A 72089-nucleotide genomic window follows, 5' to 3' on the forward strand; every position below is an offset into this window, starting at 1 on the left:
TTATATGAGAGGGAATTGGTTCTTTGCCTATGAGTTCCCTTCAGTCTCTGGAGGTTGCTCTGAACTCTGTTAGCTCTTCTCTCACTATCTTTTTCCCTGCCAGGGTAATAGGAATAGAATGCCTTTTGTTTCACTAAAACTCTGAATTTATAACCTGATTTTTGTGGACCTGTGGGCTCAAATGAGAGAGGCCCAAGTCCAAAAATTTTCTGTTATATTTTATTTATTTATTTATTTTTATTTATTTATTTTTCGTTTTTTCGTTTTTTTTAAACACGTGAGCTTCGCCTAGCGAGCATGACAGTTCAAGAAATTCCTCTGAGCGTAGGTGATGCTGGTGGCTTTTCTTGGGACTCGCTAGGCGACCCATTATGCTCGCCTAGCGAGCATGACAGCTCATGAACAAACTTTTGCTCCTTCAAGATTAACATTTTGACTGACGAATAGACCCCATTTGAACCTGTTGGAAGTATCTCAAGTCATTCCCTTGTGTTTACTGATCATCTAAATAGAACCCACAAAGTGTCTTAGATGATACTCAAGCTTCAAACAAAAGATGTTAGTGACACATTTTTGTGCTTTTGGTTAGTAAACAAAAGTAAGAGAAACAATGATGTATAATTCAAGCATGCTTGGTGATCTCAAACCAATCACAAGGAGTCCCACCCAAAGGCAAAGGGAACCAAGATGCTAAAGATCTTTGAGGCAATGCAAATGCAATGTTATGATGCCATGAGGGATCTTAGGGTCAAAATTGGGGTCTTACACTCATGGCTCTAACCAAAATAATACACCAAGCCAAATGAATTTAATACATGGTTCAACCATTGGAGAATCCATGGTATAACAATGTTAGCACTGCTGCTGCAGCAGTCTATCCAAGTCCTGCAGCACACCATTACATTTGTCTTGGACCCTGCAGTAGACAACAATCACCAAACCCCATTTGAGCCAAAACCTACAGTGGAAACATGTTACAAAAGCACAACTACCATGATCCACATACCTGTTGCAAGTCCAAATACCTACTACTACAACATCCTATCACTGAATTCCTACAAGGCCATGATTATGCCACCAAGTGGTAGCAGCATCCTGCAAAACCAGTGCACCATAAATCAACAGGTTGTTGTGCAAAGATCCATTTGATTAAGCTAACAATACTCAAGGGTTAACCTGCATCAGATGACCAAGGTAATAATATCCCTTTAAACCAAGCTAAAAATCCTGTTGCAACACACCAAGTCACAAGGCAAACTTCAGGTGAGCCTTATGGAAACCAAAACTTATCTGCAGAAGCACAACATCATACAACAGTCCAGTTGCAAAATCAACACTCAGGATATTTTGCATCATCATCCTACTGTCAGTAAACCATTAACCTGCAACACACTTGCCACATTACTTTGAAACATAAGCCAAATGCTTACAGGTTTGCAACCTTGCAACAATCCTTCAATGCACCAAGCCATGAGCCAAGTACCTGACTTGTAGCATATTCAAGCTCCAAGGACCTGCAACAGTAATGCATGACCAAACCTGTAATGCAAGTCTGATTCAAACCCAAGTTGTTGCAACAAACATCAGAGCTACAATGTTACAAACCAAAACCTGAATGGTGAGTGTATCCTGCAAGGTCATCATGAGACATCAAGTTGCAGAAGGCAAACCATGCTGGATGCACAAACCAAGACACAAACTGACCAAGTCAGGACTGCAACATACCTTGCCAAAATGGAAACCATACTTATATACTCACCACCTGCTAAACTGGAAAAAGGATCCAACATAGCAGGCAAGACCAAGGACATAGCAGCATTGCATCTTCATCACAGTGGTGTGCACACCTCAAAGCCAAACATTCCCCATGTTTGCATCAAAAAAGGGCTACCATGGCTAAACCTTAGTTTGAGATGATATGCAAAGTCCATGTTGCAGCAAAAGAAACAAGTGAGGGCAAGGAATTGAGTACAAGCAGTGGCATAAAACTTGTGAAGCACTGAACCAAGTCTATGTACCAAAGTTATTGGCATTCACATATCAATATATTCGTCAATTCAAAGGGAAAAAGCAAAGTCACTTAAGTTCAACCTGCAACATGAGCAACAGGTCACCAAAATTAGTCCAACATAACTTCAATCTAATCCCAACCTATAACAGCCAGTCAAATTGCAAGTTCACTCATTCATTAACCAACCTAAACTAACATAACTAACTGAGTTTCTCATTCATTAACCAACTGAGTTTTCAATTAACTCAGTGAGTCAGGTCCAACTAAATCCAAACCATGTCTAACCAACTCCAAACCTAAATCCAAAGCTAATAAGTTCCAAGCCTCACCTCTATTTAAGAGATTCATCACTCACATTTTGAGACCCATTGGATTTTTGCTTGAACCTGCACTCTCGCTATTGCAATCTCTTCCCTCACCCTACTCAAAGCTCGTTTTTCTCCTAGAAGCCATTGAAGCTTCACATCAAAGCTTCAATTTTGCTTGAGCTAAGCCACTGCATTCTCGTTCCATTATTCTCAAATTCAGAAGAAGAAGAAGAAGAAGAAGAAGAAGACGAAAGAAGAAGAAGAAGAAAACGAATCAAGTGCAGAAACTCACCGGTGGATTTTCCGATCATCTTCTTTGGTACGTCATTTTCTATTCCGTGTCATTTTCTTGCGTTGAGCACACTAGGATGTAGAATCTAAGGTTGGAAGTAGAAGCCCCATAGTGTTAGGGATTGATTCGTACCATACGCCATTTAATCTGACTGGTAGATAGCTAGGGTTCTTCCACTTATCCGTTCGATTCAACCGATACAGGGACGATTTCCCAATTCCAATCCTATATTCACGCTTAGCTCGTCTTGGTGTAGCCAATGGTGGTGATATTTTGGACATAGTCCATTACCGGCGCCAGCGACGGACGCCGGCGCGGTGATTATAGTGAACGGACGATGAGAAAAGGAGTGCGCATTAGAAGGCCATTTGAATCTGTTGACTTAGACAAGTCAACAGAGATGAGAGGATTGGGCTTAAGTCATTAGGCCCATTGAATCTCTCTTTACATGCCATGCATTGCTAACATACCCCTAGTGACTATGGAAGGAAGATGGGGCTGGGCTTAACCAAGCCCATTGGCTTTTTGCTAATTCACCATATGTTTCCTACGTGCACCCCCTGGAAACGTTTGAAATGTTGATTGGGCTCAGACACCGCCCATGTCTATTTTTGTTTTATACACCACCCTATTTTTTGGAATGTTGCTTCCTGCAAAAAAATGTATTGGGCTTAACCTGCAGCCCATTAGCCAAATGCAGTTTGCCCCTCCATTTCCCAATTCACACCTTCATTCAATTGCTTTTTTTCTTTCATTTTCTTAATTGTTTTTTACAGTTTGATTAGATTAATTAGGTTAAATTCTAGATTAATTAGATTAGTAATTGACAATTAGGATTAAAATCTTGACATTAGGATATTAGGATTTTGATTAGGTTTTATTGAGATTTAATTAGAATTTTAATTGGGTTTTTGGATTCTAATTAGAAATAAGTAGCCTTTGATTGAATGTAGAATCATACCATTTTCAACATTAGGTTAAGATCAACATTAGGAGTTAATCAACTTTAGGCCATGGTTAGAATTTGACATATTTTGTAAATGACCATTTTGCCCTTATGGACTTATTTCATTATTTTAGTGATAGAATGACATGATCTCATTAGAACTAGAATGTGACATAGCACTTTAATCATCTCCTAACAATTGTAGGACTTATACATAGGTTTTAATCAATATTTTGACTAATATGTACATGCTCCCTTAGGACCTCTAACTTATCATTTTTAATTAACTGTTAATAAATCAATGCATAATCCCTTATGATAGTCTCTAACAATTACTAACTTTGATTAGATCCAAACCTAGTTCCCTAAAACCAAAACAAAACCCATAATTAAGTTGATCAAAAGCAATTTTGATCGATTAAATCCTTTGAACTTGCATAATCCCACAGTTTAAATTGAGTGACCAAAAGACCCTTGGTCACTTAATAAGACTTTTCTTCCAAGCTGCGGAGCTCAAGGCCTCAAGTCAAGATCTTTAATCAAGGTATCCTCAGTCATACCAAGCAGCGGATTATTCAAGCACATCAAAGGTGGAAACTACAAAAACTTGTTAAATCAAGGTTAGAAGTGTGTGACACGAGCCTTAAGCAATAGAGAAGGAGTGGGACTGGAGTATTCCTACCCCCATTCTGAGTATCTTTGGGTATGGGACGTATGACCCAATGCTCATCGTATTCACCTCCATTCATAGACTTTAGCACAATTTTAACCATACAATTGACAAGTATCTCTCTCCACAAAGAAAATACAACAAAGCAAGGACTACAACTTATCAATCATGAATCAAGTTGTACGATACGAGCCTTAAGTAATGGAGAAGGAGTGGGACTGAAGTATTCCTAACCCCATTCTGAGTATCTTTGGGTATGGGACGTATGACTCAATGCTCATCATATTCACCTCTATTCATAGACTTTAGTGCAATTCAAATCGAACAATTGGTAAGGTCTTCATAAGTACAAGAAACAACTATAGAGACTCTTCTCTCTCCACTTGGAAGTTTAAGATGAGAGTTACATGCCACGAGCCTTAAGTGGTAAAGAAGGAATGACACTAGAGCTTTCCTACACTCATTATGGATATCTTCGGGTGCGAGATGTTTGGCTCGTTGCTTATCGTATCCACCTTTACCCATAGACTTTTGTGTGATTCTCATCTAGTAACTATCAAGTATCTCCATTCCATTCAAATCATTTCATTCCAATCATTCAATCATCTTCTTTTTCCTCGATCATCTTATTTTCATCCCTAGTGGGTTGAACTACGAAAATTCTGATTTCCTTATTGCACTATAAGGGTACGTAGGCAGGAGAACCCAGTTTCTTCGTGAGTTATATCTTATTTATCAACCTACCTTCTCTATCTAATTAATCATTCTCCGTTCATTCAAACATACCATCTTTTTTAGATCAATCATATTTCTCCTTGGACTCCTTGTCTATCCTTTTAGGACGTTCTAATGACAGTCCATCTCTTCGATCGATAGTTGTTTGGGAAAACAACCCCAAACACTTAATTCAACCTTTCTTTTTGGCTTTACCTTATAGTGGTGGCCTGCTAGTCCACGTATTGGTAAATGCCTACCTTGCTCTTCGATTAAGAGTTTATCCTTCTCTTGAACCCAAGATACTATCCTTACTTGGTCTCGAATTATTGGTTCCCCCCGGCAAGTGATACACTACTCCTTTCACTCCAGTAATATAGTCCTCCCTTGAAGATATGTTTGTCTATTGAGCCCACGTTGCTTAGACAAATCTCTCTTTCTATTCTCGTAGTTCCGAACTACGATTGCTCTGACTTTCTCATTGCACAATAAGAATACGTAGGCACGAGGATGTGAATCCTTGACGAGCATACTTCTAATTATTCCTCCTTCTCCTTAGGGAATCACTTGTATCTTTCACCCTCCGTTATCTACCTTCGATCATAAATCGTCCACCCAGTGACATACTGTCTTTTTGACATCGAAATACACCTTCTTTGGAATTCCATACATACCCTTTTAGGACACCTAATATAGTTCGTCTTTCTACCTACAATTGTTTGGGAAAACAACCCCAAACACTTAATTCCTTCCTTTTTAGCTAACACCCTGTAGTGGTTAAAAGTTGTTTCCCTCTATGGTAGAAATCTCATTTCTCTTATGGATTCCAATACAATTTCACCTTTCGGTTTCAAATAATACTTCTTCAGTAACTTATTTTCAAATACCCAATTCTGTGACTTCGGCCGCTTCATTCCATTCATCTCCATAATACATTCATATACTACCTTCATTCACTCCATGTGATATACCTATCCTTTGACCCAAACACACTATACCTTTGTGCTCCATCTTGTACCTCCTTGTGAACCAATATCTGTTTGGGTAAACAACCCTAAACACCTAATTCATTCCTTTTTCGGTTGTTCCAATACAGTGATACAAGCGTCGTAGGCCCTCACTTGTTGGTTCATACCTATTTACTCTTGGGTTCACGTTTTCACCCTTGTTGGAGCTCAAAACATCATTCTTTGGTTCAGACCATACCTTAATCACAATTCTTTCCACCTCCTGCCTCTAGTTCCTTGAACTACAAAGCTCTGAGTTCCTCATTGCACTATGAGGATACGTAGGCATGAGGGCCCTAATCCTCACCGAGCACTCTATCTATTTCTTTTCCTTTTCCCATTCTTTGCGAGTAATATTTAGATATAACATCTATTCGAGCGATAACAATCAAAACGGTTCCCATGGAGTACCATGGATGTTAGGGGTGTTAATACCTTTCCCTTGCATAACCGACATCCTTACCCAACATATCTCTTTTCCCCGGGTTTTATTGATGTTTTCCCTTCCCTTTGGGGATAAATAAAGTTTGATGGTAACTCTGTTGTATGTTCGAGCATGCGATACATTCGGGTATATTTCCGCTAGCTTCACTATGTAGTTCTGTTGTAACCTGGATTGTGGTGTTTGTGTGTAAGGGTTACTTGGTCTGTTTTAGCCAAAATTTTCCAAAAGGGGAGATTGTTAATTCTCTGAATTTATGATTGGAAGTAATTTTGGTAAAATTGACTTAGCAGCAACATGTTGAACAAGATGTCCTAGCATGAGGATCCGACATCTTGTCTGTTATAGGTTTACATCTTGGTAACAATTTGTTTGATTAACAGATTATAGAATATTCTGGGAATATTAAGTAATCATATGTGGCGTCCAAGATTGAGGAATCAGAGATTCTGTTTGAGTTTAAAGTTATTAGGTTTTTCTAAATGTTGAGACATTTTAGGAAACCCTTGATTAAAGACCTATTTTTATGCAGAATATTTTGCAGACTTTTAGCAGCTGCCTTGCTACGTTTTTGAAGCCCAAATCCAGTCCAGACTATGTTTATAAATAGAATGCCACAAATCTAATTGAGGTATGGATCAAATATTATTTTACTGAGTTTTTAGGGTTTGTGTGTTCATGTTAATTGTGAGCCTCTCTAATATCATCTTGGTATAAGAGTAGGACTGCCCCTATTGAGTTGTAAGTCATGTCATTCGCTCTTAAGCTTTTAAGCATTGAGTGATTGTGTGTCTTTGGAGTGTAACTTCTGAAACTTTAAAAATAGTATTGTTTCATCACTGTTATGATTTAAAGGGAAGTGAGAGGGGTCTCATACCTAGGTTAGTCTTAGGTAGAAGTTAAGCACGAGTAGTGATTAGGGAGTAGATTGTAAACATGAGATAGTTTGCTGAAGGTCTACAAACTGATACTATTTAGTCGATTTCCTCCCTGGCTTGGTAGCCCCCAGAGTAGGTGTTTTTGTACATCGAACTGAGTTAACAACTCTGTGTGTTATATTATTTGAAGTACTCTTAACTGTTTGTTATATTGTCATTGTGCTTTGATCAGATATCAGTGTCTCAACATCTCTTAGGACACCTGATATATGCATACCAGAATTTCATACTTCTAGTCCCCTTACCAGATGTAAGAGATTTCGCTATTTTTTAGAATCTTGTACAAGGCTAATCCTAGCCTTTATACACAAGTTTCTAACTACATCAACAAGGAACACTACATTATTATTTTACAAAATAGAAAAAGAAAACAATCCTTTCTCTTTCACTTTCTTGTTTTTAAAAATCCTGGACAAAAAGGTATATACACAAATAGGAGTTTGACAAGAAGTTTGAAGTTATAAGACTTTTATCATTTTCTAGAATTGATGAAATCTTTTAATGATGCAATAAAAGTGAATGCAGAAAGTTTCGCAAAAACTTATGACTCAAGGCACTTGGTTAAAATTAAAAGTTTGAGTTTGAATTGTAATGAAAGAGGTAAAGAATGAAAATTTGATATCACAAGTATTTATACTAGCATAATTTTGAAGAAGTGTGATATAATGAAATAATGTCATGATTGATAGATGCATTTTAAAATTTATTAGAATCAAATTTTATGCCAAAATGTGTCACTACTTCAGTGGTAATCGGTTAACACATAATCGTAACCGGTTACAGCTGAAGTGTGTTATAAAAATCCAAATTTTTCGAAGGTGTAACCAGTTACAGGTATTGGTAAACCAGCTACACCTGATGCATTTTTTAAAAAAATACTTAAGTTCACGTTCTTGTAACTAGTTAACAATATAGTGTAACTGGTTACACCTGATGCAAAAGTGAAAAATACCTTAAGTAAAATTGAGATGCAAAACCATTTGATACCAGAAGATACTTTATGCATCAAGATGAAATATTTATGATGTTTCAAAGCACTATCGTAAAACACATGATTAAATTGTAACGTGTACCTTAATGGTGTGATCAATTTTCTAAGGTCCAAGATTGTCTTGACATTGTTGCTTGTGATACAAGTCTTGATACCGTAGAGCTTTTGAACATGGAGATTTTTCTCATCCTTTGATAATGCACATGATCTTGAGAGATTATGCTTTTCTTCGTCAAAACAGAAATCAATGTTGGAGAAGTTTGTCTTCACACACGTTTCTCCATGCCATGGAATTCTTGAATTTTGACGCCATCATTGTCACTTCGAACCACCCCCCAATTTTGTTTTCGCTCAGAGCCAAACATTTTACGCCATTTGGAAAGGAGGGAACAAATGTATACATTTTGATTTTAATATCCTTATAATTAATGTATATGATATTAAATATTTAAAGGATAAAAAATGTAACTTCATCCAATCCATCAATCCATTAAAATCATGAATTTCTTCTCTCACCCTATGGGATGGAAAAACACCCTATGGAAAACCCAAAATATCCCTCAGATTCCGGAGATGCATCCCAGACCCACCTCGTCTTAAGTCAAAAAGTTAACTGATCAGGAGATGCATCTTCGTAATATTTTAAAACACACCTCATGCATCCCTCTCTGAAAGGCCCATTTTACATGTTTATTGTTCGGAAGATGCATCTCTGTTTAAGATTTATGGAGACGCATCTCCATAAACAGTCAAAACAGTGCAAGTTAAGTTAGTTTTATGGTTACTCAGATGAAAATGATGATTTATAAATGTTAAGGCCTCTGTTATGTGATGAGCATTAAACCATACAATCGATATGTAAAAAATGATATATATATATATATATATATATATATATATATATATATATATATATATATATATAAGTCCAGATGGTCAAAATAAGTCATCAGTAGATACACTATAAACTCAAAATACACAATATAGTCAAAATAATTCAAAATAAAATACAACCGATAATAAATCTAAGGTATTAATACTATCAACTACTGTGTATGTCAAACTAAAGCTCCTCGGCCTCCTCTACCCCCATACTCTGACGATATCTCTGGTACATCAGTGTCTCTCGTGCCTCCTTCATAATGGCATCTAGGACATGCATCACCTCATACTCATCGGGAAAGATACCTCTATCAATGCTTGCCTGCACAATCTCCACAATGCAATGACATATAAGCAAGAAATCATGAAGATGATCTAGTTGTTCCTGCTCCTCCTCTAGTGGCACTCTTGTCCACAAAAATGGTAGTGCCAACCAAATATAACAGGTAGGCTTCCATAGCATGCGCTCTATGCATCCCCACATGCTCGTTATCATCTCTAGTTGGCTCTTCTCTAACGAGCTCATATATATATATATATATATATATATATATATATATATATATATATATATATATATATATATATATATATATATATATATATATATATATATATATATATATATATATATATATATATATATATATATATATATATATATATATATATATATATATATATATATATATATACCTTTTTCAAGAATTTAAACCTAGCACGAGCCCCTCTTGTTTTTTCCATCTCCCTCATGGTAGCCTCTAAATAAACTCCAAGATAGTCTACCATGAAAGCCTCATCTTTGTTAATCCTCCCATGATATAGAAGTTTCTCCCTAATAGGAAGATGCAACAAACACGACAGATCGCCGAGTGTGATAGACATCTCACATAATGGTAGATGAAATTATAACGTCTCAATGTTTCATCTCTTCATGAATGCATTAAGCATCCTGTGGTTGACTATAATATAATTTGTCTTGCATAAGTCTTTCATCCCATATAGGAACAAAGTAGCCTGAAACCACTTGTCAGTAGGTTGAGGCAAGCTAGTAATATTCCTCCCATGGCTAAATATTTTCAGAGGATCACGGTCCTGTAGAAAAATAAATTTATGTTAAAAACTTGTAATTTTACCTCTTCGTCTCAGATATGTATCACAATATGGTCTAGGTAAAGAGGCATCTGTGACAACTCTATAGGGCCTCCTTTAAATACCTGAGGTGACACTGGCTCATCAGCCTCAGCAGCCTGAGATGACCCTGGCTCATCAGCCTAAGGTGGCACTGGCTCATTAACATGAGGTCCCTCTGGTGCCTGGGTGGAACGGGTCCCTCAAGTACCTCTGGTGACTCGGGTATCTCTAGAGCATGAATAGGTGAAACATGTCGCCTACGAGAAGATAAAGATGTGATGCATTGGTCGGTGACACCCGTCTTCTACGGGAAGAAGAAGGTGGAGATATATGAGTCCTAGAAGTTGATGCCTCCGTATGAATCGGGCTAGAGGGAACAAGAGCTTCTGAAACCTGGCTTTTTTCCCACCGGACAAATGCATGTTGTGCAATCCTCCTGCGTCCTAGTCGGTCGTCTCTATCAACCATAATGCCTGTAAGTAAACCAAACAAGTGTCACACAATTACTGCAGGCAAGCCTACAAGCAAGAAAAGGAAAAAAACTATACAGATAAATTTTGGAGATGAATCTCTGGTTCCTGGGAATCCAAACGTTGAAATTTTTTGGAGATGCATCTCCAGAATTGATTGCAACATTCAACTTCGTCAATGACAGTAATGCAGACCACCAAACCCCCAAAAATAATGCATTAATTGTTATTTGTAATCATCAAACACATTTTTCAGTATGTATAAACTATCAATCATGCAAAAACTATCTATTTCTTAACCTAACCATCAATTTGTACTAATTTATACAAAAACTCAAAAAGTTTACAAAAATAAAAAACTTACAAATTGAGAGTTTACTTCAGTGTTGGATGATCTCTTTGATGTACTTGATGTTGATGGAAGAAGCTTTGAACTTGGTTGATTGATTTTGAGAGAATGTGAGTTGAGAGAGTTTGAGAAATGTTTAGAGTGTTTTTATAGAAGTGAGGAAGGATAAGGGTTTTGGCTAGGGGTGTACGCGGGTTGGGTTGGACTGGGTTTGGCCTAACCCGTTACCAAATTCGTTCAAAATTCAATGTGTTGGGTCTGTCGTCCTACCCGCAATTTCATTGTCGAAACCGACTCGAATCGACCCGTTCATTAATGGGTCGGGTTGGATTTGCAAATTGTGTTTCAAATAAAAAATATATATTTTTATGATTCTTTTGGTCGGTTTTTAAAAATATATATATAACACAACTCAATACAACCATACTCATTTATAACATTCAAATTCAATCAAACACATCATATACTATCTAATAAAATTCATCAACTCGACATAACACTTTATGATAGTATAAAATTCAACAAGACATGTTATTTCTATAAAATACATAAGTTAGATATTATATAAAAGAAAATAAGAAATAACTTTTAATCTTAGAATTACATAAACTCATTAGTTTAGTAGTATTATTGGTGGAAAATAATTTATTTATTTTGTAAAAATTATGGTTATTTATGAGATATTAATTTTATATTTTTATTTAAAATAATAAGAAATTACTAAAGGCACATCAATAGGCTGGATCAATGGGTCAGCAGGTTGCAAAACTCAAACTCGATACCCAAACCAAACTACAGTGGTTGTTATGAGTTGGATTGAGTATACCCGTAAATGAATGAGTTCAGATAATTTATGGGTTGAGTTGGTTTGGTTTGGGTCAGCGAGTTCGTGGGTCGATGCACACCCATGAACACCCTTAGTTTTGGCGCGTCTTAGAACAAATATTGTTCGGAGATGCATCACTCGAATATTTACGAAGATGTATCTCCGTAGTTTTTTTAACGTTAGCTCATAATTCTATTGACTCATGGTGCGTTCGGAGATACCTTCAAAAAATTAAAGACATTTTTATATTTTCACTAAGATATAATAAGAAATTCCTTAAAATCTCTCTCCTCCGCAAGTTAATGGATCTGGTTAAGGTTTTGGCATGCTTACGACAAAATCCCATTATGGATATTGTTATTTGCACCCTCTAAGTGACAATGTCTCATTATGAAGTTCATTTGGTTCTGCTCATTACTTTAGCTAATTCTATTGTGGTTCTTTTCAAAGTATTTTTATCCATATTGATGTCTGTTTCAAACGTTCAGTCAAACGAAGGAGAAATAGTAGTTTATAAAATACTAAATGTAATACTATGATTAAAATACTAAATGTAAATACTAATGTTTATTAAATATATATGGAGTTTGGTTTGTATCCATTTTAACAAAAATAATAATAATAATATATGATTTACATATTAAAATAATTTTATTTGAATAATTTCTTTTGGAAAAATCAAATTAAATCTTTCCAATTAAGTGCCGTTTTGATTGAATCAAGTCATTCAATTTGTACTACTACACAATAATATATTTATATCATGTTAAAAATTACTAGTTTTGTAAACAAAAAAATATATATTAGAAGTTAAATAATATAAACCCTACAATATTTCACATTTCAATTTAAATCTCTGGAAAAAAACTTAAGTCTTAGTCTCTATGTATGAATAACTTTTGCAGATACATATATTTATAATATTTAAAAATTTATGCATAATTTTTATGAAAATGTTTGATTTTTTAGTCCAAATTTTCATTAGTTTATAAAGGGGCCTTGTTATTAAATGTTAGTGAGCATAGGCCCAAAATCAAAACGTCCTTACAAGAATTTTTATCCTGACGCCCCATTACATTTGACACCACCACAATTTTTTTATAATGAGAAATATACCTTTCGAATTGTTTATTTTTCAAAATTTCACATTATATAGAAAAATCTCTCTATAAAGTAATAATAAAAAATCGATAATTATTTTTAAATATCTGATACGAGAATTTTTGCAAGATGGGGTTTTAATATATTTTTACCGGAAAATTAAAAACCCGGTATGAGATTTTACCGGATTTTTTAAAAAAAAATCGGAATTTTCTTGAAGTTTTATCGAATATATTGGAAAAATCTGAAATTCCTTAAAGTTTTATCAGATATTTATGAAAAACCCGAAAGCCCCTGGAAGTTTTACCGGAAATTTGGAAAAACTTCGAAAACATCTTGAAGTTTTATCGGATTTTTAGAACAAGTTCGAAATTTGAAGGATTCTTGCGTTGACACTACCAGGGATTTCAAAAAACCCGAGAAAACTTTGAAGCATATCGATTTTGTTTTTGGGAAAATCCAATATACCAGACTTTTGGCATAAACCTAAACATATGGTAGTTCAGTATGCTTCATTTGTGCGATCCTAATCTTGATAAATCCCTTATGGATTTTCTTCAGTTTTTCACCACTTACGTGGTACGTTTTGCATACATGTGTCATATCCAATTTTGACCCTCGATAAATAAATCAATGCAATCACCAAACATCCGCATCTCCTGCATATCGTAATACGTTTTTCTTTCTTCATAATGCTTAATATGTCAACCATAATAAATTTTTGGTTTTACAGACAAACTGATTGAATCGTTTCTCAAATGTACGTAAATTTAGCGGGCAAAAAAGTTAAAGACCAGACTTGCAATTGTCAGTTTTATTAATCTACGATTCGCATAGTTTGACCTGGTGTGCTCGTTTTATTTTATCGATCATGTTTGCATTCACATTTTGATCAGTCTGAGTCTTTTCAACCGAGATCTTTTTATCGTGAATTTTGATCTAAACATGTCTTTTTTCCAAAAGTTTATTTTGCGCTGATCATTTTTATTTTCTGAACACTTTCGCGCCCGATTTTTTTTTATTCTTTTGTTTTTGTTCTTTATTCAAAATAATCATAGAAAATAATTAGAATTTATTAAGTAGTTAATTTGTTTCGATTTTGTTTTATTAGAATTGTTTGAACTTTTGTTTCTTTTGAGTTATAATTTTTGTTTTAATCACTAAAAATATCAAGGGGGTTTTTTCGTATTATGTTCAATTGGTGCCCTAACATATAATGGTACATAGATAAGTGTGTGAGAGTGGAAAAGGAGACCACACACATAGATTCCATGCGGAGATCATTGGCATTGGTTGGAGGGTTGATGAACGTTTAAAATCCCAAGAGAGAAAAACATGTGGACCCCATATGAATGAATTAGAATGAATCTTCCAACGTTTGTCTCGGATAAGAGAAAAAGGGACCACTCACGTTTTATTTCATGATACATACATACTCTCTCTCTCTCTCTCTCTCTCTCAAAAGTGGACCAATGGCATGCTACACGGGGAGAGAATGGGAAAGAAAAATAAAAATAACAAAAAAAAGAGATATTGTTGCTGAAAGAAAGGAACGCGAGTGTTATTTTAGGGAGGGCCACTCACACCTAGCCACGTGCCCCTTTGGAAGATTCCCTCTCCCATTTTCATAGCCCCACTCACACATAAAAGAAAAAAAAACAATTTTCTTTAAGAGTAACTAATCTTTTACTCTCCTCTCTCCCACGAAAAGCAAGAAGTTTTTCTCTAAAACTCTCACTTTCCTCTTACCAAATATAACAAGCTCACATTCCCACATATTTTCCTTCATTTTCCACTGCTACCTTAACACCATAACTTCTAATAACCCACCTTCACGTCACATTATTCACACTCTAAAACAACCAAACTCTGCTCACCTTTAAACCACCAACATGAAAAAATAAAGTGAACGCATCTAAAACAATCTTCACTGATAACACACAATAGACATGTCGTCCAAAAATTCTGGCAAGATACCCTCCTTCTTTTTCCTCATACCATTTATGGTTCACCATCTTCCATCAAACTAAACAGTGGTTGCATTTCCTCAACTTCTTCTTGTTAGAATAAGATTTGGTTTTGCATCTATACCTTGAGTTTTGATGATAACAATATTGTATTTGTGTGAGAACAATTTTGATACCCTAATGGTTTGTTATTATGTAGCTTTAATAACAAGTTCTGATTTTGAATATATGATGTGCAACATCATCAGTTTCTGAACTATGTATTCTATATCCGCTTATGCGCCAGCTAGTAGAAGTTCTGAAAGATGTTCAATATTGTTGTTGCAATGTTTTTTCTACTTCTGTGCTGATTCACTCATCAGAAGTTTTTGAGGAGACACTATGTTGCTGCTGCAATATTCTCTCGATTCATGCTTCTAAACGTGACTCTGATCACCAAACTTTTGAAGAATGACAAGCTTCTGAATTCGTGTTATGTAGCTGAAGATTCTAAAGACCTCAAACCAGACGATTGAAGTCATCAAGGTTCTGACTGAAGATTTTGAAGACTCTGAAGATCTCAAGCCAGACTACTGACGTTGTCAAGGTTCTGACCAAAGATTCTGAAGTTTCTGAATCCAACTTTATGTTTCTTCATTTCATGCTTCATCAACTTTCATCAGAAGCCAATGAACTTGAAGAAGATCAAAATGGGAACGTGATCAAATAGTACATAGTACAAATCGAACATCCTTTCCACTACCAGATTTTGTGGGCAAGGATAGTACTATACATCACACTTATCACTGGTTTTGTGGGTGAAGGAAAATACGCAATATCATTCCTTTCCCATCCAACAGTGGACAACGCTCAAATGAGCTTTCCCCATTTTACCCTCCAACGGTCTTATGATTATTCTATATAAGTAAGACTTGGAGACTTGAATAAAAATGCCGGTGACACAATATTTTTACAAGTTATTTTCTTTATGAAAAACTATCATTCTTTTGTACACAGTTTTTCTTTAAGTGTTTGTTATTCATTTGTGTAAAATTTGCTTGTATAAAAGCATCTTGTAACATACAAAATATTATTCAAACTATTTGTTTGATTCCTTAAGGAGGCTATCCTTGAGAAGACAAAGAAGGTTGTTCTTTCTGAGTCCTTAAGGAGATTAAGGTTTACTTGGATCCTTGAGAAGACAAAGAAGGTTATTCTTTGTGTTTGTTGTAATTTGTTGATTATAGTGGATTAAGTCCTTGTGTATAAAGAAAAATCACCTTGGCGGGTGGACTGGATTAGCTTTGAGTTTCAAGCGAACCAAGATAAAAAATACTTGTGTTTTTATATCTTTGTTATTAACTTGTTAGTGGTGTTCTTATTTTGGAAAAAGATTTTGCTTGTAAAACCCAATTCAAACCCCCATTTTCTTGTGTTTTTCACACCTTCAATTGGCATCAGAGCTCCGGTTTAGATTATGATACAAAGTTTTATGAATACCTCACAGTGTTCAGTATCGATCTAATTTGTGTGAGAAACAATGGTTATTGCTAATGCTGCTAATGTTGTTAATAATAATGAAAGAGATCATTACAGTGCAAAACCACCTATTTTTGATGGTGAGAAATTTGACAATTAGAAAGATAGAATATAAAGTTTCTTTCTTGGTTACGATGTTGATCTCTGGGATCTTGTAGTTGATGGTTACGTTCACCCAGTAAATGTTGAAGGAAACACTTTAGCAAGAAGTGTTATGTCTGATCAACAAAAGAAAGACTTCAAAAATCATCATAAGGCCAGGACCATATTGCTTAATGCTATCTCTTATACGGAGTATGAGAAGATAACAAATAAAGATTCTGCCAAATCCATTTTTGACTCTCTGAGGATAACTCATGAGGGAAATGCTCAAGTAAAGGAGACAAAGACCTTGGCCTTAATCCAGAAATATGAGGCATTCAAAATGAAAGATGATGAAACAGTTGAGACTATGTTCTCAAGGTTTCAGATGCTTGTCGCAGGACTTAAAGTTCTGGACAAAAGGTATTCTATAGTTGACCATGTCAAGAAAATTATCAGAAGTCTTCCTATAAAATGGAGACATATAGTAACTGCCTTGAAGTTGGAAAATGATATTAACAACATCAGTCTTGAAGAACTTGTTAGTTCTTTAAGAATCCATGAGATTGAGCTAGAAGAAGACGAACCTCAGAAGCGAGGTAAATATGCTGCTCTAAAATCCAAGTCGGATAAGATAAGAGCCTATCAAGTTGAGGAAGAATCAAAAGTATCTAATGAAGACTCATATGATGATGATGATGAGTTGTCTCTAATCTCAAAGAGAGTCAACAAACTCTAGAAACACAGGAAAAGTGGTCAAGGGAATTTCAGAGGAGTCAGGAGGATTGTTGGTCGCTTTGATTCTTCATCTAGACAAAAGAACCAAGGTTCCGAAAAAGAAGTTATCTGTTTCGAGTGCAATGAACCAGGCCACTACAAAAATGATTGTCCTAAGCTGAAGAAGGACATAAGGCCCAAGAAGAATTTATCTAAGGTCAAGAAGGGGATGATGGATACCTGGGATGACTCAGAATCTGAAGAAGAAGATTTTGACCAAGAAAAAGCCAATGCTGCACTGATGGCAACTACAGAGGATCCCACAAGTTCTGAAGAACTAGAAGATAAGGTACTATCAGAATCAGAATCCGACTCTGATTCTGAAGAGGTATTTTCTAACCTATCTCGTTTTGATATTGAATCATGTCTCTCTGAAATGCTGGAAAAGTACCAGAGTCTTCAGAGTAAATACAAGGACCTTAAACAAGTCCAAGTAATTGCTTCTGAAACTTAGAGAGAGCTTGAGAAAGATATTTCCTCTCTAAATGAAAAAGTATTTTCTTTGAAAGTAACGACTCTGCTTTGAAAAGCAAAATTTCAAAAGTAGAGGATGAAATAATCTCATAAGCTTCTGGTACTTATTGTGTCATCATATATGACAGAGCATTCCAGTACTTTCTGGCTAAAAGCATAGATAGAAGCAAAATGGTTTCCTTGATTTATGGAGTTAGCAAAAATGGCAGGAAACGTTTAGGTTGTATAGAACCTATAAAACCTGCGAAAGTCATAATGTCAAACCAAAACCTCTCTATGTGCATTTCGTGCCTGCTGACACTGAGCTTGATACTTATACACAGATACAGACGCATATTAAGGATAAGAACTCTGTTCTGAAACCTAAGTATCATGCACAAATCTCTCATGATTATCCTTCTGCTAAAAGACCCAAAGTTGTAAGAAACTCTGGGAAACCTAACAAGAGAGGATCCCGAAAGTGGGTACCTAAGGATAAAATTATTTATGTTGCAGACATCCTTAACAACTCAGTTGAAACACCAGTCATGGTACCTGGACAGTGGATACTTGCGAAACATGACGAACAAAAGTTCTGTGTTCCAAGATTTGGAACTTAAGCCTGAAGGCTTCGTTGGTTTCGGAGAAAACCAGAAAGGAAAGATCATTGGCTCTGGAACCATTGGTAATGGTAAACTTCCTTCTATTACTAATGTTCTTTTAGTTAATGGTTTGGTGCATAACATATTGTCTATTAGTCAACTTAGTGACAATGGTTATGATATCATCTTTAATCAAAAGTTGTGTAAGGTTGTGTGTCAGAAAGATGGTACAATCCTTTTTAACGGAAAGAGAAAGAACAACATTTATAAAATTAGACTTTTTGATCTTGAAGATCAAAATGTAAAATGTCTAATGTATGTTAATGAGGAGCAATGGGTCTTGCATAGACGTTTGGGCCATGTGAAGCATGACAACAAGGGAAGTTTTCTAAAACTTCTTTCAAAGCAAAAACGATTGTGCTTACCTCTAAACCGTTAGAATTTCTGCACATTGATTTGTTTGGACCAGTGAAAACTGCTTCTATCAATGGAAAGAACTATGGATTAGTCATTGTTGATGAATACAGTCGTTGGACATGGGAACAATTCTTGAAACACAAGGATGAGTCACATTCTGTGTTTTCTACCTTCTGCTCACTAATGCAAACAGAAATGAATTGCAAAATAGTCAAAGTTAGAAGTGATCATGGTGACGAATTTGAAAATAAAAATTTTGAAAATATATTTGATTAAAATGGTATTTCCCATGATTTCTTATGTCCTAGAACTCCACAGTAAAATGGAGTTATAGAAAGGAAGAATATGACTTTGGAAGAAATGGCTCGCACCATGATCCAAGAAACTTATGTGGTTAAGCATTTCTTGGCAGAAGCAGTTAACACAGTGTGTTATATTCAGAACAGGATTTCTATCTGACCTATTCTGGGGAAGAATCCTTATGAATTGTGGAAGAACAGAAAGCCAAACATTTCTTATTTTCATCCTTTTGGATGTGAATGTTTTATGTTGAACAATAAAGAGAATATTGGCAAGTTTGATTCTAAAGCACAAAATTGTTTACTGTTAGGATATTCTGAACGCTCTAAAGGCTACAGAATCTTTAACACAGAAACACAAATTGTTGAGGAATCAATTCATATTAGATTCAATGATAAGCTTGACCCTGAAAAGTCAAAGCTAGTTGAGAAATTTGCAGATTTGAAGATTAATCTTTCAGAATCCAAGGATATTATTTCTAAAGAAAAATACTCAGAAGGCAAAGCCAAAGAATCTGAAGAAACGACTCAACCAGAAGCAATCGTTGATCCAACTCATTAGAAGAAGAGTAGATCAAGAAATTCTCATTCTGAAGAACTGATTCTGGGAGACAAGAATTTTCCAGTCATAACTAGATCCTCATTCAAACCTTCTAAAGAGACTCTTCTAGCTTTGGTGTCTCTGATAGAACCCACATCAATTGATGAAGCTCTTCTGGATAATGAATTTATTCTGGCTATGCAAGAATAACTGAATCAATTCACCAGAAACAATGTTTGGGATCTTGTTTAGAAACCAAAAGGCTTCCATATCATTGGAACCACATATGTCTTCAGAAACAAGCTGAATGAGAAAGGTGAGGTTGTCAGAAACAAGGCTTGACTGGTAGCACAAGGTTATAGTCAATAAGAAGGTATAAACTATATATAAACCTTTGCTTCAGTTGCTAGGTTAGAGTCTATTCGTCTTTTAATTTCTTTTGCAGTCAATCATGACATCATCCTTTATCAGATGCATGTTAAGGGTGCATTCTTGAATGGATATGTTTTTGAAGAAGTATATGTGCATCAACCTCCTGGTTTTGAAAGTTCTCAAAATCCTGATTTTTTTAAAGTGAAAAAATATTTATATGGTTTGAAGCAAGCTCCTAGAGCTTGGTATGATACATTAAATAACTTTCTTTTGGAAAATGATTTTACTAGAGGGAAAGTAGACACAACTCTCTTTTGCAAAACCTTCAAGAATGATATTCTGGTTGTGCAAATTTATGTTGATGATATTATTTTTGGTTTTGCTAATGCGTCGTTGTGCAAGGACTTTGCTAAGTCAATCCAGGTAGAATTTGAAATGAGTCTGATGGGAGAACTTAAGTTCTTTCTAGGAATCCAGATTGATTAACGATCAGAAGGAACTTATATTCATCAGAGTAAATACACAAAGGAACTTTTGAAGAAGTTCAACTTATCATAATGTAAACAAGCAAAGACTCCAATGCATCCTACATGTATTCTGGAGAAAGAAAAGGTAAGCAGTAAGGTAAATCATGTTAGACGGTGTGGCTAGTGATCGAGAGGGGGGGGGGGGGTGAATAGATCACCTCTTTTTAATATAAGCGAATTTAAAATTTTATCAGAGTTTTTAAACTTGGCGGAAAATTTCAGTCCCGAATCTACTTCCGTCTATTCTGAACCGCTACTAGAAAGCCGGACACGCGAATGTAATGCTGGATTTGAATTAGAATGACAGAAAATAATAACACTCGAATCTTTATTAAATTGAATGCACTTATCACTAAATCCTAATTCCAATGAATAAAACTCAGCTAACAGTTTTGTCAAACAGTTGGTGTGTATGTGATCAATGAACAACAGTGGGGTTTAGTTAAAGAAGTTTTCTTGCCACTGTTGTCTTTCAAATAGTACAGTCACAACACACTAACTGAAATTGCGAAACTGTTTGGAAACGTAAAGAGGAGTAAGGAAAGAATACGATACGCAGAGATTTGGTAAGGAAGTTCCCCACGTCGTCCTCGCGTGTGGGTACGTCTCCCTCTCAATTTCAAATGAAATTGAGAACTTTGATTATCAATTATGCCGAATTCGTTGATACAAGGTTACGATACAAAACAGAATTCTAAATTCCAAGAACTTCTTCTTGTATGAAACCTCCACTTGATCTGAGCACGATCAAGAATTTCCTGCACGAAATTGCAAACAATTCACCGGTTCCACGACCTGTTTGCGAAATCCCCCGATCTCCAAACGCAACGCTGCGGCTGAATCTGCTCTGCAAACGTGACTAACAAACCCGCAAGAACACACCAGTTCTTGAAGGACAAACCAGTAGGTTTTTCCTCGAAACCCCCTTCAATCTTCAACTCAGTTAGATCCTCGATCGTTCCACTGAAAACCTCAGCTAGATCCTTGATCGTACCACTGAACGTTATCTCGTTGATCCTTTAATCCAAAGAACAAGAATGATTATGTGTTGATGTTCTTGAAGAAAAGTGATTGAGAAGATGGAGAAGATGAAGTCTCTTGCAGGTTTCTATCTTCTCAAAAACAATTGCTGCTACACCCTGCTTTGATCTTGTGTTCAACTGTTTTTCTCTTCTAAAATTCGTTGCTTGCACTGCTGTCACAACATTTCTTATATATGCAAAAACAGGAGCTGTTAGAACATAAAACAGACTTATGTATTGATACATGAGGGTATGCATCGATGCATACTGTAAGATAAATGAGTTTTTGGGGAATTTAAGTAAGCATGGATCGATGCATAATTCGTATGTATTGATGCATATGAAATTTCAACTAACATGGATCGATGCATAATTCGCATGTATTGATACATAGGACCTTTCAAATAATCATGGATCGATGCAAGGCTCATATGGATCGATCCATAGAGCATTTTTCCTGTCCATGTATCAATACCTGACTCGTATGCATCGATGCATACTGAACAAAAGAATTTTGTGATTTACAACATACTGTATGGATCGATGCATAGGATTATGTGTTGATGCATACTGACACAAAATAGATTTTATGAGTTCTTTTAAGAGATGTATCAATGTAGGTCTTTATGTACAGTCATGCAACAACAGAATGGGATAAAAGCACAATAAAAACACAAATGAATCATGTGAGGTAATGCTCAGCCAACATTTGGATGATGATCACACAATTTGCTATCATTCAAAATTTATTCAAAGTAAAGAATTTTCTCACAAACTCCCCCTTTTTGATGATGGAAATTTTTTGGCAAGATGTGTGATACTCCCCCTGAGTTTGTGCTATCTGCATTTCTCCCCCTTTGTCAACATCAAAAAGAGGAAGAAACAGGTTTATCAAGGCAACATGTTGCAGCAGGACATGGCAGAAAAATTGATAAAAAAGCTAGCAATCACAAAGAAGGAAGCTTCAAAGTAAAGAATCACTCACAAAGAATGACAAATAAGGGCAATAACAATAGAGGTAAACAAAAAAGCATTTAAGGATTAGAACGAGTTTAAGAATTACATAAGCTAAACCATATATTGTGCAACAATTCAAATAAAACTTGAGCAATATGAGATGAAATGCAGTGAAATGAAATGATGATTGGTTAATGGGGATTGTGGCCACCACAGGACTCCTCATCATCTCTATCTGGATCTCTGAAGCTTGGCGGAGGTGGAGGAGGAGGCATTGCGTCTGGATTTTGGCCCATGAAGGAGTAGTGCCTAAACCGGTCCTGAACTTCAATACTTCTAAATCTGTCCATGATACCAGGATTTTCACGGCAGTCGTCCATAAAGCCAGACATTTCATTGTAGAACACTTGGTGCCACTTAACCAAGTCTTGGTGCCAAGAGTGTTGATTCTGATACATCCGTGTATGCTCATCATGCCAATCACGATGCTCCTTATGCCACTCATTTTGTTGTACATGCCAATACCGTGCCTCTTCATGACGTTCTTTGTTGGCAAGTTCCATTTGTTGAAGCATGTGAGTGATGTCCGCAGTAGGTATTGAAGATGAAGTACCACCGGAGAACGGAGGAGCCGTAGGTTCAGGCACAAAGTTGGTTGGAGACCACCTTCGTGGCACCCAATCACCCCAACCAGCATTGTCCTCAGCTGGAGGCACATCTGCTTCATGCGCATCCTGCATTTCCTCATCAGGCTGGTCTTCAACAACATGGATTCGTTCAGAAGGAACATCAAAATTGTAGATCCTTGTTTTGGATTTTCTTTCAAAGAAGTAGAAGCATTTATATTTATCTGATAGTAACGTTCCTATTCTCTATGATAATACTTCAGCTATATATTTATCTAAGAATCCTATCTTGCATTCTAGGGCTAAGGATATTGAAATAAAACACCACTTTTTACGTGACTATGTTCAGAAGGGTATTTTTCATTTAAAATTTATTGATACAGACCATCAATGGGCTGATATCTTTACAAAAACCCTTGCCAAAGATAGATTCATGTTCATTCTAAAAAACTTATTTATGAAATTATGTCTAGAATGAAAAGATGTATTTCAGAATGTTTAAGTCTTCATAACTCTAGATTAAATTCTGAGATTTTTATTCTTTCTGACTCTGAAACATGAGCTTTCTAGAGTAAGGAAGTTTTCATGAATCAGAAAGGTTCTGATCGGAAGCAACCTTATCGATTTGTCTTCCTGATTCTGAACAGTTGTTGCATTAAATGATTGTCTTTTCGTTTATTTCATGTGGTTCTTAGTGGTGACAGTTGTCCCACTTTCTGAGCTTACGTGATAAAAGCGTGACACATTGGGTTTAACAATTCTTGGAATTAGGTTTAAACTCTTATGCTTCCCCTTATGATTGTGTATTTCCTATTTGTCATCATTGCACATTTTCTTTATATAAACCCACTTCACTTACATTTTTCATACTACGCGCACATTACTCCCACACTTTCGGTTTTCAAACCTAAAACAACTCTCTCTCTCTCTCTCTCTGCATTTTTTCTTCATCTTCATCTTCAATGGATAAGCAACAACAACAATCTCCAAGTTCATCAAAGGGAAATGAAAGCAATCCCATCTTGGAAGGGATACCTGAATTGACTTTTCACACTACTACCAATGAGTTAATGTATGTAGAATAACAACTGATTCAAGAACAATTTCAACAAATGCAACTAGCCCAGCCTAGATATCCTCCTAGATCTATCTCTAGTGAAAACTCTCCTCCATCCAAAGAGGAAATCAGCGACAATAATACCCAGTTGGATAACTATCCTATCTTCACAAAGATTTATCCACTTGAAGTTTTAGCATACTACATGGAGCTCTGTCGTGAAGATATTGTTGATTCATTGGTAGATCCCCTAAATCTCCCGGATAACTACCCAGTTATTCCACCGCCTACTCCTTCTTCCTAAAACCCTTGGTTTTTCTAAAATGTTTTAGCACTTGTGTGTTTTTATCTAAGTGTGTATTTATGTCCTTTATGATTACTTGTTGCATTTCGTTTATAATTCTTTGTATTTCTAGTTTGTTTTTATCAATTGTATCTTGCACTGCCTTTTGGCCTTTTTCAATGAAATAAGTTTGTTTCTCTTCATTTATTTTTTGTCTTATGTCTTTTTGATTGATGACAAAGGGGGAGAAAACATAATGTTTATAAGGGGAAGAATTAGTGTTTATTTTGATATCTAAATTTCTAAATTAAAAACCCAATCATTGATTAATGTTTTCTGCTAATAACTACTCCAAAAAAACAAGAGTTTGTTAAGTGTTTTGCGGGGTTATTTATCAAGAATTAGAATGGTTAAAATCAAACATCTAAAGTATCAAAGATCAGAATATAAGTTACCAGTTTCTGATGAAATGGTCTTCTATCTGAGTTTGAACTCCTTCATACAATTAACTATTATTCATGTTATGAACCTAGAACATTGAGTACTTGACATCGAATTCTTTCCGGAAAGTTCTTTCTGAAAATCATAGTTTTGTAATCCAGCTATAAGGCATATTTTCTTCTCTAGTAACCAGACTTGAAAAGTCAAGGTTCCGATAAGAAAACCAACTATTTTAAAGAAGATAACCAACTATAAATTTTCTTCAAAAGAACTCAACAAAGCTTCTGAAGTGAAGCCTATCAGAATGATGATGCATCAAACTAGTGTTCTAGACAACATCAATCAACTTATAAAGATAAACCAGATTCTGACAGAATATTCACTCTGGTATTTCAAAAAGGTTAATCAGGAAAATGGTCTTTCATTCTGATTTTATCTTTATAGAATTATACATCTCAGGGAGAACTTTGTGCTTTTGTAAGATGTATTCTTTTGTGATTATACTGTACAAAACTATTCATCAAAATACATGTTTTATCATCATCAAAAAGGGGGAGATTTTTAGAACAATATTTGGTTCTACATCTATACCTTGAGGTTTGATGATAACAATATTATATTTATGTGAGAAAAATTTTGGTACCCTAATGGTTTGTTATTGTGTAGCTTTAATAACCAGTTTCGATTCTAAGTATATGATATGCAACGTCATTATTTTCTGAACTATGTGTTTTAAATCTGCTTTTGCGTCAGCTAGTAGAAGTTCTGAAAGATGTTCAATATTGCTGATGCAATGTTCTTTATGCTTCTGTGTTGATTCACTCCTCAGAAGCTTTTGAGGAAACACTATATTGCAACTACAATATTCTCTCGATTCATGCTTCTGGACATGACTCTGATTACCAAACTTCTAAAGAATGGAAAGCTTCTGAAGCTGTTTTATGTAGCTGAAGATTCTGAAGATCTCAAGCCAGACGATTGAAGTTATCAAGATTCTGACTAAGGATTTTGAAGACTCTGAAGATTATGAAGATTCTAAAGATCTCAAGCTAGACTACTGACGTTGTCAAGGTTCTGACCAAAGATTATGAAGTTTATAAATCCATCTTTATGTTTCTTCATTTCATGCTTCATCAATTTTCATCAGAAGCCAATGAACTTGAAGAAGATCAAAATGGTAATGTGATCAAATAATACATAGTACAAATAAAAAATCCTTTCCACTACATGATTTCATGGGCAAGGACATTACTATACATCACACTTGTCACCGATTTTATGGGTGAAGTACAATATGCAATATCATTCCTTTCCCATCCAATAGTGGACAACCGCTTAAGTAAGCTTTCCCCATTTTCCCCTCCAACGGTCTTGTGCTTATGCTATATAAGTAAGACTTGGAGACTTGAAGAAAAACGTCGGTGACACAATATTTTGACAAGTTATTTTCTTTGTGAAAATCTATCATTATTTTGTACACAAATTTTCTTTAAGTGTTTGTTATTTATTTGTGTAAAATCTGCTTGTGTAGAAGCATCTTGTAACACAAAATATTATTCAAACTATTTGTTTGATTCCTTAAGGAGGTTATCCTTGAGAAGACAAAGAAGGTTGTTCTTTGTGAGTCCTTAAGGAGACTAAGATTTAATTGGATCCTTGAGAAGACAAAGAAGGTTATTATTTGTGTATGTTGTAATTTGTTGATTATAGTTGATTAAGTCCTTGTGTATAAGGCAAAATCACCTTGGCGGATGGACTAGATTAGCTTTGAGTTTCAAGCGAACCAGGATAAAAATACTTGTGGTTTTATCTCTTTTTTATTAACTTTTTAGTGGTGTTCTTATGTTGGAAAAATCTTTTGCTTTTAAAACCCAATTCAAACCCCCATTTCTTGTGTTTTTCATACCTTCACTTCTCACTGCACAACAACTTGTTAAACCATTTTTCCTCTTCAACCTCTATTATTTACATTGTCACACCTTATACTCATATGCCTACAATATCTCAATTGTACGCTCTGTTCTCACCTTAGATCCCTTTTTCGCTACCCTTCAACCACTTCATAAACCTCATGGTACTCCCTTCATCTACCAAGATTTCTCTAGCCAATAACAAAAAAAAACATACATGTGAACCTTCTCTCTTAAGAGATATCCATATTATTTAAAAGAGTATTTCAAACCAGTCCTTACGATAGAATTCAAAGTGTTTATTGCAGCTATGCTCAACTTCAAAGGAGATTAGCCACTGATACAACGAACTGTATGCTTGAAGGTGTGATTCACCTAGTTCAAGCTCATGCAAGGTTGATGCTCAGAGATGAGGTTAATCGACTAGATGTCATCGCATTTGTTTTAAGCATACAATATTTTATCATACACGTTATTGAAATCAACCATTTCGGTGACTCCACACCAAGTATCAAATGAAAGGTTTCGTTTCTGTTTTGTCTCCAACGACTTAACAACATCGGTATCAATGCCTCACCACCATCCCATCTTCTTCCAACAACTTCAACACTAACCAACACCTCAACAATAAAAAATTCATAACCAGAACTTCACCACACTATCCAGAGCGAACCACAAACTCAAGGTATCAATTTATATCTTGTGTATTTTGAATCATTCATTGTTGCTAGTCGCCACTGTTTTCACGTAAGAGATGAATGATGTTATTAATTTAAGTAGAATAGATATTTTCTCCCTTCATGTTTTTTTGTTGTGTTTGCCATATGTGCATACACATTTTTGGAGAAGAGGAAAAGTATCACGGTGGAGCACTTTGGTTCTAAATGAGAAAACTTGAACTTAATTTTTACTTGCATTTAAATGTGTGTTGAGGCACTTTTAGACTTAAGACTTTTTTCTTCTTCTTTTTCTTACCTTTTTTATTTATTTTAGTTAGTGTAAAACATAGGTCAAAAAACAAATATTGTTGCTTTTGGGTTTGTCCCTAACACTTGGGTTAAGCCCATCTAGTTCTTTCTATTTTCACTCCTTGCTGGTTTCATTTTATTTTTTTATCCTTGTGATAAGTGGCATTCATTTTTCATTTCAATTACGATGATTGTGATGTAATAATTTTGCAAGACTGTTGTGATAATATAATTTGGTACTGTTGCAATGACTTTTGTTTTTTTTCCATTGTGTTACGATTACGGAGTTTAAATCCAATTTAACTTTCAAAAACTGTTTGGACGCATAGATTTTTTTTCTCGAATTCATTTAGAGTGATTCCTATATGAATCCATCTTAAGTTATCTTACAGCTAAATTTATTACTCTAGATTTTAGTTTATTTCTAGTCCATTGGCTTTCTCTTGAGCCTTCTTACAATGAGCTCCTTATTCTTTACATTTACTTATTTGATGAGTTTGTAGTTTAATCTCTTTATTATGTCCTCATTTGATAAAAATGTACCCCCCATTCCATGACATTTAATAATTTTATCACTTTATTTCACCTTAGTTTATTATTAATGAAGAATAACATAAAATGAACAATTTCTAAAAAAATGAACAAAAAATAAGTGATCCATCCAACGTCGAGTAATTTTCCCAAGTCAAAACCATTTCCACTAACCTGACTTCTCAATCATTTTCGAACCCTCTAATCATTTCATCTCTTTTTGATTCAACGCAACTAAAAACACCGATTAACATTGAGTACACTTTTATCCAATTCAAATAAAAATACTTAAAAGTTATTTTTAAAGGGTGAAAAGGGAGCTGGTATGGAGCCTTTGATTCCTCTCCTTGATTGGTTGGATACAAGTTGTCTTACTGAACCATTCGAGCAATTTTTATCCACTAAATAAACTTCTAATCTGATTCATCTCAAACCACTTTCATAATTGAAACATAATCAAACTCATTTTCGTAATAACTTGGACGAAAAAGGAGGTGGTATAAAGCCCTTTATTCCCTTCCCTGAGTACTTGGATATGAGTTTCCTTACTCGACCATTCGAGTATTCGTCGTCCATCTAAAATACATTAACAATATCCAAAATATTTTATAATTAAGGATGAAAATGGATATGGTCTAGAGCCTTCTATTCCTCTTCTCGATTATTCGGATACGAGTTGCCTTACTCAACCACTCGAGTAATCTCATCCAACAAAACACTTAAACCAATCAAACTTGTTTTCCTCCCTTACACGACTTTGAAAACCCATTTAAAAAACGACTACACTTTATCCATATTGATGTGAAACAAATAAAGGCTTCAACCTCCAAGAGCGAGCAGCAAGCAAATGTTTAATCACTCGATATGTCTAAAACTTCATTCCTTAAAAGCAATCAACAAACAATTCTTTTCTACCAAGAACTACGTAGTCTTGAGTTCTCCATAGCACTTGGAGATACGTAGGAGCAGGATTTTGAAATCTTATCAGGCACACCTTAATTAAAAGAACATTAATAAAAAACTAAAATCTTTCATTTCTTTCTTCTTGCTCAATAAGTAGAAGAAAACAATTAAGATAGGATAACATTCAATCGAAAATCTAACTAAAAGGTTCCCGTTGAGTACAACGGATATGGGGAGTGCTAATACATTCCCCTTGCGTAATCGACTCCAGAACCTGAATTTGGTTGTGACGACCATTTTCTTTCTCTTTTTAGGGTTTTATAGATATTTTCCTTTCATTCTTTGGAATAAATAAATTTTGGTGGCGAATTTGCTCAAATCATTTTTCCACGAAGCGTGTGAACGCCTCACAAAGGATCGTATTTCTCGAGATGCGACAACATGTTTAATTTTTAAATAGTTCAAATAATAATAGGCTTATGATATCTCTGACATTGATAATCTATTTTGTATATGTTTTAAATGTCAGATATTTCCCTCCCAAGCTGACGTTTTGGTATATGCGCAGTCAGTTGGTAAATAACATGGTATTATTGTTGTTATTATTCATTCTGATACCGCAAATGGGATGAGAGGGGGGAAAGATATATTGACTATGGGTTGTGAGAGTGAAGGAATTTACAAGAAGAAGGATGTGATTGAATAAATTTATACTATGAAAGTGAAATGTACATTTATGTTGAGATTTGTGCCAAGTGGAAGCGGTTGGAAGGTTATGGTTAGGTTTATGTTTCACAATAATATACTAACTAAGGACATAAATGGCCATAACGTATTAGGCCATTTGGAATATAATGAAAGAAAGTTTTTGAATGACATAAACAAATACAATATGGCTCCCAGATACATAGATGTCGCTTTGAAAGATAGAGATATAGAAAACCTAACGATCGTTACCCATGTATACAAGGAAAGGTATACATACAACTTTCATCTGGTCCATGGCCCTACTACACATGCATGAATTCATCATTTCATCACCATATTTACATTAACATTCATAACCAAAGACATATTACACGAACTCAAGGAATGATGGTTATACCTGAGGAAAACTAGGGTTTTCTTGACGGAATTTCAAAGGGAAAAAACCATAACATAGCAAAAATTCCAAAATTTAGTATGTGTAATCGGTTACCCAAATTATGGTAACCGATCACACCTTCTCTCAATAGAATTCCAAGGCAAATTTTAGTATGTGTAACCGGTTACCCAAATCCTGGTAACCAGTTACACCTGCGCAGACAACAATAATAACTTTCATTTTTTTTTTACAAAATGATCTCATTTTTACACACACCAACCCACATGCTTGCCCTATAAATAGAACATTATTTCCCCCTTATTTTCACAAGCTAGCACCCCTTAGAAATTTTATCCAAACACACTCAAACTATCTCATTAAACCTAAACCCAAACTCACACAATCATCCATTCTCAAACAACCACCCACAACTTTCTTCCCATTTCATTTTCTCCCAATCCTTCCATTTTCTACACTCACAACTCAACCTCTTCCGTTAAGTTTCAACCATAGACACCATTTTTTCAAACCTCTTGCTTCATATTCAAACTCAATACCACAACAACTTAGTTTTTACATCACACATTTGGTAATGATTGTAACTCAAACTCATTAATATTTTGGTTCTGTTTTTGTGTTTAACAATGGGTGTTTATTCATGGATTGTTTATTTTGAGAGGGATTTGAATCAAGTTTGAGACAAATGAGTTTGTTTAGTTTTCACCTTTTTGGGGGGTTTTGTTTTTTGTTTTTTCATGTGCATGAGAAGATGAATAATGTGGTGCTCATGAAAACATATTGTGTTTGATTTCTATTTATTTTGCATTTTTTCACTTATTATGTTTTTTTATCATTTATATCATTGGTTTCATAAAAATGATGACTAATTGGACATTGTAGAGTGGTTGAGACTAGGTCTCCTAACCACTATGTTCTGGGTTCAAACCCTTACTACCACCTTTTTTAACTCTTTTTTCTGATTTAGTTGCAAATAAATTTTTTGTCATGTGTTGATTTCTTCTATTTTTATTATTTTTTATTTTATTTTCTTTTTCATTGTGTTATATGTTTTAGGAGAATAACTTTATGTTATTTCTCTAACATGTTTTAAGCACATAAATTTTGGCATGACGTAACGCTAAATTATCCCGATTCGATTATTCTAATCACTAACCAATAACTATTTATTTCTCTTTTATGCTAATTCTTATTTATCTTATGCGGTTACTTGGTTGATAGATCTTCCACATTTCAAATCATTGATAGATGGACGTTTTGATCAATTCAATATTCTTTGATTCAAACATGTTAATAAATGATCATTGTATCATTTTTGACACTTTGAATCAATGATAGATTATTCCTTAATGCGCCATATTTTAAGTCCTTTGATTTGTAGATAGAAAATCCCTAGGTGATCACCTTTTATAATTTTTTCATTAATGACTAACTTTTAACTTTTACATTATTGCACTTTATTTCCTGACCATTTAAATTCTCGCAATTTACTTTCCACAATTTACTTTTATTGCTCATTTTGTTTCAAGCACTTTACATTTATGTTTATCATCATCCACTTATCTCATACATCATTTATTCTGTGCCATTTTATTTCCTGTCATTTCTTTATTGTTTTGCATAATTAAAAAGAACAAAAATATGATAAAATAAAAAGACCAAAAAGATGCATTCATTTGTGACCCACTGTTGGATTTAGAGGACTCATTAGGACCCTTACACTTGAACCTTTGATCATGATTCTTGACCTATTTATCTGACATGGAATTTCATATGTGACTTACAATATTTTTTTGTTAGGATGGCATGCATGACACTATCCTAGGGAGACATGTGCCCATTATCCACTTGTTAGATTATGTCATTTTACACACACAAGACTTTCTCTTGAGCTACCTTACGATGAGACCCTTAATTTTCTGCATTATTTTCCTTATAAATATCCATGCATCTCACCATTTCAAAATCAATAAGCAGTAAACTCTTGATCCAACGTCAAACGACATTTTCTTAATCAAATTCAATATACAATAAAAATATGATTGAAATTATGGGCTACAAGCCTTAAGTGGTGGAGTAGCAGTGGTAATGGAGCTTTCCTACCCTCACTCTGAGTATTTTGGACACAAGACTCTTGACTTGTTTGTCTAAAATATTCACCTTTGCCATAGTCTTTAGTGAAATTCTAATAAAAAAATAATCTCTTTCACAAAAATATTAAGAACAAGATCAACTCATCGAACTATTTTTGCACCTTAGGGTATCATTTCGAAAACCCTTTTTCAAGGTAAAAACAACCAACAAACAATCATTTTTACTCCGAACTACGGAGCTCTAATTCTTCATTTCACAATGAATGATACGTAGGCACAAGGGCGACAATCCTTGGCGAGCACAATAATAAAACACCAATCATTTTCCATTTTTCTTCCCAATAGTAGATAAGCATTAAGATAGATAAACACTCATTTCACGTAAACAACTTAGATGGTTCCCATCGAGTACGATGGATATGAGGGGTGCTAATACCTTCCCCTTGCATAACCAACTTTTGAACCCTAATTTGGTTGCGAGACCAACTTTATTTTCTTTTTCTTTAGAGGGTTTTATCGACTATTTTCCCTTTTCTTCCTTTTTATGGAATAAATAAAATACGGCCACGACTCTGTGTTGTAGTCATTTTTCACATAGTGACAAGCGTACCATGATGTTGGTCCCTAATTCGGAAGTCAAGAAGAAGCTAGAGATATTGATGAAGTCAGAGAGAAATGCCAGACTCTGGAGAAGAGATTAAGAGTCGTGGAAGGTAATGATGTCTTTGGTGTTGCTATAAGGAACATGTTCTTAGTTTTAGACTTGGTTATTCATGTCAAATTTGAAAACTCCAAACTTTGAAAAATACAGGGGCACACCTGTCCGAAAATCCACTTGGTGATGTACTACCGTAAGATGGATGCATACACTAACAACGACAAATTGCCCATTCACTATTTCCAGGACATCTTGAGTGGAGCTTCAATGAAATGGTATATGGGACTTGAAAAGAGTCGTATCCTAAGCTGGCAAGACTTGGCTGACGCTTTCTTGAAGTAATATAAGTACAATTTGAACATGGCACCAGATCATCGTCAACTGCAGAATATGTCTCATAAGGAGTTTTGCAAAGAATACACTCAACACTAGAGAGAGCTGGCAACCCAGGTGGAGACACCATTGTCAGAGAAAGAACTGACTAGATTGTTCATGGACACTTGACAACCTTTCTTTTGGGAAAAGATGATAGGAAGTGTATCATCTAGTTTTTCTGAATTGTTAACTATTAGAGAAAGACTAGAAGAGGGTATTAAGAATGGAAAAAATGTTAATGTTGTTGAATCCTTTAGTGGTGCAAGAAAGTCCTCTAGAAAACTTTAGAGGAAGAAGGAGAGTGAAACAAATGATGTTTCAAGTGAAAGGAGACCTCATCGCAAGCAACAATACTATGGTCATATATATGTAGTTGTAGTTGCTCATGTGGTTGGCGCTCCACCAGTTCAGGCTCCTCAACAATAGAATATTGGCCAGAATCAGAATCGCAATGCTAGGAATATGACTCAATTTGAACCTATTCCCATGGCATATACTCAGTTATATCCTCACTTGGTCCAGAAAGGTTTGGTTACAACTATGTCTCTACCTCTTCCTTCAAATCCTTTCCAGCTGGGTGTAGGTCCAACCTTCACTGCAAGTTCCGTGAGGGGGCTGCATGTCATGATCTACAAAGCTGCTTTACACTAAAGGTTAAATTACAAGACTTGGTTAAAGGAGAGTTTATCTTTCAATAAATTTTGTCTCAATGTCGATAACAATCCTTTGGCAAAGTAGGGTGAGTGAGAACTGGGCCAGAGCATGATAAGCCACCTCCTAAAGCTAGTGGATCAGATGGGAAAGCTCATCCTCGATGTTGATTAGTCACTAGGCCTTATTTTCTTTCCATTTTCAATTTCCTTATGCATAATATGTTATTTTCTTTCAAAGTTTTTCGTTCTTGAATTTTAATATTAATGAAATGAGTGTTGCATATTTTTGAATCAATCCATTTGTGTTCATATATGCGCATATTTATGCTTTCTTTTTTTCTTTTAAAATTGCAAAATATATCAATGTTTTGTAAAACTTTTGCTTAAGCAAAGATTGAAGGGATAATGATGAAAATGAAATAACCAAGTTGATGAATGGTATGCTTTCAAATAAAACTTTGATGCGGATGTAAGGCATTGTTTCAATTCCCAAACACTGGAGAAATAAGAAAGTTAACCCATAGTCAACCCCTTTGAGCCTAGAAGTTGGTGTTTCTTTATGTACAAAAATACCTTAATCTTAACCTGGACAGGGTAGTTCTCAATTAATTTGAATGTTCATTCAAATTCAAGAGGGTCGTTCCATACACCTTTCAATAAAAGTTTCAAGCACGAGATTTCCTTCGCACATATATAAAAAAGTGTCGGAGAAACCATGAAATGACAGTGGTTTCTCTTATCAACTATTAAGCAAGGCAATCACTATCTTTCTAGATCAAAAAAAAAAAGAAAAAACCTACTAAGTCAAAACCTAAAAAGGTGACTTAGGCAAAAATCAGGGCATCCCGGTGGACCGAAGGCTTCAAAGAAGCAGCCTAGGAAAGTATTAGAGATAACTAAAAACAAACCTCAACAAAGACAAGAGGAGGTTACCATCATATCTAAATCAAAAGGGTTACCAAAATTCTTAAGAAAAAAATAATTTTATGAATATCAAAAAGGGAGAAGTGACTGTTGTAGTGGGGTATTCGTTACCTTTAGATTTATTGACTAAATCAAAAGTAAATCATAACATTCGAGTCGCCACCACACTTCTATTTATCCAAAGAAAAGGTTAGAAAGCGAACAAAAACCGAGAAATTTTATCAAATCAAAAACTAATATAAATGTCAGAGATCTGGGTAAGGGGGTTGGTTATGCAATGGGAAGGTTTTAAGCACCCAAAACATCCTAGGTACTCCTAGGGAGCCCTTTTCACAATTTGTTGTAAGGTAGGTTGGTATTTTGTGAAAATTATTTGTGCAAACATGATTGGCGAGATGAGAGAAGAATGTACAAATTATTTACAATTTTTGTGTTTGAATGGATAAACCCACTTCTTACGTACCATCTTAAAAAAGATTAGGATCAAAACCTCGTAGTTCGGGGTAAAAATCTCAAAACAAGTTGGTGAATTGATTGGTCCAAAAGCCTTAAGGTCTTTTGTTATCCAAGGGAGAAAACTCAACCTAAAACCACAAATCCACCATGTGAGGATAGCTTCAACATGCTAGTGAGGGGTTAACCCTATAATAAGCATGGAAGACTCATTGTCCATCACTAAGGATATAGGTGAGTATTATATCTACCTCAAGGATAACTCAAACCTAATAGCTAAAGGTTATGGAAAGTTTTGATAAGAAAGTGGCCATTGAAATCACAAAACATTTGAATGAGTTATATTTACCAATGAAAAGTATTTACAAAGTATGGTCAAAGTTGGCTTAGAATTCAATTCACAATAAGTTTTATGAAAAGGAAGTTTAAAAAATCAATAGCATAATGCTTATGTGTCTAATGTTGAAAAGAAATGTTAATGTTTGCACAAAAGTTTTGGCTTGGGTTAGAGTGGAGGGAAGAAGAAGAATGGCTAAGTCCTAAACATGCAAGAGATGAAGGAGAAGAAATAAGACCACAAATGGAGTTCCCTTCTTGAGATCATATTGATGATCCAAGTAGCTCCCATCCTTTGGAATAAGCAAGCAAATAAGTGTATACTCAAGCAATCAATCAATTAAGCAAAGCTCTTAGGAATCTTCCAATGGCTCTTGTATCTCTCCCTTTGGATGCACATGACAATGGTTCTTCAATTTGGCTCAAATAGGAATCCCTAGCACAAAAGCACACACATCAAAAAGTTCCACAATGTAAACCAAGAATGGACAAGAGTGAGTTTAGAGATTTGGTTCTTCTAATCCATCTTCAATATTAAGGCCTTTTTTTTACTCCATTTTGCATAGGGAATGTCCTAGAATCTAAGTCCTTTTGTCCATTTTGCATTTGGTTCACAACAATCAAAACAAAACACAAGCATAATAATATATATACAATTATGTGCTCAAGTGAGCAAAAGGCAAATTGCATTAACATAAACATGTGCTCAAATGAGCAAAGGGCAAAAGAAAATGAGTAATATGTACAAGAATAGTAAATTACATAAATGTAAAGTGCAAGAATTAAATGTTAATGGTTAATGGTTAGTGTTAGTGTGCCATAAGGTAATTTAGCGTTATGTTAAGCAATCGTAAGTGGACTAATGTAGTAGTCACACCTATTTGAGGTCGGTCAATAAAATATAGGCAACAAACACAAGTTAGAGATCTTGATTAGTGAATCAAGCTCCTGCAACTTGCCATGCCAAAAGAAGATGAGAAATGATCTTGTATTGATTTAGGTTCTTTGCTTGATTAGGAAGCAACCTATCCTTAATGCAAAGCCATTCACTTGATCCATGATCAAGATGAATTAGCTTTGAATCAAGGAAGGTTAAACCTCCCATGTATCAAGGCTAACCACCAATCTTTAACTCATTTATCAAAAAAGAAAAAGAAGAAGAAGAAGAAGATGAATAAAAAAGTACATTAATGGAAATCAAATGAAGTAATCAACATACATTGACCAAAGATAGATGAAATCAAGGTCAAACAATAGTAAACAGAAGCAAAATGAAACTTAGAAGTCAAGAAACAAATAAAATATTTTTGGTATTTTTTAAATTTGACATAATACTTGAATTAAAATAAACAAATAAAGGTCAAACTTCAAATCCATTTCAAATCAACTTTGAAAAGTCCAAATGGATCATCCTAAGTTCAACAAGTTCAAACAAAGTTTGACAAAAAAATTCAGCATTTTTAGAAACCAGAAACTATTTTTAATCAATTAAAAATGCATAAAAATAACCTAATTGAATTAAAATCTCAAATAAATCTCAAATCAATTAATAAATTGATGAGAATATTTTTCATAGATCTATCATCATTCAAAGAGGTTGAGAAAATATTTTTGTATTTTTTGAGTATCAAAAACTATTTAAAATGAATTAAAAATAACCAGAAAAGAGAGAATTCATAAAAAATATCAAATGATAAAATAAAAAATATTAAAAATCATTTTTAGAAACTAGAAATTAAAAGAGAAATAATGAAATTGGTCTCACATTTTTTGGACCAATAATGAGTGAGATATGATTTTTTGAAATAAAATGGAATAAAAGAAATAAAATGGAAATAAAAATCAGAAATTAAAAATGTGAAAAAGCGTGAGGCGTTGGATCAAGAGCTCATTAATTGAGTTGGCGCATCAGACGGATCTAAACGCGCGCCTATCAAACACGCTAGTCAAACGAGCCACATGTTGCCATTAAAAAATTCATAAAAAGAAGTGGTCCAGATTAGATCTGGAAACAAGATCGTGTGGTCAGGATTTGATCTGGAGTTGGGACGGTGGTGAGAGTTGCAGACATGGCAACCTCCATCAAATGCCACAATCTATATAGCAATGGAAAGCTGGGGTGATGTACATCACCCATGTGCCATCTATTTTCTCTCTAGACTTCCATGGTAAAAGAAATCAGAGGTTGAAAATTAGGATGTTCAACTGAAACTTAAAGGATTTTCAAAATTCAAAGCACAGTTATGTTGTCTCTGATGAGAGGACTTCAGCCAACCCAGTAAATGCAATAAACAAGCTATAAACAAAGAGTTTCGAAGAAAATAAGTTTGGATGTCCACCTCTGAAATGTGGATCTTGAGAGCATGATTCTTCAAAGCTTTTGCTTGCAGTGTAGTCTAGTGATGAAGATGAGCAAGGTTTAGGAACTATAGATCTAGAAATCAACCAATTGTAGTTGAAATTTAGATCTGAATTTTTGAATAGAAAGAGAGAGTTCCTTTAAGTGAGGCTATGGAGAGATTCTTGCAGCATAACAGGTGCCTTCAGGTTGTGAAATTGTGAAGCTACGCACTTCTATATATAGCAATTGGCAAGGTAGGAGCATGAACAAAGCATGTGCATGGATGAAGAAGGCCTCCATGCATGGGCCTGTACAGGCGCATGGAGGGCCCAATTCCAATTGGAAATGAATGCTTAACATCAGCAAATATGTTTCGGACGTGCAAATGATGTGTATTGAGCTCATGCAATGTGTTTGAATCAAGTTTCTAAAAATGTACCAATACTTTCTCCTCTTTGAAAATGCTATTTCCAAACATAAAACATAGCCTTATGGGTAATGGTTGGAAAGCTATTGACATGAGGATTAATTGTTATGTTGAACAAAACTTCATTTGGAATTGGGAAATTGGTGAAAATTGATCATGAAGTGCAAGGTGCAAAACATGTGTATGTGAAAATTTCTAAAAATGGTCAACTTCAAGCCCTTCTGTTCCAATGATGCAAGCTCAAAATGGAAAAACCTTAAACATTAAAGTTGTATATCTTTTCAAGAAAATCAATTTGGACTCAAATTTTGCATCATTTGGAATTTTGATAAGAAAGTTATGGGCATTTGAAGTTGCACTTTTTCACATTTCAATGCCTTTGGTCCAGAGTGACCTATAATGTTTTGCATTATCACATGTATTTCTTTTAGGGTTATGAAAATTTGTCCAACATAACAAATGAAGTAGACATCTTAAACTTTCCAATTCATTTGATCCCACCTCAAAATAATGAAAAATTGATGAGTTATGCTCTTGGGAAGTTAACCTAAAATTAAGGTTTTAGTCAAAATGACCTATAATGTTTTGAAATGGATGATGACCTTATAAGCTTCAAATAAATTTTTGATGAACATTAAAGTTGTTCTTATGGTTCTTAAGAACACTGTTTCTCTTGGGTTAATCTCCATTTGACAAACACATCAAAAGTTAGGCCTCAATGTACTTCAAAATAGTTAGATGAATTGACTGTTCAACTTCTCAAGTCCATGCCTCAAATCTTGATGAATTGATGATTGAGGACACTCAAATAAGATAAAGTATGCATGAAATGATGAATGGAATAACTTCCCTTGATTGTTTTTGATCATGGGTTGAGGTTGCTTCATGGGCAAGGCACAATTGATGGACATATGAATTAGGGTTTCCTTGGGAAACAAGCCTCAAGCCCTTTGGTTTGCTTTGATAAAATTGTCAAATTGAGATACTTGGGAGACATATATGATGAATGAGAGATTTTTGAACTATTGTCATGCTTGCTTTCCACTTCATCTGGCCACATCAATGGGTATAGGGTCTCCTAGGAGCCTCAGATCTTATGATTGCTCAAGCTACAAAACAAAAGATGTTAGTGACATATTTTTGTGCTTTTGGTTAGTAAACAAAAGAAAAAAAGCAATAATATACAATTCAAACATGCTTGGTGATCTCAAACCAACTCACAAAAGTTCCCACCCTAGGGTTAATGAGCCAAGATGCTATGATCCTTGAGGCAAATGCAAATGCAATGTTATGATGCCATGAGGGATATTAGGGTCAAAATTAGGGTCTTACAACTGCTATCTAAAAAATCCTATTGTCCATGGAGCCATCATCATCAATGCAATTCTAAATCCCTTGGAACCTAAATGCACAAGTTGAATTAATTGAACGTAGGACTGAAGATCATCATGGATAATGGGGTGGGTTAAATCAAAATTTTGAGCCTTATATCCTTTGTTTAGAAAACCGTGAACCAGGTCACATTATAACCCTCAAAAGACCTAACTGGAGCTAAAAAGACATATAAATAACCGTGAACCAGGTCACATTATAACCCTCAAAAGCATACTACAACAAGGTTGTGTAAATTGACTACAAAGATTTTTTTTTTGTTTTGGTATCATACCTTTGCATTATCTTTCACTTTGATTGTCTAAGTCAATATTGCATTTTGACCAATGATCCATTTTTTATACATCAATAATATCATTCCAATAATGGTTTTGATTTCAAATATTGCATGAGCATTGTATTAAAATTACCATTTTTGAATGAACAATTTTATTTGCAAATAAACACTCATCACCAAGGAAGTTTAAACAGTTGAGAAACTTGATAAGTGATCTTATCAGAGACATATACCAGTTAGAATAATGTTATTCAGAGAAAATCAGTTTAAGATCTATCAATCAGAGCAAACCACCCCGAGAATTGGTTGACCAAAATAAAATATTTTCAAGACTCATGTTGGGGCAAGCATTTCAAGTGCACAATAAAGAACTCAGTTCAAGAATCAATAAATCTGGGGCAGTCTACATCAAGAAATTCCCAAACAAAGCTCGTCAGTCCTTCCCAAAAGGGTCATCAGTCTGATATAATTGACAAGTGTGACAAAATTATGTTCAAAGCATCTTTTGAAGAAGGAGTTGGCAGAGTTCCCCGTGTTGTGGAATCAAAGTTCCAACCTTACCTCACCAAAGGAGTCTAACTCAGTTGTAATAAGCATTTGCATGTCATGCATTCATCATTCATATATCATACAAAACTCAATATCATGCATAGCTCGAAGTGCATTTTATGCTCATTTGCATTTCCTGAGACTTGTTGTCATCATCCTACCTTGTGGTCAAAGTCCAAATTCGTTGGCACCTACCAAAGCATATATTTATCCGTTCAAGTCCAATTTGTCTTTGATATCCGACGTTCTTCCGGATCTGCCTTTTGTTCTGATGTCTTTTCAAAAGCTTTTTTACTTATCTGATGTTCTTCCAAATATGTTTGTTGTTTATTCTGATATTTTTCCAGAACCATTTTTCACTTATCTGATGTTCTTCCGGATATGTTTGTTTTTTGTTCTAATGTTTTTCCAGAACCATTTTTTCACTTATCTGATGTTCTTCCGGATATGTTTGTTGTTTGTTATGATGTTTTTCCAGAACCTTTTTTCACCTATCTAGTACTCTTCCGAATATTTCTGTTGTTCGTTCTGATTTTTTTCCAGAACCATTTTTTCACCTATCTGATGCTCTTCCGGATATGTTTGTCATTCTAGCTTTCTTTCATAACTTGTTCCCGTACATTCAATTATTTTCTAAATGTTTCAGATGTATCCTCAGGATTATTTCAATTCACATTCAATGCTTTTCTTGATATCCTCAATATATATGTGAGCTTGGTTAACATCTCAGTCCAATGATTTTTTGGATGCCTTCGAGTTTGTTTTAATTTCATCTAACTTTTTTTTGGATGTTTTTCATATACTTCTGAGTTTGGTTAATAAATCGGTCTAATACTTTTCTGGATGTCCTTAATATATCTAAGAGTTTGGTTAACAACTCACTTCAATGGTTTTCTGGATGTCCTTAATATATCTATGAGTTTGGTTAACACCTTAGTCTAATGCTTTTCTGGACACCTTCGAGTTTGTTTCCCTTTCATCCAATGCTTTTCTGGATGTTTTCCATATTTCTGAGTTTGGTTAACAGCTCGGTCCTATTATTTTCTGGATCCCTTCGAGTTTGTTTCTCTCTCATCCAATGCTTTTCTGGATGTCTACTAAAAATATCTTTGAATTGGTTTCCCTTTCATCCAATGCTTTTCTGGATGACTCTGACGTATTCCCAGGGTCTAGGTCTCCTTTTTAATTCAATGCTTTTCTGAATGTCTCTGAAATCTTGTTTGGACGAGTTTCCTTTCCATTTAATGTTTTTCTCAATGTTTCCGATGTTTCCCCAGAGTTTGGGCTCCTTTTCCATCCAATAGTTTTCTGGATGACTCTAACGTATTTATGGGGTTTAGGTCTCCTTTTGCATTCAATGCATTTTTGAATGTCTCTAACATCTTGTTAGGATGGGTTTCCTGTCCAATCAATGCTTTTCTAAATGTCTTCAATGTTTCCCCAGAGTTTGGACTCATTTTCCATCCAATGTTTTTCTGGATGTATCTGATGTTTTTTCCCAGAGTTATCATATTCAATGCTTTTCTAAATGTCTCTGATGCATCTTCAAATAATTTCCTTTATCCCCAGTAAAGTCTTCGATGCTTTTCTGGATGTTTCTGATGTATTTCTAGAGTGATACATTCAATGCTTTTTTGAATGACTATGAGGTTTCTTCAGTTTTGCTTTCCTCTTTCGTGGTTTATCAAATGCTTTTATGGATGTTTCTGATGTACTTTCTAGAGTGCCATATTCAATACTTTTCTGAGTGACTTTGAGGTATCTTCAGTTTGTTTCTTTTTTCCTAGTGAAGTCTCTAATGCTTTTCTGGATGCGTCTAATGTTTTTTCCAAAGTTATCACATTCAATGCTTTTTTGAATGCCTCTTATGTATTTTCAGATCGTTTCCTTTTTCCCAATGAAGTTTCCATTTCTTTTCTGGATGTTTATGATGTTTTTCCAGAATTGTTACAATCAATGCTTTTATGAATGTCTCTAATGTATCTTCAGTTTGGTTTCTTTTGCATCTAATGCTCTTCTGGATGTCCCTATTATATTTCCAAGGTTTGTCCCTTCTATCCCAAGTTTGCGGGTTATGCCTCAATTATTCTGACTGATCTCTAAGATATATATTGTCTTTCCCCCCAAAAGTCTTATCACCTTACCTCATTCAATCTTCAATACATTCCCATTTCAACTCTTTTCCATAATTCCCATAGAGTTTGTTTCTCATATCATATTCCTGGTAAAAACAAACAAAAAATATTTTGTGCATTCATGACATCTTATATCATTTCATCAAGGGACAAAACTTGGGTCCTTTGGTATTTAACTATCTCCCACCTTGATCATATGAAGATTTAATCCTCTTCAAATCATCTGGTCGAATATATTTAAATAACGATAATTGGCATACTCCAATTTTGTCTGGGCCTTTTAAAAACTTTCACATATATGACTTTACTTTACTTTGCATCATCTACATAGCATAACATGTATTTTATCATGCATAATGCCTAAAATGTCAAGCAAAATAAATTTTTGGATCTACAGACAAACCGGTTAAATCAATCTTCAAATGTACGTAAAACTAACAGGCGATAAATTTAAAAATCAAGCTCGCAGACGTCATATTTTATCTACAATTCACGTAGTTTAACCAAGTGTGCTCGTTTTATTTTTTTTACTACCTTTTCCGGTCGCATTTTGATCAACTAGAGTCTGATAAAACCGGGCATTTCTTACTTTAAATTTTGATCAAAACCTGTCTATTTTCCAGAAGTTTATTACACTTTGAACATTTTAGTGCATTCATTTTAATTTTTTGGACACTTTTGTGCCCTATTTTTATTCATTTTAATTCCTTTTATTTTTATTATTTTTTTAAAAGATTTAGAAAAATTAAATAGAATATTCTCGGTCTCCATTTTATTTTTATTGTGTTTATTTTAAAAGTTTTGATTTTTTAGTTAATTTAATTTATTTTTATCAATTAAAGCTTCTAGAAAAAAGAAGATGGACATTTTAATTTGCTCAACAATTTGTGTTTCTTTGATTTAATCTTGGCCTTTGAATAATGGATTGATCAAAGGCCCACGATGGTTATCCATGTGAATTTTTATCATCCAATTAAAAATTAAGAATTAATTTAATATTAATAATAAAAAATGAAAATCTCTCTCTCTCTCTCTCTCTCTCTCTCTCTCTCTCTCCATTTTAACTAAAACGTGTGGACAACTAGCAAGGAGGGGAAATTACAATCGAAAAGGATCCTCCATTCTTAAGGCGACACGTGACGTGACAAAAGAAAAAAAATATTTTTTCCAAAGGGAGCTTATCCAAATCCAACCTTAACAAATTAATGATACACACACACATAACAGACTGGATTTGGGTGCTTTTTTTGAAGAAAATTGAACCCCTTTCATCTCCTTGAATCCTCTATCCACACATAAATCTCAGCACCTTCACCATACAAAGAATATACTCACACCAAATTCCTCTTCATTGTGACTCATTCTCTCATAACAATTTCTGAAAAAAATCTCACATAAACTCATTCTCTTCACTATTTTACCACCTTTCATCACAAACTCCACCACCCATCGTTGGTTTCACCATGTATCCTTCTCCAGTCACCCATTGCAATCACCACACCACCTACAACCATACAAATACTCCTCATCGTCTTTTTCTTATGTTTGCTGGCGACGGTGTAAAACTCATTCTGACCTACTTCCCCAAAATCACCTCACCCCCTGTTCACAAATTGTTTTTGCCACTATGTTTCATTACCTCCTCCGCCCTTATTTGCTTTCCATAACCAACATACGACACTTTGTTTCATCCCTTTGAACCAAATATCCTTTTGCCTTACAATTATACACCACTCCTACATCAACCACGACCAATCCACCAAGCAAATCACCGTCAGACTTCCCTCACATTCTTAATCCTCCATGATCCACTTTCTTCCACCGACCAAAAATCCCCAATCACTAAACGCATACGATACTTCTCTAGCCACCCAAACCTTTTCTCTGTTGGCCTCTCCATGCAAACAACAACAACAACCACATCACTGTCTGGCCAAATCTCCTTTCTAATTTCAAAAATCAATGTTATAAGCTCATTAACAGTCACTCTCCTATTAGAAATCATAATGCGCCTTTTGGTTGTTTACTCCATTATTGACGAAGCTTAAATCATGATGCTGGATAAGTCTTAAACTAACCATTAAGCTCTCATCTGTTAGAACAAAAGCACTGTGATAAACATAGTTTTATGTTCAGCAATGTAATTGCAAGATGATAATGGAATGGTACACACACTTATTGATAGAGAACTTGGAATAGAATAAAGAGAGTATAATAGAGATAGTTCTCATTGATTATTTCATATTACAAACTGTTATTTATATGTATTATACAATTGCTTACAAAGCAAGTTATCCACACAAAGGTAACTAACTAATCAACAAGTTTGTAACAAACTTTCTAAAAGTTGTTGAAATCCAGTTATGAATTATATTTCAACACTTCCCCTTAATTCATAACTGTTAAACACTTATAACACCAAGTTTCCTTCTCAAAAACTCAAATCTGTCAAGCTTTACAACTCTTGTAAAACCATTTGCTAGATGTACTTCAGTTGGACAGTACTGTACCTCAATCATTCCATTGCTCACTTTGTCTCGAAAGAAATGAAATCTTGTATCCATATGTTTGCTTCTTCCATGTGAGATTGGATTTTTTGCAAGTATAATTGCCGACTTGTTGTCAATTATGAGTATTAGAGGCTTCATCACTTCACACCTCAGTTCCTTCATCATTGAATCCAACCACATTGCTTGACAGGTTGTAAATGTTCCTGCAATATATTCTTCCCCACATGATGAAAGAGAAGTTACTGGTTGCTTCTTTGTACACCATGATATAGCTGCTTCATTGAACTTGAATACATATCCAGATGTGCTTTTCCTGTCCGTGATGTCTCCACACCAATCACTATCTGAGTATCCAATGAGTTCACTTATGTCACCTTTACTTCTATTAGGGAATAACAACCCATACTACTTTGTGACTTTTACATACCTAAGTATCCTTTTAGCAGCTATCAAGTGAGTCTTCCCTGGATCATGCATGAGTTTTCTAATCACACTGACTGAGTAGCAAATGTCTGGTCTGTTTTTGCACAAATACCTCAATGAACCAACCATTTGTTTGAACACTGTTGGATAAACTCTTTCTTCCTCATTGCACTCATCAATTTTTGAGTTTGTCTCTGATGGATTTGAAATTGAATTGCAGCTATTCATTTCAAATTTCTCAAGCAATATACCTATATACTTCTATTGGTGCATCAATATTCCTATCTTTATCTTTAGGAATTCCATTCCTAGGAAGAATGAGAGTTCACCTAGATCAGTCATTTCAAATTCAGATTTCAACTTATTTTTCACTTTTTCAATCTTTGATGTTTTGCTTCCAGTGATGAGCAAATCATCCACATATAAGCAGATTATCATGGTTTCTTCTTTACTTGAGCTTTGCACATATACACCAAACTCTGCTGAACACTTCTTGAAACCTATTTGAGTGAGAAACTGATCAATCCTCTTCTTCCAGACTCGAGGGGCCTGCTTCAAACCATACAGAGCCTTATGGAGTCTATACACCATATTCTCTTTGCCTTGTACTTCAAAACCAGGAGGCTGTGACACAAACACAACCTCTTCAAGTGGACCATTTAGAAAGGTTGGCTTTACATCTAAATGATGAAGTGGCCACCTTCTCTTGCAAGCTAGAGCCACTACTAGTCTTATAGTTTCAAGCCTTGCAACTGAAGCAAACACCTCATCATAGTCAGTGCCATGTTTTTGTAAGAACCCTTTAGCCACCAACCTGGCCTTATGCTTTGAAATTTTCCCATCAGGATTTAATTTCAATTTGAAAACCCACTTCACATCTATCTTCTTTTTATTGTTTGGCAAGTTAACTAGATACCAGGTGTGATTCTTCTCAATTGATTGAAGTTCTTCCATCATGGCTTTCTTCCATACACCTATCTTTAATTCTTGTTTAAAGTTGAGAGGTTTAGAATTTGCTAGTAATGCAAAGTGAATGATATCACCTTCATCATTTACTTCATTATCAGAAATCACTACATAGTCATCCAACCTGCTTGGAGCTTATCTGATTCTTTGAGGTCTCACATTTGCTCCCACTTCTTCATGCTCATCTGCATCATTATTGTTTACTTCTTCATTATCTGACCCATCTGCATCATCATTATTCATTGATTCATCACTTGAATCAGGATAAATGTAGCTTTGTTGACTCTCTTTACTGTACACTGGTTCCTCTTCCCATTTCCACTTCTCAGCCTCATTCACAATCACATCTCTACAGATATGTACCTTTTAAGCTACAGGATTATAAAACTTATAGGCACCTGTAGGATGGTAGCCTATAAGTATCATAATCTCACTTTCATCTTCCATCTTGCTTCTTCTAACATATGGTACATGTTTATAGCACAAAGAGCCAAAAACCTTCAAATGCTTCACACTAGGATTTCTTCCACACCAAGCTTCTTCTGGTACCTTTAAGTTCATCTTCTTTGTAGGACATTTATTCAGAATGTAAGAAGCTGTAGTGACTGCTTCACCCTAAAACTTATGTGGTAGGTTTTTCTGCTTGATCATACTTCTTGCCATATTCAATATAATTTTGTTCCTTCTCTTAGCTAGTCCATTATGTTGAGGTGTATAAGGAGCTGTTACTTCATGCATAATACCTTGATTGACACAAAAAGTTTCAAATTCCTTTGAGGTGTATTCTCCTCCACCATCGATTCTCAAGATCTTAATAGATTTGTCACTTTCTTTTTCTATTAAGATTTTGAATTTCCTGAATACCTCTAATGCCTCACTCTTAAACTTGATTGTATACAGCCACATCATCCTTGTAAATTCATCAACAAATATGATGAAGTACCTGCTTCCTCCCAATGAAGGTACTTCAAAAGAACAACATATATCCGAGTGAACTACCTGCAGTGTTTCACTATCTCTTTTAGGAGCTTCAAAAACAAAGGAGGACCTACTTTGTTTACTTTTCACACACACTTCACAAATGAATTTTATGACATTTAGTTTTGGAAAGCCATACATCAGTTCTTTAGTATTTAATTCACTAAGACTTCTATGGTTTAGGCGACCATACCTCTTGTGCCATAAGTCTTAAACACCTTCACTCACTACTGCAGACAAGCATATCATGTTCTCACTTGATATGTTGCATTTGTATGTTCTATTCTTTTACATGTTTGATTTGAGCACCAAATTCTTCTTTGCATCAAACAACTTCAAAGAGTCACCACCCATAGTAACTGAGAATCCCTTCTCCACCAGTTTACCAATGCTCATGAGATTACACTTCATCTCAGGGACATACATCACATCTTCAATAATGATTCTTTTTCCATCATTGCTTCTGATCACTATATTTCCACTACCTTCAGCTACAAGGTTTCTACTGTCATCCAGTTTGATGCTTGTTTTCTTGCTCGTATCAAAGCTTGTCAGCCACTCTATATGTGATGTCATGTGGTTAAAGCACCCAGAGTCAAGAAACCAATCTTCATTTTTATTTTTTTCATCACTAGTAGTAGCCATCAACAACAGTGTGTTGGCATCATTTTCATGAGCCAGATTTTGCTTATTTATCAGTCTTTTGATCTTTCTTGAACCAACATTCATCAGGAAAATGCCCATACTTCTCACAGTTAAAGCATTGCACTTTACTTTTGTCAAACTCCCTCTTCTTGTTTTGATCTCTGCCAAAGCCTCCTCTCCTTGAAGACTCAGCTTTGTTTACACATTTATTCTTCCCATTGTTGGACCAATCTACTTTGCTCTTTCCCTTCTTCCTGAAATCCTTATGATTTCCTTATTTCTTGAAAGTTTGAACTTGAAGTGCTTGTTGAATTGATCTTTCAGAGCTTCTATCAAGCACCAAAAGCTCATGTGCTTCCAATGAAATTTACAACTCTTCGATTTTTATAGTTCTCACATCCTCTGCTTCTAAGGATCTCAACGCCTTTTCTTCTACCATCTGACCTGTAATGTTCTCCCCACAAGTTTTCATTTGATTGACAATGACTGTTAGTTTTGAGAAATAATCACTTACTTTTTAATCTCCACCCATCTGCATCATCTCATACTTTCTTCTATAGGATTGTAGCTTCACTTGCTTCACCTTGTCTCGACCAGTGTGATAGTTTTTTAAGGTATCCCATACTTCTTTAGATTTTGTTGCTTTGGAAATATTCTCAAAGTGCTAATTATCAACATTCTGCTGAATGTAGAACAAATATTTGCAATCTTTCTTCTTGGCTTCCTTGTATGCATTCCTCTGCGCATCAGTTGGATTCATCATTAAATCCTCATAGCCATTCTGCACAATTTCACTCACTTCTTGTGCTCCAAATAGAGATTTCATCAGCGTACGCCATCAATCCCATTTCTTGCCATCAAGAACCAGAATATTTGATCCAAAAACATTCTTATTCATCTTGCCTATCAAGAATCTATCACTCAGTGTTTCCCTTGATTGTTCCCCTCACTTTTCACTCGTGTTTCCCTTAGATCGAACCAGGCTCTAGATGCCAATTGTTAGAACAAAAGCATTATGATAAACACAGTTTTATGTGCAACAATGTAATTGCAAGATGATAATGGAATGGTACACACACTTATTGATATAGAACTTGGAATAGAAGAAAGAGAGTAGAATAGAGACAGTTATCATTGATTATTTCAGATTACAAACTATTATTTATATGTATTATAAAATTTCTTACAAATAAAGTTATCCATACAAAGGTAACTAACTAATCAACAAGTTTGTAATAAACTTTCTAAAAGCTGTTAAAATGCAGTTATGAATTATATTTTAACATCATCTACGCTTCTTATTACTAAACCTTTGAACCCCAAGGAGAAGACGATTTTGAAGAAGATTTAACAAAGAATCAAACTCAACCATCGTGTTCACCATCATCTTCACTTTAGTAGGTTGGTATTTCGCGTGCTTCTGATTTGAGTTTTCTGTTATCTTGTTATTGTAGTTAATCTTTGTCTTATGGACTGCTTTGTTCTAAGTTTACTAGTTCAATTTTGATTTTTTGTTTCGACGGGTAGCTTTGCATATATATGATTCAGTTCAAGTGATGTATTGTTTGTTTTTGAGTTATTCTAATAGCCGGCCAATTGAATATGTTGCTAGATTTTTCGATTATATAGGGATAATGTTGTAAACATACATGAGTGTGTGATCCACTATTTTGTGTGTATATTTTCTTTCGAGTCTGTCTCGTTATTTTGCCGTTGGATCTTTTGTTATCATTTTGAGACTTATAATAATTAAGTATGTTTGTAAATATCTTGAGTTGTGTTGCCGCTGCTGATGTTAGTATGTTGAAATCGGATCCGTCATGATGATTATTCAATACCATTCAATTTAGACTATTTCACATGTGAAAAGTTATGCTGACTTCGGTATTGTAAAGCCTTCATACCAGTATTGTAAATAATTTTGTGTGGTTGCTGTTTAATTTCTTTGCGTTGTGTAAAGTTGGATTAAATCCATGGATACGACATTTATATATCGTCATGCCATCATATTTTCTTTTGATATATTGATACGATTTCGCCGTGTTTCGGTCCTTACATACGACACTCTCATTCTGTTGTCGCTATGTACAAACCGGCTTTGAGCATATTTCTATTTCATTTCGAATATATTTCTACTTCATTTAAAATTCAATAAACTATTTTCAATTAAAATCACTTTTTTAATTAAAAATATTAATTGATTAATTTTTTTATTTAATTAAATTTAATTAACCCGATTATATTGATGGGATTATTTTTTATCAATTAATCTTGATAATTATTTTTAATTACCTTAATTAGTTAATTTAATTAAATCTTAATTAACTAATTTCATTTTTATTTTCATGGCTTAATTATGCATCAACTTTGCAATTAAGATGACTTAAAATGAACCTTTTAATAAATAAAACCATTGGTCCAACGCCAAGCGGATTTTTTCTCAAATTTAGTCAATTCGTTTCGATTTAATTCAAACATTTTTCTCAATTAACCATAATTCCAATTCAAGCCAATTTCATTATCGACTTAAAACTATTTCAAGACCACTTTCACAATCAAAACCTGGCAAGCACATTTTCACAATAACTTGGATGAAAAAGGAAGGATGGGTGTAGACTTTATCCTTCCCCGAATGGTTGGAAAATGTTGTAGAGCTCTATGTCTGAATGTTCATACTCCATATTAAAACACAATAACTATTTGAATTCAGTCGGTTCTCTTATAGAAGGAAAAATACTGATTGAGTTTAGACCTTCCTCAGTCTCCGGTTATTTGATATTGTTGTAAAGCTCCCTGTGCGAATAATCTTCTTCCGTTAATGAACCTTGACTCAATTTCCATATAATTTTTATATTCAATGAGAAGAAAAAGTAAGGATAATGTAGACTTTCCCCTTACCCGAATATTTGGACAACGTTGTAGAGCTCTATGTCTGGATACTCGTATTCCGCCTAAAAACAATCCAACCAATCAAACTATTTTTTCTCGCCGCCATGCGATCTTCAAAACCTTTTTCATAAATGAAAGATGCTTCGTCCATTCCGTGATGATGCAAATAGCGCTTCCCCATGATAAATTCAAACGTTTTTCGCTCGAATGTGATGATGACATAAATTTGTGTTAATCCAGATTAAGTCATCCATTCTTGAAGTGATGCAAATGTTCAGTTGTCCATGTTTTGGGCAACAATGTTTTCCGTTCGAATGCGACTTGAGAATATTTCGCTAAAATCAACTAACACACAAATATTTTCTACTCAGAACTACGTAGCCTTGAGTTCTCCATCGCACCCGGAGATACGTACGAGCGTGACCCGCAATCTCGTCAGGCACATTAATAAAAAAAAATTGCGACCCCTTTCTTTTTCTTTCTAATCTTTTACAACTCTAATAAAAATATTAACATAAGTTAACATTTAATCATAAATCTAACTAAAAGGTTTTCGTTGAGTACAACGGACGTGAGAGGTGTTAATACATTCCCTTTGCGTAATCGACTCCCGAACCCAATTTGGTTGCGATGACCATTTTCATTTTATTTTAAGGGTTTTATCGATATTTTCCTATTCCTTCATTGAAATAAGTAAAGTTCAATGGCGACTTTGTTCGAATCATTTCTCGCGAGCGCGTGATGCGCTTTGCGAAGGATCGTATTTTTTTAGGTAAAAAAATAATATAGAAATATTTGGAGTGATTAAATCTCCCCAAGTTAGATAGATAATATACCTTACTCCCCCTGAGAGTATACTTCTCCCTCTTTGTTAAAATCAAAAAGGCATGTAAAGATACATCGCTTAAAAGTAAATTAGCAGAAAATGATGATTTTTGCATTTAGAAAAATGAAAACATCACTTTATATTATTGATTGAGAATCCAAAATACATAAGGAAAATACTAAATAATAAGGAAAAGAGACAAAATTCAAAATACATAAGAAAAGAGAAATTTAAGTGCAGACGCGTTAATGAGCTATTCTCTTGTCCTAAGTATCATCATTCTCTTAAGGTTTTTTATTTTATTTCCTTCGCCACTTTATCTATAATTTGAAAGTTTTCCCAAACTTGCTTTTACTGTTGGTGTAAGCCCTAGAGGCCAATACTTTTGGTACTTGTATCGAATTATTTATTAATAATAAAAGGCTTTTTCTTTATTATGTTTGTTTAATAAAGTCCCTAGAATAGTTAGTCCGTTTAATGTATCAAGTGTGACTTAACCATGAGATCCCATTAAACATAAGGACACTATTCTTAAAGTATCCTTAGTCGAGCTTTGTTGTAAAGTGGGATAATATTAAAACATTAAGACTATTATGTATATAGACTGATGATCGCATCTCATAGATCATGGATAAGGAGTTATCAAGTCTTAAACATAGGTATAAATATTCAGAGTAATATTTATACTGGATTGACCCGCTATGAGAATACTATATAGAATGTTATGCAAAGTGTCATAAGTTATTCTCATGGTGATAGTGGTGTATACCGCCCTTCGACCTGAAACCACTATGGACCCTAGATGTAGAGTCGAGTGCCTTATTGCTGATCAAACATTGTCCGTAACTGGATGACCATAAAGACAGTTGATGGGTACTCCACGAAGCATGCTGAGGGACATGAGTGACCTAGACGGAATTTGCCCATCCTGCGTAACAGGTTAAATGTCTACGGGCTCAATATTGAAATGGACAAGGATGACAAGGTCTATGCCTTGTGTTCAATATAGACATAAGGGCAAAAAGGGTAATTGTACACATAAGTATTATCATAAAAGGATTTGTGAGATCACATGACATTTTCGTGTCTTGGGTAGCAGTGATGTGTTGCTAGATACCGCTCACTATTTATTATGTTAAATACGTGATTTAATATAATTGCCAATATCGTGAAAACCTACTGGGTCACACACAAAAGGACGGATTGATGAGAGATAGAGTAACTAAGGAACATCGTAAGGTACGGTGCACTTAACTGAATTGTAGAACATCGTAAGGTACGATGTACTTAAGTAGAATACGAAATATGGTAAGGTATCATACGCTTAAGTGATTTTGGCATATTATAAGATATTGACCATATACACTTAAGCGGGCTTTTTAGCTTCAGCCCACACAAGTGGTTCTATAAATAGAACCCTTGTGCAGAAGCATTAGAGCAGTTGTAATTTCATTTCTCTCTCTCTCTCTCTCTCTCTCTCTCTCACGCGCGCGCACACACACACACACACACACTCAAAGCCTTCATTCGTAGCAGCTAGCACTGAGATTGAAGGAATCTGTTAGTGTAGACTGAGTAGAGGCGTTGTCACCATTCAACGTTCGTGATCGCTCTGAAGATCTGCATCAAAGGTTACAATCGCCACAAGAGGTAACGATTCTATCATCGATCATGCCCATTCTTAAGGATCACTAAAGGAGAAATTTTAAATTCCGCCGCGTTTTGGATCACTATTCTCCTTCATATACATATGCCTTCTTTTTCCTCTGTTTCTTCTTCTTAATTTATCGAATCATCTATGAGTTCTTCACACCTAATACTGATCTTCATGTCTCTAAGATTTGTGTAATTGATCATTTTGTCATATGAGATTGGTTTTTCTCCTAGGGTGTCAACTTTAAATATTTTTAGGATTGTGGTGATCATTTCTCCATATGGTAGATATGTTAAAGATTTTTATTTTGAGAGGGACATGTGATGAAAAATTCCTTTTATCCAGTTTGTTGGTATGTTTTGTGCGAGAAGCCAAAGGGGAACAATGTCATCTTTTATAACATAATTGTTGTTTGTGTTTTTTTGGAGCAAGATTCTTGTCAAGAGGTAATGAAGGATTCTAACTTTTGGTTTTAGGAGAGTTGCTCTGAGAGTAAACTTTTTCTCTTCCATGGGATTTGTTATCAGAGAGTTTAGGGTTACGCTTCATTTGAAAATTTTGAGTCCAGTGGGTTTCTCTGAAATGTAAGAAGTTTCTAGGAAGGGTATTTCAATGATTTTTCCCAAGTGTTCTTTGTTGATTATTATCTTTACATTTTTCACTAATGATGTTAGGGTTTTTCCTAGAATGAGTAGATTTGTGTAGAATTCTCTTATTAGATATGGGTATATTCTATCAAGTATTCTTGTGAAAATTTTTCTTAATAAGGCTTGACAAATGTAAGAATAGGGTTTGAATCCTATCAAAGAGGTTTCTTCCATGAACCATGGTTCTAAAATTCTCTTCTCTAGAATCATTTTTATATCTTCCTCGTTTTGTTTCTTATTGAGGCTAGGATGTCATATCTCTTTTGTTGAGGTATTTTGGGTCTCTGGTTTGAGGATGACATGATAAGACCTATAGAATAGAAGCTCACACAATAAGGGATTTCTAAGAATGAGATGCAAAAAGAGTGAGAATGATATACCTTTTTATAGTATGCTTTTTAGAGGGTTCTAGCGTGTAGACTAAGCATGCTTTAAATGCAAATTATGCTACTCAAAAATCAAATATGAAATCTCCTTTTTTGAGTCTCCTAATCGATTAGAATTTAAATCATCTCGGGATTTTTTGAAATCTTTACAAATGCTGAGATTTGGTTTGCTTGAGGCACATGTTAAGTTTGGATCTGATGTGAAATTAGTTGTTTCAAGCTTTTCTAATCGATTGTTCTAATCGATTGGGCTTGGATGTTTTTGTCTTCTTGGTGCAACTTGGGTCTTATGTTGATTTTTCGTGTTGTAGTACCACTCATTGTCATTGTTTGCGCCTCTTATCTATAAAATACTTAAAATACTCATTTTTATAGGTTAGAAACATTTAAATTTTGATGAGTAAAATATAAGAAATATTATTTTAATGTTTTAATCAAATTTCTCTGATTATTTCAACCTTAAAATAATTTTACGCCTTTTATCAAGAAATCTTGATAAATAATTCCCAAGAAGAAAAACACTAAGTGTTGTATCTTTCTCTACATATCGTTGGATGCAAGAGTCGGTAAAACCACAAAGTGAATTAGTCCATTACAGACATATTCATTCAAATGATCACTACGAATCATATGCTTTGATATTTCTCTCAAAGGAAATGCTTTAATTATAGTTGTTGGCGTTTGACATCATTGTTCATCTTCAAAAGCAAAGACTTTATCAAATGTATACTTTGAAGATATATTGTTTCTTTACACCACTTTCAATAATAATCGTTAATAATTTCAAACAACAAAGTCTACCTACAAAACACTAAGGTTTCACCTTTGGTGCCCACATCTTCTTGGGTGTAGGTGCGTTAGTCAAAGAAGATATAAGGTGGTTACCTTTAGATCCTTTCTGTTAAAATAGAACGATTCTAAATAATCTATTCTCTTATTGTATTTAAATATGTATGTGATGTTTATTTCTAGTTTCTCTTCTTAACGTTTATGCTATTTCTTTTTAAAGAGAATCGTTGTTTAGATAAAAATTAGGTGAAATATCTTTTTATCTTGGGTGAACTTTTCTAAGGTTTCTTGTAGATCAACTACTTCTTTTATTATATCGCTTACATTCTCTAGGCTTAGTTATCTTTATTTTTGAAGGAGTTGATGACCTTCTCAAGGTATCTCCTTAAGACCTAAGTTGTGCTCTCTTCATATTCTTCTACTAAGGATTACTAATTTTAAACAGTTGTGAATAGGAAGGTTTGATACCTAGAACAGTCGCTTCCTTGTAGGATGCGTTTAAGCATATTTCATCATCTTCGTTGAAAGATGATTCTTTTAGATTTTTTCTCAAGGTTTGTTCTTTTTCCTCCTCTTCTTTGTTCATCATGTTGAAGCTTCTTCTTCTTCTTCTTTTAGTCGTTCTTTGAACAAGAGATGTTGAATCTTCCAAAGATAGTTCAACTACGGAGTGCGTTCTTTCAAGGGATTGTGAGGAGTTGTATAATATGATTAGGATGAGGATAATGATTCTACACTTCCCTCATCTTTGAGTAGTTAAATTTGTTCTCTCATCTTCTCTACAATTTTCTTCATTCGTGATTTTTTCTAAAATTCATGAAGACTCTCATATATTGATTTAATAATTGAATTAAACTTCCAATTCATGAAATGTAATATTATAAAAGATAAAAGTTATAATTCTATTAAATATTTTATTATATGCCGTTTCGACAATTTCACATGCATTAAAAAATATAATCATTGTTGTACGAAAAAGAAAAATTATTAAAAAAATTATAAATTTAATTTGAATTAATAGAAAAAAAATTAATAAATCAAAAAAGAGAAAATAATAAATATTTGATGCTATAATAAAAAAATTCATAAAAAAATTATTGATATTATGAAATAATTTATAATTTGACACAATCTTTTTAAAATCGACTTATAATTAAAAAATCGAGAGAATATAAAATATATCCCAAATGAGAAAAATATATATATATTTGGGATAGACAAGCCGGAGTATGTTTTTTCTTTTTTAATACAATAAAATACAAAATTTCTAAATTATTTATCCTACAAGACAAAACTGCTAACTTTAATGATGGAATAAATATAAAATAAACAATTATACATATAAATTCCCTGGTAGTGAGTGTCAATTTCATGAATACATAAATCTTAGAGACATAACAATATCCATTAATTTTTGTAATGTCTCTGCGTGTTGCATAAAAAGAGGAAATGCTAGCAAGAAGAGTCGTCGCATCCTTTTGTTTTTCTCTGAGCAGACTTAAAAGAATGCTTCAATCAAAGTCTACTTTCTAATTAATTTAATCTTTTTATTATCATCACGGTATTGACAGAATGTACTCTTAAAGTTTTAATATATCTTAATCTTAATTAGTCGATTGAAAAACTCAAATTCTTTGTTGTTATGCTATGAACCTGTTGCACTTGTCAAGGGATTGATTATTATGCTTTGAGTTTTTTTTCCAAGTTACTTTATTGAACTATTCTTTTGTATATTTTCATGACCAATATGTTCAATATACGCTGTCTTTTCGTTTGTTGTTTGCATGCACTTTCTAACATAAAAGCATCCTTATCTGAATTATAGGTAGAAACGGAGTACCGGCGGCCAAGAGTTTCTTACCATATTTTTTTGACATTCATTGGATTGCACTCTTTTATATATAATTAAAGAATGTATTGCTTGTAAACTTGACATAAATGTTTTTTTTTACCATTTCAAATACAAGATACTTGTGTGCATATTACGACAATTAAAAAAATCGGTTGTGTTATTAATTTATTGATATTTTATATAATTTACTAGTTTATGATGAGTAATTAGTTGATTTTTTAAAAAGTATTTTGTTATAAATTGTAGAAGAAACATAACAAAATTAGGGGTATTATTGATAAAGAAATACTTCATATAACTTTGATTATTAACAAAACAATTTATAATTTTTTTCGCTTAAATATAATTAAATGTCAATTAATTTATGTATATTTAATGTCTTTTGTTTTAAAATAACCCCTTCATTAATTAGTTAATAATATTTAATAACAATTTAGTTAAAAGTGTGTTAATTTTTTTGTTAGAATGCTAAAAAAAAGTGAGAAAAGTGTGTGTGTGTGTGGGTGGGTGTGCGTGCGTGTGTGCATGCGTGCGTGTTTGTGTATGTTTGTTGTGTTTGTTGTATGTGCGTGTGTGTGCGCGGTGTGTGTATGTGTTTTGTTGTGTTTGTTGTGTGTGTGTATGTGTTTGCGTGCGGTGTGTGTGGGTGAGTCGTGTGCGTGGGTGTGGTGAGTGTGTGTGTGTGTGTGTGTGTGTGTGTGTGTGTGAGAGAGAGAGAGAGAGAGAGAGAGAGAGAGAGAGAGAGAGAGAGAGAGAGAGAGAGAGAGAGAGAGAGAGAGAGAGAGAGAGAGAGAGAGAGAGAGAGAGAGAGAGAGAGACTTGTGACAAGGAAGCCAAAAAAGGAATTTGATCTTTTCTGGTACACAAAATTTCCATATCCAATTCCAAGAATGAGGCTCAATGTTAGGACAAAATAAGTCTTCTTTATTGCAGAGGATTCAAGAGTAGCCATTCTTATAAGTTTAAGTACCACTTATGTTATTATAGAGTAGAGGTTAATGTAAGGCAACATCGTAGAGTAAAAATCTTTAACTGATAGGTTAAGGTCATGAATGTGAACAAGAGCAATAATGGAGCCCAGAGAACTCCATAAGTTATAAAAGAAAGAAGATGAGCCTAAACATGACCTCCAATCAAATTCATATTTCAAGACTCTTTTCACTTTGATTATAGAGTTCTAGATGGAGGAACATGTGGTGACAGAAAGTGAAAGTAAAAGGGAACCCTACAAACACTTTTGGGAAAAAAGGTGTGCCCAAATTTATCAGTATTTTGAAGCATATCCAAAACCATCTTGTTAAGAAGGGGTGTGTTGGCATCCTTAGTTCATTGAACACCTATTTTAGTATAAGGAATTCTAGAGGAGTAAAAGAATTAAGGCTTTAATGTGAGTGTAACTTCCTGTTAGATGTATTTTGTATGATGTCAAAACTAGGATACTTTAGTGTTTATGTATATTTGACGGTATCCTCTAAGTCTTAATGTGCATCTTAGCTTTAGGAAGCAAAAACACATTTTAGAAATAATTTAGAAAAGGTTATAAATGATTCTACATGGCAAAAATGTGTTTTTATGCAAGACACATGCTTATGTGTCGACACATACGTTGTATGTGTTAACACATATTGTTAAGTTTTAAGTATGTAGCTTATGTTTATGCATGTGTCAATACATGTAACATACAGATCGACACATAGAAGAAAAATTTCTTCTATGATTCCACACATGCAAGGTATGAGTCGACACATGTTGATGAGTTTTAAAGTTTGTAGCTTCTGTTTGATGTCCTGACTATGGAGGGGTTTCAGGTCGACACATAGAAGAAATTTTTCTTCTATGAGTCGACACATGACCTATACAGGTCGACACATGCTTCGAAAGTGTCGACACAAGACTTAAATAGGTCGACACACACGATGCATTTTTCCAAAAATTCATGGTTTTTTCAAATCTATTACATTTATTTTGCCTCCAACTTGCACAAACATATATATATACCTCATACATGCATCATTTGATATAGATGAAACCAGGAATATACAAAGAGTTTTCTTCATCTTCAACCTATGTTTTATGTATACACACAAACAAATTACACATAATCATTTTTTGTTTGGGTGCCATCTAGAATCAGAGTTGATAACGTCCAATTTAGGTTGTTGAATTGTGAATTGGGTTGAGAATATTTGGGGGTTTCAAATAAGAAAACCAAGATAAGGTTTTTCTTCTAGATCAATTGGTGATTTGAAGGTTTTGGAAAATATTACGCAAATTGGATTCATCCGAGTGAAAGCTTTGAAGAATGGTGGGTGTAGCACCTCAAATTTGCACCTATCATTGTACATACATTCTCATATTAGGTCATAACATAACATGGTCCACTGCATAACATTGCATTGTCCCTTTTGCCCAAGTGCAAGCCAGTCAAGAAATTAGGTCAAACTGATCAGGAGATCAGTCAATCAAGCAAGCAAGTGTGTTTCTCAAGGAGCCAAGGCCCTAGGGTTGGTCCAACATGTTCACATGACTTGGGGGTCCATTTGAAGTGTTTAGGTCAAAGATTGGAGGCTCAGAGGTCATCAGTCAAGGCACAATCAGTCAGAAACCCTAGAAAGTCAAACTTGGTCAACTGTGGTTGATTTGATGGTTTTGATGGTTGGATTTGGTTTGAGAGAGTTTATTCATGTCCCAATAGGCCTCATATATCATGGCAAACAATATCATTGAAGAATTTGAAGCCAAACAGAAAATTTCCAAAAATAGAAACTGGACCTGTAATTTTAACTGCCAAAAATGGAAACTTCTTGAGCTTAAGCTTACATCATGATACAAGCTTCAAATGAATTTTTTCCCAACATGAAAGTTGAAGATCTTGTTCTCCCATTTCCAAAAAGTCCAAGAACTCTCAATTCCCATGTATGGTTGGCAAGATATGATCAAATCATTTTCACAAAATCTTGAACTTCAAAAGGCCATATCTCTCAAACCATTTGGCCAAAATTGGTGAGGTTTTTTCCAACAAACCACATTTAACCTCCTCTTTCCAAAAATGTATTCATCATGCACCAAAACATTGCCAATCAAAATGGCACTTTTGAACCTAGCATGTTTAATTTCAAGTGAGGTGCAAAATTGGATTTTTGAATTAATCATTTTCCATCCAAGTGGCCAATTGGGATTGATTTAAGATGATATTTCTGACTTGTGCAAGGCCCATTTCGTGCCCTAACCAATACATACCTCACCATACACACCAATGTGACAAATTAGCAATTTGATTCATTTTGAACTAAGCATGATTAGCAAACTTGGATTAGAGCTTAAACAGACCATATATATTTTTTTTCTGAGCATTTGGGGAACCCTAGCAGCCACACAAACTCAGATTTCATTCACTCTCTCAAACTTCATTTTTCTTGCCATTTCCAAAATCCTTCCAAAAGCTCCAAAGAACTCGACCTGGCCATTGTTGTTTCATCATCCAAACAACATTTTGGATTCATTGCAACTTCATTTCCCCCTCTGTAAGCAGCTTATAACCGACTGTTCTTTCCAAGCATCATCCATGGCAAAATTCGAGTGAAGCTGTTTCAAGTGGTTTCAAGCCAAACAACCTCATTCATACATCATTTGAAGGACCTTGGACCATCTCTTTTACCAGCAAACATCAGAACAACCGCTGTTCCATTACTTTCTTCGAAAACAAGTAAGAAATCGATCTCTCTATTTCTCAAATCCATGCCATGCTTAGTGTAGATCTTAATGTGCTGATTCTAATGAGCTTTACATCATGAAAAATGGCTATGTATTTATGGAGTTATGTTGAAATGAAGTTTGGTGATGATTTGCATTCTTGTTCGATTCATGAATATGGTTGTGTTTTAATGAAAATTATTGTTGGATTCGTGTTTGCCATGCCTTGATGATCATTTATGTGTGCTCAATTTTGATTTCTGGAGAAATTTTTGGGAAACTCGATTTTGGGATGATGAGTGTTCATACTGTTCTTGTTAAAACCCTAGAATGCATTCAAGCCTTGCCCAGAAATTGTTTTGTACGTATTGCATGTTACTGTAGATGCATGAGCCAATAGAAACATTCCATTCTGTGGCCCAAAACGGCACCGTTTCGTTTAATGATCCCACAATTACATTTCTGCCATTCTCGTTTTAATATTTCAATTAAATCATTTCCTTTTTGCATTTTTATTTCATTTGATATGCACATCTTACAAAAATCATAACTCATTCATATAAAATCCAAAATTCATGAGACTTGTTGCATTGTGTTCATTTGGATCTCTACTTTTTTATCATGATTTTTGCTGATTTTTTGGCTAAGTGGATTTTTAATGGCATTAGGGTTTTGCTCATGTATCAATATTTTGTACCTTTTGCCAATTCAATTGTGAAATGATGATGATATATCCAATGGCCCTGAAATTTTTTGTGCATAAACTAGACTCATCCATGGTTATTTTGATGTAGAGTTCATGAATTTATCTTATCTGGTTGTGGAGTTATGAATTTTTGGATTAGGGTGTGACAATTTGTGTCACACCATTGATGTGCAACTTGTTGATTTTTGTATCCATGCTTCTTGACCTCCAATTGATCTAAAATTTTGCATGAACCTACTCTTGTATGTCTAGTTTGCACATGATTTTTCTTGGAATTATTTGTGCCATTTTCCATTTGTTTGAGATTTTATCCCCTGTTTGACCAAAATGTTGACCTTATGTGATACATGTTGCCATTTCATTTGTGAAATTCTCATACTTTATTGGATGATCATGAAATTTTACATGTGAATGCTAGACATCCTAAGCTTTGCCATGGTTTTAGTCCCATTCATTTATCATATGCCATCTCTGATTTATGAATTTTTCAAGTTGATGCATGATTGGTTGACTTCTTTAAGCATGTTCAAAATTGCTTTGACTTCCTGATTTTCATTGACTATCTTCCCATGATCCAAATGAGCTGAAATTTTATATGCATGTCATGTTATGGATTGCGATTGATCATGAATTATTTGGTGATTTTTGGAAATGTTTGAGTTGACTTTTGATGCAAGTCTTTCTGTTGACTTCTATGAGCTCTCATTTGCCATGCTTTGACTTCTTTTGCTTATGAAATGTTGATGATGCATGATATGAACATGAAACCAATTTGGGTTTGCTTCTTAAATGTTTGAACTTGATTTTGATTGGGCATTGCTTGCTGTTTTGACTTTTTCATTCTCTTTTGACCCTAGGCTTGTCCTAGTGGTTCTGTTACTCACTTTTGAGCTTGTGTTTTCAGGTTGACCAACAAATGCTCCAATGAGACCATTTCTTTTGATTGAGCTTACTTGAATATCATTGAGCTAACCTCTTGGTTTTGTAGGTGGCTTGACTCATATGATTTGAGTCTTGTGCTTTGCATATTTGATTGTCTGATTTGACTGTTGATTCCTATTTCCTTTGCTTTAACTTGTGAATTGTGTACTGATCTGTTTGACTATTTCAGGTACCATTAGTTGCTTAGTTCTTTGAACTTGCTTTGCTTTGCTTTAATAGCAACTTGGTTTGAGGTATATCCCTTAATCTTCATGTAGTCTGGAAGACCTGGCCTATTACTTGGCCAGGCAACTGTCTGAAGTCCTCCTTAAGAGGCAATGTTTGTGTATGTTTAATTTGTCCTTGTACATAGTCAAAGACCTCCTAAGTGAAGAGGCAATTGGCAGAATCAAGGGATAAGCAACCTATCCCCTGCTATTCTGTGTGTCTTCTGCTTTGCTCACACCACTGTGTTGATGCATTGCAGATACAAACCCAAGATCTTGTACAACTGTACAGTTGAGTCAGTATCAAATGTGTAGAAGGGTTCCCACTTTCTGAACCCACACATTCTTGTCTTAAGCTCTCCCAGGCCAGGGATAAGAGCCGTGAAGTCTTATCTTCACTCACCTTTCATCTGCTTCACCTTAGCCCCTCAATGGCAAGGTTAAGAGCTAACACTACCCATTTCCAGAGGTTTGTTTGTTGAGGTTGATATGACCCCTCGACTAAAACCTAGCCTTGATGTTTGAGCCCCTTGTTGGTGTGTTTATTTCATGCTGTATGTGCTTGTGTGGTGTGATTGTATCCCCTAGGTTTGCTAGACTCCGCGTAGTCTCGTTTGCATGTCAATTAAGGTAGCACGGTTCCTTCGTCTAGGACTTCCTTTCTTGCTTGAGCTTTCCTAAAACACAAACAAACATTATCCCCTCTTAAGGATACGTTAACTCCTTCTACTACAGATGAGTAAGTCTCCAAAGGTCGAGCATCAGGTAGATTGTGCAGTGACGTTGTCCACTTAAAAAACACAAACCAACGGGAATAGTTTAGCCGAACTACGGCAACTCTGATTCTCATGTCCAGATGAGATACGTAGGCACGAGATGCGATGTCTTGTCGAGTTTGACTAACAACTAACACTAATTCTTTTCTCTCGCCCTCGTTGCGATTGAGACCTCTCCTTTCTCTTGCCCTAGTTGCAATCGAGACCCTTGCTTCCTGTGCAAGTTAGGTTAGGTGTGGCTTGCTTCCTGTGTAAGTCATGATTAGGATAGGCTTGCTTCCTGTGCAAGTTAGCTAGAAACCTTAACTTAGGGACGACTTTGCATGACAACATCTAGGCTCGAGTCGTAGTCTCCCTAGTGTTGTGTCTCCCTCTGTTATCTGGTTAGGCTAGTCCTTTTTCCCTGCGTAGGGGAACTACATCGCCCTGATCTTCACACCAGATGAAGTATGTAGGTAGGAGATTGAGCTGATCTCTCCGGGCGCCCTTTTTCTTTTTCCACCCTTTGTGTGTGTTTTGGTTCGGATGCTGATGTAAGCCCAGTGATTGGCATTCGGGCTCCATGTTTGCCTTCTTGTGTGTGTTCTGGTTGGAGTCTGACGTAAGTCCAGCGATTGGCAGTTGGTTTCCTGTGTGTGTTTGTTGGTTCAGATGCTGATGTAAGTCCAGTGATTGGCATTCAGGCTCCACGTTTGCCTTTGCCTGTGTTTGTTTGTGTGCGTGTCAGCCGAGCTACGAATGCTCTGATTCTCCTTCGTCCAAAGGAGATACGTATGCATAGGATGCGACATCCTAGCGAGCATGTGTCGTTTCCCCGGTCCGAACTACTTCGACTCTGATGTCTATGCCTGATAGACTAAGTAGGCCCAGGATACGATATCCTGCCGAGTCAGTTTCAGTCAGTTTCTTGTGTCTCTTTCAGCCAGTGTGTGTGTGTTTGAGCAGTGTTTTAGCAACCATTTTCCTTCCTATTGTGCGTGGATCCCGTCGAGTACGACGGATGTGTAGGGGTGCTAATACCTTCCCTTCGCATAATTGAAATTCTAGTTATCAGACTTTGGATGTCACACTGGTTGTTATGACATCCAATTCTGCACAGACAGGGATTATGCAGAACTTAATTGTAAGTGCAGTAAATAACACAAGTAATTGTTCACCCAGTTCAGTCCAACATGACCTACATCTGGGGGCTACCAAGCCAGGGAGGAAATCCACTATTAGTAGTATCAATTCAAAGCTAAACTCACCCGTTTACAACTTATCACTTAATCCCTACCCAATGCAATTTCAATCTTAATCTAAGATCAGAGTTCCTACTCACTCCCCCTCAATCACCTCAGTGATATTAAAAACACTTTGAAGTCACACTTCAAAAACAACTCTTGGTTATGCTTCACAGCTTAAACCAAGATACACAGCACTCACGCTTAAAAGCTTTGAGTGACACAACACTCACAACTCAATGAACACCCTATGCCAAAGCAATCATCTATTTGATAATGACTTGGCTTACAAGATACGTCTAATTCTAGACTCACAAAAATACAGCAGTGAAGTATGATGGACACACTAAATCTTCACGCCTCAAAATCCCTGAAACTGAATGGAGGAATGCCTTCCTTTTTATATTGCAGCACCTGGGCTTTTGCACCTGTATTTTCCTGAATTTTAGGTCACATACGTTCCCTCAAATTCAATATTTAGGTTGCTAACAAATAGGCTATTTGTTAGGTTCATTGAATGTAGCTTGGTTGTTGATTTCCTGGATTTTCTCTAAGCTGTTGACTTCCTAAAGAATAGCCTGAGAAAGCTGTAACAGAAAACTGAACAACCTACAATTTAGCATATGCTGTCAGGCATGAATGTCACGACATTCAGCTTGACATCAAGGTCCATATGCTGAGTCTGTTTTCCCAGAAACCAGACTGTACAAAACTGCTGACCTGTACATGATCAATATGACCATACTACAGTACCAGCTTACATTAGTAAATGTCAAAGTGTCCAACTTAACATTTACACAGTTGGCCTTAGGTTAGTTCTGTAATTCTCTTGAAGAACAAACTAACTAATATGCTGAAGTATAGCAGAACACCACTCTGCCCAATCTTCAGTAGCTGCTGTCAATGATGAATGTCACAACATCCAGTTTGACATTCAATCAGTAGGCCTTATGCCAGGTCTGGTTCTTCCTTGATAACCAGACTGCAAGTGAATACTAAGTTCTAACAGAGCTTCTGTTCCTTAGTATCTGTTGACAGGTATGAATGTCACAGCATTCAATAATCCTGTGTTAGCTAGTCCTGCAGTAACTACAATGTAGTTACATATACATGTCATGACATCAGTCAAGACATTTGTGTTTTACCATACAATGCAGCCAATTAAACACCTACAAACTCCCCCTTTGGCATATTTTTGGCTAAAACACTTTGATCCCCATAACAGAGTTCATAGCAGCGGAATAATACTAGCTAATACACTCAGAGTGGCAGCACACTCACACACATGGAAGTTAAATGAAAACTTCACATAGCAGCACATATATATTAGAAGTTGCACCTAAACTTCAACATCAGCTGCAGGGGGGGAATCTTCAGATCTGTCATGAGAGTCTGTTTGTAGAGACCCACTCTGTTTGTCAGGGGTATTGGTGGTTATTACTCCCCCTTTTTGTCACAAATGTTGCCAAAGTCAACAACATAGGCAGAGCACAAAGACAGAGTTCCAGACTTGGTTTTACTTCACAGTTTCAACCAAGTTCACATCCACTTGATCTTGCTTCACAGCTTCGATCAAGTGATCACCCACTTTTGCTTTACAGTAGGTACCACCATATCAGATGCCATGATGTTGTTTCTGACATCCAGAACCACTCCTGCATGAACAGCATCCTTGAACTCCTGCAGGTACAGAGGCCTTCTCTCTGTAGGGTGTCCCCTTACCCTCTTGTATTCACCCTTGTTGCGCGCAGCATAGCTATGATATGTTGACCAATCATAGTCTTGTACACATCGTTTAATAGGCAGAGATATTAAACAATTTATCCCAAACATCAGTGGTTGCTATAATGTCTCAGAGAGACATATTCCCAGTTTGCTCCTTAAGTTTTCAAACTGAGTAGCATCCAGAGCCTTTGTAAATATGTCAGCCAGTTGAAGATCCGTGGCTACATGTTCCAAAGTGATCACCTTGTCTTCCACCAGATCTCTGATGAAGTGGTGCCTAATGTCAATATGTTTGGTCCTGCTGTGTTGGATGGGATTCTTGGAGATGTTGATGGCACTGAGATTATCACAGAACAATGTCATGACATTTTGAGTGACATTGTACTCAGTGAGCATTTGTTTCATCCAAACCAGTTGGGAGCAACTGCTTCCAGCCGCTATGTATTCAGCCTCTGCAGTGGACAGAGAGACACAGTTCTGCTTCTTGCTGAACCACGATATGAGGTTTTCTCCTAGGAAGAAACATCCACCTGATGTGCTTTTTCTGTCATCAGCACTTCCAGCCCAATCAGCATCACAGTACCCAGATAGGACAGGCTCAGACCCATGTGAGTACAGCATCCCATAGTCACATGTCCCATTGATGTACTTGAGGATCCTTTTGACTTGATTCAAGTGACTCACCTTGGGCTCTGCTTGATATCTGGCACACACTCCAACTGCATAGGAAATGTCAGGTCTACTTGCAGTTAGATACAGCAGACTACCTATCATGCTTCTGTACAGGCATTGATCAACACTGGGTCCTCCATCATCTTTGGTTAACTTCAGATGAGTAGGAGCTGGAGTCCTCTTGTGCCTGGCATGATCCATACCAAACTTCTTAACTATGTTCTTGGCATACTTGCTTTGGGAGAGAAACATGGAGTCCTCCATTTGGTTTACTTGCATTCCAAGGAAATAGGTCAGTTCTCCCACTAGACTCATTTCAAACTCAGATTGCATCTGGTGAACAAATTTTTTAACCATTTGTTCTGACATTCCACCAAAGACTATATCATCCACATAGATTTGAGCTATCATGATTTTGCCTTCCTCATCCTTCACAAACAAGGTTTTATCTATGCCACCCTTTCTGTATCCATTTGTGGTCAGAAATTCGGTTAACCTTTCATACCAAGCTCTGGGTGCTTGCTTCAACCCATACAAGGCTTTCTTCAGCTTGTATACATGCTCAGGTTGGTTAGGATCACAAAACCCTTTGGGTTGTTCCACATAGACTTCTTCATTCAGGTAGCCATTCAAGAATGCACTCTTCACATCCATTTGAAATAGCTTAAACTTCAGGATGCATGCTACCCCCAACAGCAATCTGATGGACTCAAGTCTAGCCACAGGAGCAAATGTCTCATCAAAGTCTACTCCTTCAACTTGAGTGTATCCTTGAGCTACTAGTCTTGCTTTATTTCTAGTAATTACTCCTTTCTCATCAGATTTGTTTTTGTAGATCCACTTGGTACCAATGATGTTGGACCCTTCAGGTCTTGGAACCAGCTCCCATACTTCATGCCTTGTGAACTGCTCGAGTTCCTCTTGCATGGCAATGATCCAGTATTCATCAGTCAGGGCTTCTTTCACATTCTTTGGTTCAACCTTGGAAACAAAGCAGGAATTTGAGTTTATTCCTCTTGACCTGGTAGTTACACCACTGGTGGGATCCCCTATGATAAGATCCTTAGGGTGGTCTTTCTGAATTCTGATAGATGGCACTTTGGTAGGTGCTTCTACTTCACATTCAGGAGGAGGTTCCTGTACTTCTTCAGGCTTGACTGGACTGTCAGTTGGACTATCAAGGAATGTTTCAACATCCTCCATGACATCGGTTCCTTCCTCTTTATCATCCACAATGACATTTATGGATTCCATCAGGACATTGGTCCTGTAGTTGAACACTCTATAGGCTCTGCTGTTCGTGGAGTATCCCAGAAATACGCCTTCATCACTTTTGGGATCTAGCTTCCTTCTCTGTTCACGATCTGTGAGAATGTAGCATTTACTTCCAAAAATATGAAAGTACTTCACAGTGGGTTTTCTACCCTTCCATATTTCATACAGAGTGGAGGAGGTTCCTTTTCTCAAGGTGACTCTGTTGTGAACATAGCACGCCGTATTCATTGCTTCAGCCCAAAAGTGCATAGGGAGCTTCTTTGCATGAATCATTGCTCTGGCAGATTCTTGAATAGTTCTATTTTTTCTTTCAACTATTCCATTCTGCTGAGGAGTTATAGGGGAGGAGAACTCATGGCTTATTCCTTCAGATGAGCAGAACTCATCAAACTTGGAATTCTTGAATTCAGTGCCATGATCACTTCTAATCCGGACCACACAACTGTCCTTTTCTCTTTGAAGTCTTATGCACAGATCCTTGAAGACATCAAATGTATCTGACTTCTCTCTGATGAAGTTTATCCACGTGTATCTGGAATGGTCATCAACCACCACGTAGGCATACTTCTTCCCACCAAGACTTTCAACCTGCATAGGTCCCATTAGGTCCATGTGCAGCAGTTCCAGAACTCTGGAGGTTGTGGAATGTCCCAGCTTTGGGTGTGACATCTTGGTTTGCTTGCCCACTTGGCATTCTCCACAGACTCTTCCTTCATCAATCAGAAGCTTTGGCATTCCTCTGACTGCTTCCTTGGATATGATCTTCTTCATTCCACGTAAGTGGAGATGGCCAAGTCTTCTATGCCACAGCTTTACCTCCTGTTCTTCCTTGGCTGAGGAGCAAGTTGTGGAAAAGTTAGAGAGGTCAGGTTCCCACAGATAGCAGTTGTCTTTGGACCTGGTTCCTCTCATAACTTCCTGATTGTCACCATTTGTCACAATGCACTGCTCCTTAGTAAACTGAACCTGAAAACCTTGATCACACAGCTGACTTATACTTATGAGGTTTGCAGTTAGTCCTCTTACTAACAGCACATTGTTCAGTTTTGGCACTCCAGAACAGTCCAGTTTGCCCACACCTCTGATTTTTCCTTTGGCACCATCACCAAAAGTCACATAGCTGGTGGTGTGAGGTTGAATGTCTACCAGTAGATTTTCCATACCAGTCATATGTCTTGAGCATCCACTGTCAAAGTACCAGTCTTCTCTGGAAGAAGCCCTTAGGGCAGTGTGTGCTATCCTAGCATACCATTGTTGTTTCTTAATGGGAACACATCGCTTGCGTGTGTTATGCTTAGGTCTGACAGGTGAGGCTCTGTTAGGGAAGCCATGAATCCAGTAGCAGAAGGCTTTTATATGTCCAAGCCTGCCACAGTGGTGACACCTCCAATTCTGGAATATTCTCTTCTGATGATCATTCATCCTAGCTCCTCGATGTTGAGACATCGGTTTTGACATCTGCTTGAACTTCTGAACTTTAGCCTTTGGGCGTTTGTGTTCAGCTCTTTTTCCAAATCCTAGCCCAGATTTGGTTCCAGACTGCTGTCCCACCTTTAGGATTTCTTCCAAGGTGTCAGTTCCCTTATTCATCATTCTGATGGATTTGGTCATCTGGTTCAGCTTGGAGGTCAGCAGGGCTATCTCATCATTCAGCCCTTCTATGGCAGACAGTTGTTTCTGTCTCTCATCTTCCAGTTCCTTGATGAGTTTCTTCTGCTTTTCACCTTGTGCACGCACTTCTGCACTGGTGGTACACAGCTTCTTATATGCTGCAGCAAGTTCATCAAAGGTCAGCTCATCTGCACTTGTGTCATCTTCAGAGACACACACACTAGTTAGTGCAGTGACATGTTTGGCAGATTCTCCTTCAGATTCACTTTCAGAATCTCCTTCAGACCATGTGATAGCTAGCCCCTTATTTTGCAATTTGAGGTAAGTAGGACATTCAGCTCTGACGTGTCCATACCCTTCACAACCATGACACTGGATTCCCTTCCCATGGTTGAACTTTTCTTCAGAAGTTGATCTTTTCTTAATGTCAGACGGGATGTTCTTGACATTGGGTCTACCTCTTTGATCAATCTTCTTCATGAACTTGTTGAATTGCCTTCCAAGCATGGCTAAGGCTTCTGATATACTTTCATCACCTCCAGTATATCCTTCTTCTGCCTCCTCTTCAGCATTAGATACAAAGGCTATGCTTTTCTTCTTCTCAGCATACTCACCTAAGCCCATTTCAAAGGTTTGGAGAGAACCAATGAGCTCATCTACCTTCATATTGCTGATGTCCTGAGCCTCCTCTATGGCAGTGACCTTCATAGCAAACCTCTTAGGCAAGGACCTGAGAATCTTTCTTACAAGTTTCTCTTCGGTCATTTTCTCACCTAGTCCACCAGAGGTGTTTGCAATTTCAAGAATATTCATGTGGAAGTCATGAATAGTCTCATCCTCTTTCATCCTCAGATTTTCAAACTTGGTTGTCAGCATCTGAAGTTTTGACATCTTCACCTTGGAAGTACCTTCATGAGTTACCTTGAGGGTATCCCAAACTTCCTTAGCTAGTTCACAATGGTGCACCAGCCTGAAGATGTTCTTAGTGATTCCATTGAACAGTGCATTCAAGGCTTTGGAATTTCCAAGAGCTAATGCCTCTTGTTCCTTGTCCCAATCTTCTTCAGGAATCTGCACACTGACTCCATCTTCATCAGTCCTCGTTGGATGTTCCCATCCCTTGTTGACAGCTCTCCAGACTTTGCTGTCTAGAGACCTTAAGAAGGCTATCATGCGAGGCTTCCAGTCATCATAATTAGATCCATCCAACATGGGTGGTCTGTTTGAGTGTCCTAAATCCTTGTCCATGGTACTAGAAAGTAACTTCCCTAGATCTCACCCAGAACTTCACAGGCAGGGTGCCTGCTCTGATGCCAATTGAAATTCTAGTTATCAGACTTTGGATGTCACACTGGTTGTTATGACATCCAATTCTGCACAGACAGGGATTATGCAGAACTTAATTGTAAGTGCAGTAAATAACACAAGTAATTGTTCACCCAGTTCAGTCCAACATGACCTACATCTGGGGGCTACCAAGCCAGGGAGGAAATCCACTATTAGTAGTATCAATTCAAAGCTAAACTCACCCGTTTACAACTTATCACTTAATCCCTACCCAATGCAATTTCAATCTTAATCTAAGATCAGAGTTCCTACTCACTCCCCCTCAATCACCTCAGTGATATTAAAAACACTTTGAAGTCA

Source organism: Lathyrus oleraceus, chromosome 2, assembly GCF_024323335.1.
Source record: "Lathyrus oleraceus cultivar Zhongwan6 chromosome 2, CAAS_Psat_ZW6_1.0, whole genome shotgun sequence".
Lineage (NCBI taxonomy): Eukaryota > Viridiplantae > Streptophyta > Magnoliopsida > Fabales > Fabaceae > Lathyrus > Lathyrus oleraceus.